Raw genomic sequence first — 72,089 nt, forward strand, 5'->3', positions numbered from 1 at the left:
GAATGTGGAAGCCTCTAGGAGGAATCAAGAAAATGCAGCATTTCCATTCTGATGCAAACAAGGAAGTATTCAAAGATCTACAGCCAAGCCTAAATTGCATTTGATAGAGAAATGAAGAAGAAACATGTGAAGAATCTTTTAATTGTATTTTACAGTTTTGTCTTCACTTGTAAACTTGGTGATGTATAAACCAAGTAGCAGCTAATAATTAGATAAGAATTTTCCTGAGCTGTTTAGAAATATCCAGAGAGAAAATCATCTAGTTTGTACTAGGAAGAAACTGTGATTTAATTCTTTGAATCACAGATTTTCTGAAATAACACATCTCTGGTGGAACAACAAATCCACCAGAAAAGTTTTTAAGTTCTTTGTGTTCTTTACATTTGTGATTGAATATATATATGTCTGTATTAGCTTCAAGCAATTCACACACATTTGTTCACTAAAACACTTAGCCTTAGAAACTACTCAAAACTTGAAAAAGTTTTGAGATTTACATTCAACCCCCTTCTGTAAATCTCATTGTTAGTCCACTGGGAATAACACTAGGTAACCCAAAATTTGTACAAAAAGAGTTACAAAATGAGTTGACATGACAAGTGTCGAAATTTAATTCGTGGAGTCATATAAATGCATGCGGGATCCCATATTATTACGAGGAAAGTTACCATTTATAAAGTATTTGAAATTTTTTTTTGTAATAATATTTGGAACCTCTAACATTTTCCTTAAATTAACACTTTTTTCACCAGAAAAAAATACAAACACGCAAATTAGATTAATTTTTTTAAGTAACATTAAATCATTAATCACAAAACTACGAGACTTAACAAAAATGTGTTTTTTGTAAATCTTATTTTTTTGAATGCTTATGATTAAGATTATCGGAGATATACCCCGCAGCCTCCCTCCTCTTCTCCCATCCTAGGGTTTGTTTTTTCTCAAGTTAATCGAGGGGCTTCCACTGATTTTCTCCGGTGAAAAGCCGCAACCCCGTCATTTTCTTTTGTTCTCGTTAATTTTTTTCAATAAAACCCAAATTTTTGGGCGTTTACGCGTCTCTCCAATTGGAGTGTGTGTTTTGTCTCTCCTTTTTAGTGTTTTGTTATATATTTGTTCAATTATAATCTAGTTAATTTGGTGTTGGATCTATTGAAAACGATTTTGTTGATATTTTTGGTGATCCGGAAAACTTTCATAAAATCTAGGAAAGTGGTGATTATTGCAAAAGCTCCCCTTCCACAAGTAAAGATTGTTCATCCTTCGAGGGTTTACACTTTCGGCATGTCTATAACTAGTATCCAGCATGTAGATAGTCGGGGTGTCTTAGGCATATTTATAGCTGATATTCGGCATGTAAATAGTTGGGATGCCGCTTCTCTAATCGAAAGAATGCCCAAAATACACCACTTTCCAGCTTCAAGTGCCCAAAATACCCACCGACGGGAAAACTGCCCAAAATACCGACGAAATACGCATTTTACAGATGCGTATTCTGTTTTTTAAAAAATTTTACAAAGAATACGCATGTCTGACATGCGTATTCACTGTTTACTGTAGCAGTGAATACGCATGTCAGACATGCGTATTCTTTGTAAAAAAATTTAAAAACATAATACACATGATGGTAATGCGCATTTCGTCGGTATTTTGGGCAGTTTTCCCGCCGGTGGGTATTTTGGGCACAAGTCCCCCAAATTGTGGGTATTTTGGTGACTTACCCTCTATAATCTCAGTTTATGCAATTTGTGTTTCTAAATACTAGGTTAACAGTTATTTTTTACGTGATATGGTCAATTGTGATATTTCTATTTTCAAGGATGTTGGTGCAATTTGGATCGCTTAAAATGTCTTGATTTTATTTCTAGCTTCAAGAATTTTTAATTTCAGTGTGTTAAACGATTAGAAAATAAATCATCTAATTATTTTTAGTATGGTATTTGTTTATCAACCTAATTGTATCAGGCAGTTTGTGGTTGTCCTGACTATATTACGTTCAAGTTAATGAAAACTGTTTTTTTATTTATATAAAAAAAAAGAATCACAATATGTTCGCTGAAAATCTCAGTTTATTTTTACCAGATATATGCAACTTTTTTGTTGCACTGACTTGTTAAACCACGAGTATTAATTAATAACTTTTTTAATAAGTGAAACCCTTTTTTAAGTGGTACACAAATATTAATTTTGGTTTCACCAATTTTGGGTATCACCATCTTTTGTTTTCACTTATTCATTCATGTATCTATACTACAATATAATAACCGGAATATGGTATATTTTGGTTCAACAACTATCCCCTATTTTGGTTGTTAAAAATATAAATAAATATTGTTATACACATGCTAAACTACTGAATTCCTAAGTTATTACATACAGTCTCTTTATCCCGCTAAACTACGACCAAAACTTATCCTATTAAACTACGATCACATCTCCTTCTTAATTCTTTTATTATTTTTAGTATAAATCTATAATTATTATATATTTATATAAATATATTAAAATTAATATATGATTGGATAAATAAAATTTAAAATTTGTTTAAATATTAACCGAACTCGTGCATTGCACAGGGTTTAATCTAGTATCTTATAATTCTACTTTTGTATGTCTTTTAATTCTACTAAAACTTTTGACTTATACTTTTACATGTCTTATAATTCTATTAAGTTTGGTTTTATTTTTGTTATCTTATATGTCTTATGATTCTACTAAATTTGGTTTTATTTTTGTTATTTTATAATTCTACATGTCTTATAATTCTATTAAGTTTGATTTTATTTTTGTTTAACCCTTTTGACTTTAATTTTTGTATTCCCTATATTGCTAATTCAATATATTATATGTACTATAACAAACCTGTATATATAGCCTTTTTGAATCATATACATTTTTAATATAATAATTAGAATTCTATTTTAATTATAAGACCATCCTAATCTCATATATAAAATATACATACCGTAACAAACTCCTATTTGAAAATATATTATTTTAGCCATTTTAATTTAGTATAATCAGTAGAATTTTATTTTAATTGTACTCCTTGATTTTTAAGTATCACCATTAATCCTATTTCTCACATGACTCAATAGTATATTTTAATGGAATTGATAGGAATAAATAAATCCTGATTACATAATTAAATATTACAGTTTGGACTGCAAGGCCCAATAAGAAGATGTATGACATTCAGACCAGAAAGGTTAACATGTTGATCAGGCCTGATGGACCAGATCAGGCCTGATGGACCAGATCAGGCCTGATGGACCAGATCAGGCCTGATGGGACAAAGAAGGCCCAAAAACCCTGATTATTTATTAATTTCGTTGTTAGGACCCAATGTGTTTGTAGAAGGAGGGGTTGAATACAAACAGTACCGAATAATCCAATTAAATACTGAATAAAAAATGTGAAACAAAATTCAGGTTAAATAAAAATATTATTAAACTTGAAAGGTGTTACAACAACTGTATCGATTACAAGGAATTAATCTCAAATTAATTATCACAAATTTAGAATAAATTCGACATGAACTTTTTCTATTTTTGCAATAATTAGAATCAAATGCTAAACGCGATTTGAGATTAAGTTCTAGGGATTTTGATCCGCTAGATTGTTACACAAGAACAAGATAAAGATTTCTAGTTGTTTGGATTTAACTTTACAAACTAGAAATTTGATCTTGAAATTAAGCAGATGAAAAATGGAATGTTTCAGAGGCGGCTGCTTTTGCTTTTTGTGTTCTTGTTTTGTGTTCTGTGCTGGATTGATAGTCTTCTGCTTCTTCTTTTCTTTTTAAATCAATCAACATACTCTCATTGAACTGGCAAGACAATCCTGAGCTCAGCAAGACAATCGGTAGGACTATTGATTGTACTAGCAAGACAATCTGTTGAACTGGAGAGACTTTCGGTATGACTATTGTTTATACTAGCAAGACAATCTGATTGAACTAGCAAGACAATTCTCTTCCAGTGTAACTTTCGGCAAGATAATTGTTTGTACTAGCACAACTTTCGGTATGACTATCAATTGTCATACTAGTACAATCAGTTTGTCTTGTTGAATTTAAATGAATTTTAATCCAATTTAAATTCTGAAAATTCCTAAAATTAATTCATAATTAATTAATTAATCAATTAATCAATTAATTCAATTAATAAATAAATTATTCTTCGCAGATATAATTTATTTTCTTAATTAAATTAGATGACTTAATTAATTAATAGAGAATTAATTCTAGTCTTCAACAGCACCCATTCTTCTGCAAATCTTCTGAAAATCACTGAAATATATGAATCAATTTCCACCACTTTAATGTTGACACTCGATGTACTGTCTGGTTCATGAGTGACTAACTTCCGTGACGTTTCTTCATGTCTTGACTTTGATACTTTGATTTTCTTCAGATTAAATCCCTGTAATTATCTAATACCCTGACGAGATCTCTGTCACTTGATTAAATCCATAATCTTGATTTATATCACTGAGGCATGATCAATTTCTTGAACTTCTTCCAGTGAATAACTTCCTCAAGTCTGTAGATGAACCTTGTTTCTGAATCCTTTGACAGATATTACTTTGCGAGATCTCTTTTGACGATAGATCCACTATTTACTTATTACATTCTTATTTGAGTTGAGTTAAATTCTCGAATATACAAATAGGCTATGACATATGCCTTTCAATCTCCCCCTATTTATTTGTTAGACAATAACACACAAATACCTAGAGGATAACTCAACTAACATATAAGAAAAAGATATAAACAGAAATGCAAAGTAAATAGCAGAAAAGTTCTGGACTAGATTTAACATTTTCCAGATTCCAAGTAGATGTTCCTCTATACTAAACATATCTTCAAGTAGTTCCATCTTCTTTTGTACAACCACATTTCCTGTTAAGAAGCACATATCTCTCTTGCTTCTCCCCCTATGAAAATCAACTGATTAAAGAAGATCACCTTCGTTTACCACCTCTCCCGTACAATAGGATCCGCAGATAAAAACCAATGGTACTCCCCTTTCTTCCCTTACTAGAAAATCACCTTATGTTTACCACCTCTCCCGTACAATAAGATCCGTAGTTACAAACAACAATGGTGTGGTGTAGTGTACATATGATCTTTTTCTTCCTCCCTGCTATTTCTCCCCCTTAGTTGAGGAATCCTCCGAACTATTACTTAAGCTTTTATCTCCCCCTTAAAGAAGGAATGTATGCCGTCGTCTGAAGGAGTTCTCATATTTCACTTGGTTGGAAAAGAAATAACAAGAAGTTTCTCTTTCTTCCTCACTGTGAGTGTGTGATTCTGTTTAGTGTACCTCACATGTGTTTCACTCTTCTCTCCACTCGTGTTTACACTCATTCTCACAAGTGTATCACTCTTCTCTCATAGCTCCATAATCCAGCTGTACCTGCAAGGAAAATCACCTTAGCCATCCTTAAGGAGGTCACAGGTGGTGCAATGGGAGTTCGCAAATCCCCATCCTTGTTAAACTCGTCAGATGAATTTGAGTCATAATCTACAAGTTGCTAGTTTCCCTTTTAGGGTTCCAGATTTGAATTCTGGGAAGGTAAACAATGATCCAATGAATTTAGCATAGAGATCAAAGTTCCCTTCTAATGTCTGTGAAGACATTTCCTTGTTACTCATCAGGTAATATCTGAATCATTGTCAACAAGTTGCCGATCTGCACCTATGTCAGATCCACTATCCGCAGATGCATCCAGGGGATTTAAGCCTGGGGAGGTAGACACTGACCACTGACATATGGCTTTTGGATCAGTATCCTCTCCTAACACCTGTAAAGGCAATTGGTCCATTAACGAACCTTGAACAATCGAATCTGACCTTAAAATGGTCGAAACTCTTGTTTCCGTCAACTCATCCTTTGTGTGTGTAACCTTTCCTTATGCATTAAGAATTGTTTATATTTGAGGTGGTGACACTACATAGGATACCTTGGCCGACAGGAAAATTTCAATAGACGCACCCTGTTGAGAGAATGAATCTAGTAACTGTTTTTGTGCCTTTTCAACCATTACATCTTTTTGAGAAGATGTATGGGGGTTAGCAGTTGTCTCGGTTTAAATACTACCCATCTTTGTAGGAGACAGAGCTACTAGGGTTGACTACAGAACCTTCCTTATGTGGTGCACTAAGGCACTATCTCCCTCACGCTCATTCATACTTCATTTAGTGGTAAGAGAGTGTTGGTTGGTTCTGTTTCTGTGTTTGTCTTTACAGTCTGGGATAGATGTTGTGGGTTTTCAACCTCATGACTGTTAATGAAAGAAAGTCATTAGAGACTGAACCTGTATCACAGAACATATGGTAATAGAGAGAAAATGATTTACAATAGTGATTTCAAAAGATTTTACATGAAATAATAAATCACTAATGTATAAAGAAGTTTGAGTTCAATGATAGCATTATCAATATATCACTGCACATATGAAATAATATGTTTGTGCCTAGTGATAAGATAGTTATTAATATGATGACTCTACTTATTCATATAAAACTGTAACTGCAGTTAGAGTGCCATACCATGTCCTTGACGATTGCTTGAGCAGTATACTAGTTCATACCAACCTGAAGTGAGATTGTGAAGAAGAGATTGCATAGTCCAATAGATCTGCAACTGCAAAGTCCATGAACTGTGGTGCACTGACTTCCTCTTTTAACTCACCAAACAGGAGTACACTTGTACACATCTTACTAGAGTTCAATTCCAAGTGTAATGTGCAGCAGGTGCTTGATATGTCGTAATATTCCCAAGTCTCGTCACTGGTGCTATATGTTGGATACTGCTTCCTGATAATAACCTAGCACAATATACAAAATTATAATGATAACATTCCCGGCTTGCAAATAACCATATCCCTCAGATAAACCTTTGCTGTTATCTCCAAAGGTAATCAGGGGGCCAGCTTTCTCAACCACATTTGATAGCAGGGCTCTATCTCCGGTCATATGTCTTGATGATCCACTGTCAAGAATCCACACTACTGGTTACACCTGTTTAATGCCCTGCACTTCAAATGGATTAGACCTTCTTCGGAACCCAAACTTGGTTGGGCCCGGCATACTTGTAGAATTGTCCTTTGTCAGGCAAAACAACATTTTTAATTTTAATGGTCTTAACATCCTCAATGACTGAACATTTGACCTTGTAAATAGCCTTAACCAATTTTTGTTTAAGCTTAGGCACAAATGTCTCCTTTCTAGCCTTAGAAGGACTAGCAGTCTTAGACCTATCATGCTTCTTGTTATTCACATGCTGACGAGGAGTAGTCTTATCATTAGAAACATGCTTACCATTAAAATAAGCATATATCATATTAAAAGCACAAGACATACAATTAGAAACACCACATGCTTTATGAGAGTGATTAACATCAGGCAATTTATGCATGGTAGACATGGCATTTTTGTTATCCAACTCATGTGTGTCTGAGTTAGTCTCAGTTGCTTTCACAACTTTGACTATTGTTTGTACTAGCAAGATAATCTGATTGAACTAGCAAGACAATTCTCTTCCAGTGTAACTTTCGGCAAGACAATTATTTGTACTAGCATCACTTTCGGTATGACTATCAATTGTCATACTAGTACAATCAGTTTGTCTTGTTGAATTTAAATGAATTTTAATCCAATTTAAATTCTGAAAATTCCTAAAATTAATTCAGAATTAATTGATCAATTAATTCAATTAATAAATAAATTATTCTTCGCAGATATAATTTATTTTCTTAATTAAATTAGATGACTTAATTAATTAATAGAGAATTAATTCTAGTCTTCAACAGCACCCATTCTTCTGCAAATCTTCTGAAAATCACTGAAATATATAAATCAATTTCCACCACTTCAATGTTGACACTCGATGTACTGTCTGGTTCATGAGTGACCAACTTCCATGACGTTTCTTCATGTCTTGACTTTGATACTTTGATTTTCTTCAGATTAAATCCCTGTAATTATCTGATACCCTGACGAGATCTCTGTCACTTGATTAAATCCACAATCTTGATTTATATCACTAAGGCATGATCAATTTCTTGAACTTCTTCCAGTGAATAACTTCCTCAAATTTGTAGATGAACCTTGTTTCTGAATCCTTTGACAGATATTACTTTGCGAGATCTCTTTTGACGGTAGATCCACTATTTACTTATTACATTCTTATTTGAGTTGAGTTAAATCCTCGAATATACAAATAGGCTATGACATATGCCTTTCATTCGTAATTAATAAATAAGGGAGAAAAACAGCTATTAAGATAAGTCCTAGTGGGGGTATAAATCCTTGTAGATTGGCCTCCAAGGAACCTCATGGGATAAGGAATCAGTTTCCTACTATATAGGACTCCAAAGTCCATTCTAATTATGAGACTTACCCACCAAGTCTCCTATACCAAGTCCAATTCAATGACTCCCACATCTATATAAGGGGCCTCACCCCACAACCAAGAACTACATTTTTTTTTACTTGATCCTTGGCAATCAGCAAGGTACGTAGGCATCTTGTTAAGGCAGATTGAGTCACGAAACACAAGAGCAGTCAAATCGAGCCTTGAAGCTCACGTTCCTTAGTACTAAATACAACAATTATATATATATATATATATTAGTTTTTAATCCATAACATTTGGCGCCGTCTGTGGGGAGGGCACAACAACAACCATGGCGAGAACACGGAGAACAATTAGAGCTCTGGAAGAAGGAACACCATCAGGGACAACCCAGGTGATTTCATCAACCGTGGAGATTCATCCCCACTCAACTTATGCATCTACTCAAGGGGAAGCCCAGATAGGGGCAACTCAACCTCAGCCACAAGGGACGACTCCCCCGACTATTCAAGGTACGAATCCTCAAGTTCAACAAGTACATGTACCTGTGACTTCTCGACCCGTCGGGTATGAATATTCAACCATTGTTACTACTAACCCCCCTTATGGGATGCCCCTTTACCCCGAGGTTGGAGGAAGTGGACATGCTGGGCGAAGTGAAGCACGAGGGCAATCGCCCCCCTATATAAGAGGTTTGGCTCCTATCCCCGATGATCGGGAATTTTCTGGTCCTTATACTGAGAGAGACTCCGAATCTTCGGACGATGAAGTGGCCCTAAGAAGGAGGCGTCCTGGCAAAAGAGCCGATGGCCGATGGAAGACAACGCCCCCAAAGCACCCAAGGGGCGAATCCCCAAGAAGTGCAGGAAAGGATCAGGGCTCATGAGGCTGAGATCCAAAGACTAAGGCGCGATTTGGAGTCGCACCAGGCCACCAGACCCCAGATACCTCCTAGGGGGAGAAATCCTCCTCCTGTCATAGACCTGGATGGTCCAGTACGAAGAAGGGTTGTTGTCCTAAGAACTGATCCAAGCAATCTTCTTCCCCTTGGAGATCCTGATGATCCTACTCCTCCCTTCACTGAAGAGATAATGAATGCCCATATCTCAAGGAAGTTTAAGATGCCAACCATTAAAGCCTATGATGGCACGGGAGATCCCGCTAATCATGTTAGGACATTCTCTAATGCACTGCTGTTGCAACCCGTGAATGATGCTATAAAATGTCGGGCCTTTCCTCAAACCCTGTCGGGTATGGCTCAAAGATGGTACAGTCGCTTGCCCCCAAACTCTATTGGGTCGTTCAGAGAATTAAGTCAGGCTTTTATTAAGCAATTCATCAGTGGAAGAGTTCATGAAAAAAGTTCTGCATCTCTTATGAGCATTGTGCAGGGAGCAAAGGAATCCTTGAGAGATTACCTGAATCGTTTCACAAAGGAGGCTTTAAAAGTCCCATACCTTGATGATAAGGTAGCCATGATAGCACTGCAACAAGAAACTAGGGATAAGTTTTTTAAGATGTCCTTGGCCAAACGCCCCCTGAAAGCATGTTGCAGCTCCAGGAGAGGGCAGGGAAGTATATCAAAGTTGAAGAAAGCATGAGGAAGACCGTAGTAAGTAATGAGCCCACTGGAGGCAAGAAACGAAAAACTGATCTGGAGTATATCGCTAAGGACAAGTATCCTAGAACCGAGCAAAACCCTGATTCAACCCCAAAGAAGGGAGGACCTGGGCAAAAGTTTACCGAATACGCTAAGCTGAATGCTCCTAGAAGCCAGATCTTGATGGAAATCGAGAAAGATCGAGATATTCGTTGGCCTAATCCCCTGAAGGCTGATCCTGCCAAGCTAGACAAAAGCAAATATTGCAGATTTCACAAAGATGTTGATCACGACACCGATGAGTGTAGGCAACTGAAAGATAAAATTGAGTTCCTCATTCGAAAAGAAAGATTGAACAAATACACTGGAGAAGGAGGGGACAGGAATAATAATGGAAGGAAGAACTTTGAGGATCGTAGGAGGGACCAAGACGATCAGGGGCGAAACCCCCAACCTAGAGGACCAGTTATAAACACCATTTATGGAGGGCCAAGACCTCGAGGGCCTATGATAAACACGATCTTTGGAGGTCCAACTGCTGCTGGATTGTCCAAAAATTCCAGAAAGGCATATACTAGAGAGGTTATGCATATTGTTGGAGAAGCCCCGAAGAGGGCCAGGACAGAAGTAACATTGGCTTTTGATGATTCTGACCTAGAGGGTGTGAAGTTTCCTCATGACGACCCGCTGGTCATAACACCGGTAATAGGAAATAGCCCGGTCAAGAGGGTCCTTGTGGATAATGGAGCTTCTGTGGATATTTTGCTCCATAATACTTTTCTAAGGATGGGATATAATGACTCCCAGTTGACACCAACCGATATGCCAATATATGGATTTGCAGGAGTGGAATGTCCTGTGGAAGGGATAATCAAGTTGCCAACCACCATAGGTCAGGAACCAAGGTAGGCAACGCAGATGTTGGACTTTGTGGTGGTAAAGGCTAGTTCAACTTATAATGCTATCATGGGGAGGACAGGGATACACGCCTTCAAGGCAGTCCCTTCTTCCTACCATTCAGTTATGAAGTTTTCCACCCGGAATGGGATTGGAGAGGAGAGAGGAGATCAAAAAATGGCTAGAAGCTGTTACGTGGCCTCTTTGAGGGCAGATGGAGTCGGGGGGTAGGTTCTTCCTATTGAAGATATGGATGTCCGAGAAAATGATGAGAAGAGAGGAAAGTCGGCAGAAGACTTGGTTTCAATTCCTTTAGACCCCGAGAATCCTGAGAGGATGACCTTCATTGGAGCCACATTAGGGGAGCCCCTTAGAGGGCAGTTGGTAAAATTTTTGCAAGAAAATAGTGATGTGTTCGCATGGTCAGCAGCTGATATGCCAGGCATAGACCTGGAGCTGATTACTCACAAGCTAAACATGGATCCAAGCAGGAAGACAGTGAAACAAAAGAAAAGAAACTTTGCCCCGGAAAGACAAGAGGCTATAAAACAGGAAGTGGAAAAGCTCTTAGAGGCTGGTTTTATTGAGGAGATTCAATTTCCGGAATGGTTAGCAAACCCTGTAATGGTGAAGAAGGCTAATGGAAAATGGAGGATGTGTATAGACTTCACTGACTTGAATGATGCATGCCCTAAAGACTGTTTCCCGTTGCCAAGGATTGATACTTTGATTGATGCCACTGTTGGGCATGAGATGCAGAGTTTCATGGATGGATTTAGCGGATACAATCAGATTAAGATGCACAAGGATGACGTTCCAAAGGTATCATTCATCACTGACTTTGGTGTTTATTGTTATCTTGTTATGGCGTTTGGTCTTAAGAATGCAGGAGCCACCTATCAAAGGTTGGTAAATAAAATTTTTAAGGATCTTATTGGTAAGACTATGGAAGTCTATGTCGATGACATGTTAGTCAAGAGTCTAATAAAGACTGATCATATAACCCATTTGAGGGAAGCTTTTGAGGTCCTGAGGTACCACAAGATGATGTTGAATCCTACAAAGTGTGCTTTCGGAGTAGGATCTGGAAAATTCTTGGGATTGATGGTCTCAAAGAGAGGAATCGAGGCTAACCCCGATAAAATAAAGGCAATCCTAGACATGGAACCACCAAAAACTGTCAAGGATATTCAGAAGCTCACAGAAAGGGTTGCTGTGTTGGGACGATTCATCTCCAAGTCAGGAGACAAGTGCTTGTCATTCTTTAAGTCACTAAAGAATATTAAGGACTTTATATGGAGCGAAGAAAACCAGAAGGCTTTCGAAGAACTGAAGCAATATATGGCGCAGGCCCCGTTGTTGGCCAAGCCAGTTTTGAGTGAAGTTTTATTCTTGTACTTGGCTGTTTCAGAGAGTGCCTTGAGCGCGTTGTTGGTTAAGGAGGAACTGAAAGTCCAGAAACCCGTATACTATGTCAGCAAAATTCTGCATGGTGCTGAATTAAATTATTCAACTATTGAGAAATTTGCTCTAGCCTTGGTAATGGCTTCGAGAAAGCTGCGTCCTTACTTTCAGGCTCATCAGATTGAGGTGATAACAAATCAGCCACTGAGAAATATCATTCACAGTCCCAAGGCAAGTGGGAGATTGATTAAGTGGGCAATAGAGCTGGGAGAGTTTGATCTCAAGTATAAGCCGCGAACGGCAATAAAAGCCCGGGCGCTAGCTGACTTCGTGGTGGAGTGTACCATACCCAACCAAGAAGTCGGAAAGCAGGAAGATACCATACCACAAGACAAGGGAGTCGATAATGGGGACAAAGAGAAGGATGATAAGGAGAATGAATATTGGGTTCTCTATTTTGATGGAGCATCAAAAGCAAATTCCAGTGGAGCAGGATTGGTTTTGCAAAGCCCTGATGGGTTCTTAATTGAGTATGCTATGAAGCTAGACTTCCCAACCATAAATAATGAGGCAGAATATGAACCCTGATAGCTGGCCTTGGCCTAGCTGGAACACTTAGAATCAAAAACTTAAAGGTCTGTGGAGACTCGAAGCTGATCATATCCCAGGTAAAGGGAGAATTTGAGGCAAGGGATGATACGATGGCTAAGTATGTCCGCCTAGTAAGGGCTATGATGATCCAATTTAATGAATGCCATGTTGAGCACATTCCAAGGGAAGAAAATGCTTAGGCAGATGCGTTATCAAAGTTTGCTTCATCCGAGATAGAAGAAAGTTCAGGAAGTGTGTACTTCTGTGTTTTGAAGACACGAAGCATAGATGTTAAGCTTGTGGCTCCTATAGGCCTGGGGACGTCATGGATTGATCCCATTAAGGCTCACATTCAAACCGGTTGGTTGCCAAGCGATGCAACTGAAGCACGAAAGTTAACTGTTCGGGCACCAAGGTACTCCTTAATAGATGGGATTCTGTACAAAAGATCTTTCGTGGTTCCTTATTTAAGGTGTCTCAGGCCCGATGAGGCACGCTTGGCTCTTGAAGAAGTGCATGAAGGTATTTGTGGGCAACACTTGGGGGGCAGGGCTTTGGCTCATAAGATAAATCGTTTAGGCTTTTACTGGCCAGAAATGATGGCTGATGCCAAAGAATATGTGAAGAAGTGTGACCGCTGTCAGAAGCATACACCTGTTGTTAGACAACCTCCCGAGATGTTGACCTCTATCAACTCACCCATCCCCTTTGCAATGTGGGGAATGGATATTCTGGGGCCTTTCCCCATGGCCATGGAACAAAGACAGTTTCTGATTGTAGCCATTGATTATTTCACCAAGTGGATTGAAGCCAAACCCTTGGCCAAGATCACAACTAAGCAGGTTGCACAGTTCCTGTGGGAAAATATTATGTGCCGATATGGAATTCCCCGTATCCTAGTCACCGACAATGGAACGCAATTCAACAACGAGGAATTCAAGAAGTACTGTGAAGAAAATGAGATTGAGTTACGGTTCACCTCTGTGGCCCACCCGCAAGCCAATAGGCAAGCAGAGGTAGCAAATTGAATAATCCTGGATGGACTGAAGAAGAGGATCGAGAAGTCAAGGAATAATTGGGTGGATGAGATACTCCCAATATTGTGAACCTATAGGACTACCTGTAGAGTCACGACCGGAGCAACTCCCTTCATGTTGGCATATGGGGCAGAAGCAGTAGTTCCCGTGGAGATATCACATTCCTCTCCAAGGATTCAGGCTTTTAATGCTGAGGAAAATGAGGAAGGACAAAGGTTGGCTCTGGACTTAATCGATGAAGTACAAGATAGGGCACATGCAAAGATAGTAGAGTATTAGAAGAAGGCTTCATTCTACTACAACCTAAGGGTTAAAGAAAGGTTCTTTAAACAAGGTGACCTAGTCTTGAGGAAGCTAGAAGCTTCTGGGGTAGGACAGAAAGGGAAGCTTGCCCCGAATTGGGAAGGGTCGTACATAGTCAAGAACGTTCAAGGTAGAGGAACCTACAAGCCAGAGACTATGGATGGTTTTGAAGTCCTGAGAACTTGGCATGCACAAAACCTGAAGGTTTACTATGTGTAGGGCAATTGGATACGATTCTCACTTATCAAGATGACAAGTAGGTTGGAAATCACCTTGAAGCTTTGCTTGCGTAGGATTTTATATTCCAGTAGAATTTACATTGTCGAGTCATTATTGTTAAGGGTCGAACCCATACTATGTAAGGTTTTGGGAAACTAGACCTCATATTAATAAGTTTGAAATTTTTTCAACCTATGGATGTTTAAGTTGTGATAATATCTTGCGTGGTATTATTGAAAAAAGTCTTGCTTTGATCATTGAAAAAAGGAAGACTTCAAGGATTCTTTTATAAGAGTGCACGTTGCACAATTCGAAGGGTCAATTAGTAGTAAATGCATATTAACTATTGGAAAGACAAAGGAGAAAGATGCGAATAAGGAAAGTAGCATATAAAATAACCCCGAAGGGTAATAAGTTCTGATACAAACAAACATAAGTTAAGGATAAAATTACAAAATGGAAAAACTACTCCTCCATGCGGGAGCCTTCATTCTTTTGCTCCTTATCAGCACCTTCAGCATCCTTCGCAGGAGAAGCGGGAGGAGAAGCAGTGTTAGGATCCAAGATGCGATCATCTAACTGAGGGGAGTTGAAGAGGGCATCTATACTGTCCTCCGTCTCAGCCTGCTCAGGACTTATAAAGTCCTTAGGGTCGACTAAGCCTGGATGCCTCTCAGAAACCGCCTTTACGGCCGCATCCCATCCCTGAGTAAAATGTAGGGAATAAAGACCCTCATCATGAATCTCCATGAGATTCTTAAACTTGTCAGAATCCATGTAGTCATCGATGAGTTTTTCCTTATCGCTCCTAAGTTTCACCAGCTCAGAATGAGCCTTAGCCAGCTCCTCCTTCTTCGTGTCCAGCTTCTTCTCCAGGAACTTGGCTCTCTCCTCCCATTTCTTCATCTCCTTCTCAAACTCATCAGAGTTACCCTTCCAGGACCTAGCCTGATGGAGGGCCGCCTGGAAATAGGTGTTACTCTGCACAGAAATATGAGTTAACACAAGTTCATAGAAATATAAGAGAGTTGGAATTCAAAGAAAAAAGGAAGTAGAAAGTTACCGCAGCTTGGGCCTGAGAACCCAGAAGCTCAATAGTCTCGATATCACTCCCCGTAACAATGTCAGTGAAATCATGGGGAGTGATGGAATGGTACGACCAATCCTTAGTATGTTTGGTGGATCCAACCACCGTATCGCTCCTCCTGAAGCCCCAATTAGGCCTGAAGGAATGTGCCTTAAGTGGAGGATCCACATCGTCCCCCAGCTCGACCACCGGGACATGGGGCTTAAGGAAAGCAGGAGCATCAGGCTTGCTCCTGGGGTCCCTGTTTAGCTTGGCCCTCTTCTGGCGGCCAGACTCCCCTTCCTTGGGCCTGTTGACGTTATTAATGGCCTCGCAAGCTGAAAGAAAAAATAGAAGGAATATTAAATTGCAGAAGATAAGAAGTTACAATTAAAGGGAAGGAAAAATAGCTACACAGTTATAAATTTACCCTTATCACTGGCCTGAGAGAGACCAACTTTCTTCAAGAAAAACTCCTCTAAGAAGGTCCAGGTGTCTGTTTTCCCATCATCTGAAATTAAGGCTTGGTAGGCCACCTCCTCCTCATCAGATAATCTGATGCTACCTGGACTCCCATCTGACATTTTGCAAAAGGGCCTACGGAAGAGTGTGGCCCAATCACCCCCAGCCCAGGTCAGCCTAACAAACTCATCCCTCCATTTGGGGTTGTTCTCAACTATAGAATTACTATCAAAGATATGGGGGATTTTGGGTCGTTGACGAATTAAAACTCAGCCCGGTTGAATCATGGAGCTATTATAGAATTGGAAAACTTTCCTAAAGACAGCTACAGAAAGAGGAAAATTGTTTCTAATACAAAGAACCATAAAACAGAGAATATTTCTCCATGCATTAGGAGGAAGTTGACAAGGGTTAATTTTTACATCTGCAAGCAGACGAGGAATAAATTCGTGAAATGGAAACCTAAGGCCCGCGTTCAAGGCTCCTCGATAAATAAATAAAGTATCCCCCTCACAGTTACATGTCATATCCCCTGGGGCAGCTGGGGTGATCCTAAGGTAAGGTGGAAGTGTATACAGAGTATTCAGGGATTCAATGCTATCCTCTAATTCATGAAAGGTGTTACCATGGTTATACGAATCTAACTCAGAAAGAGAGGGATATTCATCACCTCTAGAATTTATCATATCAATTAAGGAAGTATACGGAGATTGAATTTGAATGTTTGTACCTCTCTTAGAAACATTCATCTTCCCCAAACGAGCCAAGTCACGATCCGCCATTGATATGCTTCGGATGAATGCTTGAAACCCAGAAAAACTTGAGAAAGGTGGAGCTGCGGTGGCTAAAGTCGCCGGAAATCGCCTTCTAAGGAGAGAACTCTAAGAGGATTTTGAAAGAAAGTTGAGAAGTGAGAAGTGAAATGAGGATTATCACTTCACACTTCACTTATATAGACGAAAGCTCGGAATACGAGGCATTTTTAGGCCCATATAGCCAGGCCCAACTTAAAAAGCCCATATACAAGAAGTATCAGGAATAATCTGGAAGCTCCAGTAGAAAATGAAGGGTCGAGAATCGACCAGAATCTTAAAATGATTCGATCAGAGTCATGATCGACACAAAAAGGATCCTGATCGATATCTCATTCGAACAAAATGAAAGAAATCCACTAAGTTCGATCAGAGTCCTGATCAACACAAAAAAGGATCTTGATCGATATCTCATTCGAACAAAAGGAAAGAAATCCACTAAGTTCGATCAGAGTCCTGATCGACACAAAAGAGGATCCAGATCGATATCTCATTCGAACAAAAGGGAAGAAATCCACTGAATTCGATCAGAGTCCTGATCGACATAAAACTGAATCCAGATCGATATTTCATTCGATCAAAACGGTAGAAAGCCACCTAGTTCGATCAGAATCCTGATCGAAATCGATCAGGAATCCTGGTCGATTCTGCCCGTATCCTCGTCGAAGGCTCAATCGACTAGAATGTCACTTTGAAGACTAGTTCGATCAGAATCCTGATCGAAATCGATCAGGAATCCTGGTCGATTCTGCCCATATCCTGCTCGAAGGCTCAATCGACTAGAATGTCACTTTGAAGGCTAGTTCGATCAGAATCTTGATCGAAATCGATGAGGAATCCTGGTCGATTCTGCCTAGATCCTGGTCGAAGATTTAGTCGACCAGAGTGTTATTTTCTGAGCTAGTTCGATCAGGAATCCTGATCGATTTGGTATACATCCTGATCGATTTTAAGCCAGAAAATTGAAGAAAATCCAGAAAAATAAGGATAAATCCCAGAAATTAAGGGGAAAATCCAGAAAAATAAGGATAAATCCCAGAAATTAAGGGAAAAATCCAGAAAATTAGGGAAGAATCCTGTAATCAAGGGAAAAATTCCTGCAAATTAAGATAATTCCTGAATGAAAGGAATAAAAGTAAATCATTGTAAACGTGTAGGTCACTCCACACTTTACGCAAAACGATATCCAGTAAGGGAATAAATGAACTTAACTTTCGTGAAATCTTATACGGTTTCTTAAAAGTTGGGGAGCAAATGATAGGAATAAATAAATCCTGATTACATAATTAAATATTACAGTTTGGGCTGCAAGGCCCAATAAGAAGATGTATGACATTCAGACCAGAAAGGTTAACATGTTGATCAGGCCTAATGGACCAGATCAGGCCTGATGGGACAAAGAAGGCCCAAAAACCCTGATTATTTATTAATTTCGTAATTAATAAATAAGGGAGAAAAACAGCTATTAAGATAAGTCCTAGTGGGGATATAAATCCTTGTAGATTGGCCTCCAAGGAACCTCATGGGATAAGGAATCAGTTTCCTACTATCTAGGACTCCAAAGTCCATTCTAATTATGAGACTTGCCCACCAAGTATCCTATACCAAGTCCAATTCAAGGACTCTCACATCTATATAAGGGGTCTCACCCCACAACCAAGAACTACATTTTTTTTACTTGATCATTGGCAATCAGCAAGGTACGTAGGCATCTTGTTAAGGCAGATTGAGTCACGAAACACAAGAGCAGTCAAATCGAGCCTTGAAGCTCACGTTCCTTAGTACTAAATATAGCAATTATATATATATTAGTTTTTAATCCATAATAGGAATAATAAAAAAATTCAAATCGTATTACAATTATAATCTTTTTATTTATTATAATTAATAATCTTTATTAAGAAGTGAAACACCTTTTATGGTACTTTGGTTTCACCTCTTTTTGGCTTCATCAACTTTTGGTTTCACCCTTTCTAGATTTCATTATAACTCTAATTGTATGATTTTAATTCTTCTTTTACTTCTATATGACTAATAATATTATATATATTATCTTACCCGTTTTTAATTATAATTCTTATATTGATTTCAACTCGGTAATCATATTTCTCATATGATTCAATAGTATATTTTAATGAATAATAAATTTTTGAAATGGTATAATAATTATAATCTTTTTATTATAATCATAACACAAATATTGTACCTTTATTAATAAGTGAAACCCCCTTTTTTAAATGGTCCCAAATTTTATATCGCCTTATTTTTGTTCAACACATATTTTGGTTTCACTCCAATCATCCTACAATCATCTTATTTCTGATACAACTCTATATTATTTTATTTTTAATGTAATACTAACTAAATTGTTGAAATCGTATTGTAATTATTCCCATTTTTATTTCAGTTCGATAATACTATTTCTAGTATGACTCTTATATAACTATATAGTATTTTTTTAATGAAATAATAAAATTATTGAAATTATATTATTATAACCTTTTTTATTATAATTCTAATGCAAATAATGTATTTATCACATATACATTACATTTTTTTTACTTTTCTTAAAATAATTGTAAATAAAAAAATTAACAATAACTTTAATTCCCGATTTGTTCTCACCTTTATTTCACCTCTAGATTCGTATATTTTGAAAAATTCTAAATTGTTTTCAATAAATTAATATGGTTATTAGAATTATATTGTAATTATATTTTTTTAAATAATCAATTATACTTTAATAAATAATATATTTAGATAATAATGGTGATATATAATGAGAAAATGCACAGACTACCCCTTTTTCAAAACCAGATGCCTGAAAATACATACTGAGCGTGGAATGATAATTAAAATATCGGTCAACTTATGCGTGCGAATATTTTGTTTGAACTATACACATGTTTCTTATACTTGATCACCGCAACTAAAGTTTTGAGTTGGCTGAATACGAATGTTCAACACGTATCATTATTAAAAAAAATATAAAATATATTAACGTGGAATAGTGATTAAAATACCGACTAAATTACGCATGCTAATATTTTATTTGAATTATACACATGTTTCTTATACGTGATCACATCAATTAAAACTGATACAAATATTCAACATGCGTATCATATATTAAAAAAATATATATATAAACATATTAGAGCGGAATAGTGATTAAAATACGGGTCAACTTATGCGTACTAATATTTTGTTTGAATTATACACATGTTTCTTATATATGATTACTGCAATTAAAGTTTTGAGTTTGATGAACGAATGTTTAACATGCGTATTATATATTAAAAAATATAAAAACATGCATGTTCGACATGTTTATGCCTAGATATATACAAAGCATATTCGTGATGTACCCACATTCGTGTTCAGTAGAAATCTTGGACAATCCTTACCACCATCATTCCCACCACAGATAATTTCATGAATTTTCTCAGTAAAAATTAGAAATTTTGACATAACACTTATACTAATCTGATTTTTTTAAATTATTTAAATAAATTAACTCAGACCATGACCGGTTATCAACTACTACACAATTATACTTGATTAATCTTTTATCGTGAGATCATGTATATGTTTATGATCTTAAAGAATTCAAAGAAAAAAGAATTTACAAACACAAATCACATCACATAGAACAAACATATTAAGGTAGATACTTGTTCATCATAAAATTAGCATGTCATCCTTCCTGTTTAGTTCTGAGGAAGATCGCCTGCTGCCAGCCTTGCTCTCAAGTCCTTTCGGAGTATTTTTCCTGATGGTGATTTCGGAATCGAATCGACGAAAAATACTCGGTATACTCTCTTGTAAAACACCACCTGAAGATTGATCATGTAGCAGGTTACAAACAAACTCAAGTTAAACTCGATTGGTTTAATCACTTAGAGTTGTATCAGATCGAATAATTACCTGTTTTGAGATGAATTGCTTAACTTCATCTTCAGTTGTTGAGGAACCATTTGATCTCACAACAAAAGCTACTGGAACCTCTCCCGCCTTTTCATCGATCATGCTGATTAAACCAAAACAATGTACTATGAGTTTCAGCTTTAAAATCGGTTGAGGAATCATATTTTAAAGTAGAAAGGCTTAATGACCCTTTGAACCTCAAGATTTGCATTAATATACCCATATGCCCCCTTTGTTACTCGGATTCGGCTACAAGTGTGTCTGACACAGACACATGTCCAAGTATCGAACCCGGCAACATTTTAAATAATATACATATTTTTGGCCTAAAATAAGTGTCCAAATCCGAGTACTCATGTCCGAGTGTCGAGTGTCCGACACGGGTACTCGGAGGTAAAATAAAATGTCTGAGAGTAACATAGCCTGCCCCTTACAAAAGCGTTCATTTTTTACCCTGAAATATTAATGAAAGCCTACATTTAATCTTGGACCGGGGGAAACCAGTGTAAACAGAGCGGTTCAAGATTTAAAAAATATGTTTTAAGTACTTCATGGTCAAAAAGGAACGCTTTTGTAACACATAGAGAGATAGGTATATTGGTGCAAATTTTGAGTTTCGAAAGGTCATTAAGTTTAAAACAAGGCCAACTTTGACAGCAGAAGGAATATACCAAAACCAACATCAAGCATCGAAATCTCCGTAAATTTTCATAAAAAATTGTTGAATATAAATTTTAACGCGGATGTTGTTTGTGTTACCCTTGTCGAACTCAAATGAAGTAAGCTTACCCTTGGTTCTGTTAACTAATGTAAGATCTGGTTCATGAGAAATATACAGAATGCACTTACGGAACAACTGCAGCATCTGAAATGTTAGGATGAGTAAGCAACATGGCTTCAAGTTCAGCAGGGGCTACTTGGAAGCCTTTGTATTTTATGATTTCTTTTAATCTGTCAACGATAAATAGCTCATCGTCGTCGTCTATGTACCCGATATCACCTGTATGCAGCCAGCCTTCTTTGTCTATTGTTCTCTCAGTTGACTCGGGATCGTTGAGATAACCTGGTATATTTTGTCAACATTAGGTGGAAGCATCTTTACAATGTGACTGATTTCTTATATGAGTATCAAATAAACAATGTGATTGGCGGTGTTCTGGTGCACGTTTGATTCTTTTTCATGTGTTATGTGCATACAAACTATGTTTCTTTTAGTATAATTAACTCGCTGTCAGCCCCTCGTTATGGACTTGGTTGCTGGTAGGTTTGCCTCCATGATTGATTGTACTAATGTAGTAAGTAATAGAGTAATAACCATTTTGTTTTTTTATTTCAAAATGGTTGTTTGGAGATGGGGATCATCAGGGGTCGGCCTTGAGATTCCAGAGGCCTTAGTAGAAATCAATTAATGGGGCCCTAGACGCAAGTGTTGTTCGCCTATAGTCGGGGCCACCATTCGTGATCATGTAACACATTGAACATCTTTTAACAATGTAAAAGACTTATGAAAGTAATACTATTAACAAAAACAAGCTGACAGTAAAGGGTAAAGAGCTGTAATCACACACCTTTCATGATCTGATCACCTCGAATACAAATCTCTCCTCGTTGATTCCTCGGGAGAGAGATGGACGTATCAGGATCAACAATCTTCATCTCTGCATTTCTTACCACAGTCCCACACGCACCCGATTTGATCTCGAATGGTTCTTTAGCAAAAGCCAAACACATTGCTAAAACTGGCCCTGCCTCTGTCATTCCGTACCCCTGCATTATCATGCATTTGGCACTCACATTAACAAACTGTTTTACAATTAATCCACACGAAATGAATTCATGCTATAAATATATTTCTTTTTCTTAAAACGCAACTGATTTAACTATAATACCATCTTACTTAAAAAATAAGTTATTGGTTACTGGTAAAAATAGTATGATCATTTTCTTTAGATTTCCTATAATCTATGCATCATATTGTGTTTCAATAAACATATGATCTGTTCAGCAAATTCTAGGGTTTAATTCTTCTAAAGCAAACTATCTCGAATATTAGTCTGATGAGACCGATATCAACTAGGCTAACAACGACAAGTAATTGATTCACGATATCTTAACTATGAGCTAGAGTGAAATCTTTACCTGACCAAGCTTGGCGTTAGGGAACTTAGCTCGAACAGCATCCTCGAGATCCTTACCTAAAGGAGCAGCACCTGACATGACTGTTCTAACCGACGACAGATCATAATTATCAACCACTGGACTTTTAGCTATAGCCAGAACAATTGGCGGAACAAAAGGTCCAATTGTGACCTTGTACTTTTGTATCAGCTCCAAAAACGGAACAATATCAAACTTCTGCATAATCAGAATAGCAGTTCCAGCTCTAAGTCCACAAAGCAACACGGAGTTTAGTGAATAAATATGAAACAAAGGCAAAACACAAAGCATCACATCTTCACTATGCATATATAAATTTGGATTCTCTCCATCCACCTGTTGCGCTACACTTGTTACAAGTCCTTTATGAGTTAACATCACTCCTTTAGGCAGCCCCGTGGTACCTGATGAGTACGGGAGGGCCACCGCGTCATCAGGACTAATCACGACCTCAGGCATATATTTCTCATTAGCCTGACTCAACACGGAGAAATGCAAACAGCCTTCAGGAGGCGAATCAATACACATGATTTTCAACTTGTTCTCGCATGCATATTCTCTGATTTTATCAACATAGCTAGCTTGCGTAATTATAAGCTTAGCGTTTGATGCCTTGACTTGTTTGATAACCTCAGCAGATGTGAAAAAAGGATTAGCCATTGTTGATATGGCGCCACAGTAGGATGCGCCAAGGAAAGCAAACACGAATTCAGGCGCATTCGGTAGCAGGAGCATGATGGTATCACCCTGGTGAATACCAAGTGTTTTGAGACCTGATGAGACCTTTTTAGAAACGAGCTGGACATCATAGTACGTGTAGGTTTGGCCCGTGGCGCCGTTGATCAAACAAGGCCTGGAGCTAAATCTAGAGATGTTTTCGAAACAATAAGAATGTAAAGGAAGGTGTTTAGGGATGTAGATATCAGGCAGCTTTGATCTAAAGATTATGTCTTGTTTGTTGTTGTTAGTATTGGTATCCATTGAGGGAAAAGAGGACAGAGGGAGTTGAGTAGTTTAGATATGAGGCTTGTGGTTGATCAAACAAAAAGGATGAAATGGAGTTTATTACAAGAAAATGAAAAGGAGGGAGTTAATATATAAATGCAAGTCAAGATTATCAAAGGTGGCCTATGAGGAGGAGTTGGTGAGAGAGGAGTTGATGGGAATAAGCTGATTTGTTAATGGGTTGATTTGGATATGAAAATTGAAAAATATGGTAAGTGTAGTTGGTAAGGAAAAGGTTGGTTTTGGTATTGGGTGGGAGGTGGGCTTCAAGATATTAGGTGGTGAAATGAAACTTCAAAGTGCCAAGTTGACTCTCAGGTAGTGTGAATGTCTACTTGTAGTTTTTTGAGGAAAATATTATTTTTAGAGGTAGTTTTTATTTACGGAGCAAAATAGGAATAAAAATATAAAATTATATATGCATTTACAATTAAAGCACCGAAAAAATGAGTATAAGGGTAATTTGATATTTTCACTTTTTTTTTGTTCTGAAAAAAAGAGCTCTAAAATAAAATTTTCTTTTTTTCAAATCAAACGTTTATCTTAAAATATTTTATGTAGAGGAGTGTTAGGTACGTGAGTCGGTTATCAAAATATTTCCTGAATGATATTTGTGACAATGTAAACTTGTCACAATTTAATTTGTGATATGCACGTAAAGTTTCATCTCATTATCAAAAAAATTACTAATAAAAACCCAGAAAACTGAAACCGAAACCAGGTCTAAGGATGTTCTCAAACAAGTTACTTAACGTTAAGTCACTTCTCACTATAAAATTTTAGTGACAAATTTGTCAATACAAAGTACAATTTCCTTTATTTACAAAATACTCTTATATTATACTCATTTTCTTTTAACCTCACAGGCACATCAATCTTATAAAAATATTATACATCATAATTTCAGTTGAATATCCCATAATTTTTAGAATTAGATTAATAATAGAATAATAGAAAAAAATATTAAAATTATACAAGAACTGAGATTTAAAATTAAATTAAACTAATGGGCCTAAAATTTGGATCCAATTTTAATACGGATAACTTGGTGATTAAGAAATAGGGTTTTTTATCGTCCTAAATACACCCTATTCGTTTTCCTCGTATTTATTGTTAAAATTCATAGGGCTTTTTCTTTTAAAAATCAGCAATCTTGTAAAATTCGTAAAAAATTCATCGTAAATCAGAATTTGTTGATTCTGGACTTTTCGGAAAGGTATTTTCGTTCTCGACAACTTTCGTATTTCGTGATTTGAAAGAAAACATCATTAGATGGTCAAAATGGGTAAATCATATTTGGACAGGTTTTGAGGTAAACTTTCGATTAATCTTACTAGTGTTTTTAAAATTGTATGTTATGCGTTTATATGACATGGGCCAAGTGATGATATATTTGAAAATATTATGTGTTATACTATACGTTTATTGTATATATGTGGGATCTAGACGATAATTTTGGATCTCTAATTTGTGTTATGGTTTGTAAAAATATCAAATAAGAACTTAGGACCATAGTAATCGGATTGTAGTGACAGTTTTCTAAAAATTTGAGACCGTTATCACCCGGTTGTAATGATCGTGTCATGAATTACGGGTTTTAAATTACTGTTGTTTATGTGCTATGTGTATTGTATGTATCGAATAAAAATAATAATATGAAAGTTATCGAAAGTGTGTGTTTGGTATATCGTATAAAATGTCTTATCTTGTCATATGTTTATATGTTGCTTGACCCAATTAGTTCGATCGATTGGTTTTTTGCTAGGCTGTATAGTTCATTCTTACAATTTTCAGGTTTCGCCTAAGATTCGAGTCGGATGTCATTGAAGTTCAAGGATTTTGAATTGGAGTAGATTCATATTCGAACTTGCACTTTTAGCTGCGATTTCGTATTGTAATCTTTATAATAAAATTTCGTATAAATAAATCATATATTATTTTAATTTTTTAATTTAGAGTTAATAGTTCGAGAAGTGGGACCGTTACACAATGATCATCCCAGCTACATCGATCCCATATAAATATTATATACATTATAGTTTTAAAGCAGTTTTAGAAATGTGTACTCCAGCGTTTCTCTGGTATTAATTCTTGTACACCTTAAGTTTCACACGTAACTTAGTTTCCAAGTAGTAGGTTTACATAAATTTTGAAACGCTAAAAATATATGCACAAAATTTCAGTTATATTACTGTGAAGAATACGAGTCATTAGATTACCACTCACCCAAAAACCAGAAAACTGGCTGTGGCCAGTGAGTTATATATCACCCTCTCCACCAGCAAGTCAGCAACATTTTAGTTGTTGGAGAAAAAAGTTGAACTTCCCGCTAAATTTATGCCATTACTCTAATTTTTTCTTTTACTAAAGGGTCCTCTTGTAGATATATATAGTAATAATGAGTAGCGTTAAATATCTCAAATCCGATCTTAAAATTTGTCTCAAATGACATTACTTGATATTTATCATATTTTAATTGGGTTAAATATCAAGTAGGTCACTTACTGCGTCTAAATGTATCGAGTGAGTCACTGATTACAAAACTGACTCAAATGAGTCACTCTTTTGAAAATTTGTATCAAAAATATCACTCTATCGTTAGTCAAAATTTTTAAAAGTATTATATATTAAGTTTCACACATTTTTTATGAATGATATTACATCCAAATGAAAAATTCTGAGTTCTAGTATTTTAGATAATATTTTTAAATTTTTAAAAATTTATCTACTATTTATTTTTATTTAAATCAAACAAAACAATCAAAAAATTAAAAAAAAATAGTTGATAAAATTTTAAAAATCTAACAATATTAACTAAAATAGTAAAACTCGTAATCTTCCATTTGGATGTAATACATAAAAAATGTGTGAAAGTCAATATATAATACATTTAAGAACTTCGACTAAGGGTAGAGTGATATTTTTGATATAAATTTTTAAATGAGTGACTCATTTGAGTCAGTTTTGTAATCACTGACTCACTTGATACATTTGAAAGCAGTAAGTGACTTATATTTAACCCTATTTTAATTGCATATGAATGAAGGCGTGATCCATCTCATTATGAGAAAAATTATATAAATGTAACCGACTGAGGGAAGCAGAACTATATAAATATTGGAATTTAAATGCTATACATGTGTTCTCCTCTACCTCACTCCCTACCTCAGATGAACAAGAGTACGAGCGTTGAAACTCTTGTTTGTCCGCTACTTCCTAATAAATTATTATACTATCTCATAACCATTGCAATTGTATGAAAAATAAAAATCCCAAACTGTTTAACTTATTAATAAAGAGTATATAACTAATCTAGATTAGTACTTTCGCCTTCTAAGAACAAATTCAACAATAATCTAAAATATGGCTTATAAATATAGTGTCCGTTTGAGAAATCTTAAAATAAGTAACTTATAATTTAAAATTAATAAGTAATTTATAAGTGATAAGTAGATGAATACTTATAAGTTAGGTAAGTATTTGGATAATTTTACTTAAAAGTCAATTTTTTTTTGTTTAAGTGAATTAAAATAAATAAATTATAAATATAATTATATTAATTCATGAATTTTAAATTTGAATAATATTTACAAACATATATTTTTAAAGCTAAAGTTAATAAAAAAACGTAAAATGAAAATAAGTTGAGGAAAAGTACGTCACTGCTAACATTCAACTTATCAGCTTATAAGTTGTAAATTTGACTTATAAGTTAAGTCGACAAACTAGTCGTCGATAAGTACGTATGGGCTTAAAAGTTAATAAGTAGCTTAATCAGAGCACGCCAAACAGGCCCATAATAAATAATGGTATTCTAGTGATTTAGGACACTAATTTGATATATCAATTTCAACAATTTACCTTATAGTTATGCATTATTATTAAAATAATAATATATTTGAATTAAAATTCAAGGGAAGTGAAAGATGAAAGGAAAAAGATGTGTTAAAAAGGAGGGAAACAAATTTTTAATTGATAAAAATAAAATAAGGCATGTGCTGTTGTGTCCTAAAAATAAGACTTTTAACAGCTTCTTAGTTCATTCCTAAATTTAATATAAAATATTGTATCTTAGTAACTTAGGACATCAATAGCTATTTATAAAATAAAAGTTAAGAGAGGAGAGAGGTTAAGGAATGAGAAGAAAATCTTAGTGGATTTTAGTGATTTAAGGAATTACTAGAATACTGTTGGAGTAATTTTTTTCTCCCTATTCCTTATATTTGACTTTAAGACTCCAAATAGCTAAGCTGTTGAATTTGCTCTAACATTTTAAGCCATATTTAGGACACCGTTGCAACTCTGATTTTTATCAATTGTCCTAAATTTTGATTTAAGACATGTTTAAGTCATTTTTTGGACTTGTTCTAATTCCTATTAAATCTTGGTTACGTGCAAAAAAGGTAGACGAACAACTAATAGGAACGGCGTGCAATTGTATTAGGTTATCATAATCAGCTTACCTTATTTATGATATCTCATCATCAAATCTGTACTTAAGTTATAATAGCTGCATCAGCATCACAACCTGTAGAGTGATATATCAACATCTATGGATAATCACAAACTATTTCTTTTCGATAAGCTTCCCTGTTTCATCTTTTCATCTCCCCCTTCCATCTACTCAACTCTATCCCACAATATTTACGTACGTGTAGTTTCGACTTAAGAGTATGTTTGGGAACATGCATTTCATTTTGAATAATAAATTTAAAATGACATGATTTGAGTTATAATTTCAAATTCTCATATTTGTAATAATAGTTGATGCTCTGTTTGGGAACCGAAATTTTATTTGAAATTCTGAATTTGATCATATAACATGTTTGGAAACTTGGAATTTGGTTTTCATTTGAAATTCAAGACATACAAATATTAGTATAAACATGAGAATTTGAAATGACAACTCAAATCGTGTCATTGAATGAATGCAAGTTTCCATACATCCTCGGAATGTATTCGATTCCAAATGAAACCCAAATTCTTTTGTTCATCCAAACATGTTATTTGACCAAATTCAGAATTTGAAATGAAATCCAGATTCCTAAACGGACCATAAAAAAAATTGAATTTTGTAACGAGAGGATGAGTATGTGCCAGATTGCGGTGTTACTGATATAGCAGTTGTCTAAGGCATTCAACAATAGTAAAGCAAGAAAATTTCATGTATTTCATTTTCATGTGTATAGTAATTTATTCATCATGTCCAGTACAGATATGGGGAGTAATCATGAATTATGAACTGCCTTTAAAATGTATCATCTTTATTTCAACAAGTATGATGTCTTAAAAGCTCCCCTCTTCTGTTGTTGGTCGCCTCAAATAATAACGTAAGCTATTAGCAAGAACCTGCCAGTTTCATATAGTTATGTACGCCCTTTAAGGCGACCGAACAGATAAAGATATTAGAGTATTTAGTTATTGGCTTGATGACCTTTCAGCCCTTAAGTATGGGTCGTTATACATATCAACCCCAAAAGTGTGAAGTCATACATTTTAACTACATTTTAAACCCTGTAGTATTATGTATCGTTCCTTTTAGCCCTTTTCGGAAATACAATGACATATCGGCCAATATCTGAGAGTGAAAACGTCTGGCCAATATGTCATTTATTGCCGAAAAGGGCTAAAAGGAACAATAACTAATACTACATGGGTGGAAATGTATGACTTCATACTTTGGGGGCCGATAGGTATAACGGCTCATATTTTAGGGGCCGAAAGGTCATTAAGCCTTAGTTAATTGAAAGTATGTTTGATTACTCGAAGAATACTATAGCATTGTAAGATCGGTTACCTGTTGAAGAGGTTTGATGAGAGGCTTGTTTCTGTAGTTGACATGAAATGTTGCCTTGGCCAACAAACCCTGAATTAAAATAGAAGACATTTGTGAAAAGAGCACAGTAGACATGATCAAACATGTAAACTAACCAGGAGCAAGATATTTACCTCTGTATCAAACTCTCCTGATACAACATTAACATTGATGTCAGTGATAATCCTGACAAGGTCCACAAGTAAACCAGGGCGATCTACTGTCTCAACATATAACAAGCTGCAAAATTATGAAAATTTGTTGTGTTCTTATCTCATTATTGATCAAGTACATCGATAGGAATGATAAACCAAACCTTAATGTCAATTGTAAACCTTAAGAATAGTCGAGCTCACTTGTGAGTTCTTGGATGGATAATTCCCCATTACACTAAGAGGTATATACGATGTAATATAGTCAAATACCTTCGTTCAGAGCCATCGTCCCTAACTCTGATCCGAGTTGCAATATCAATATCAACCTGAACGGTTACAGTAGAAAAGACAAAATGTACATAAGAAAAACATGAATATAGCTCTTCCACATATGAATATAAATAGGCGTATTTGTGGAAGTCTGCATTTTATTTGGTTAACTGGATTCTGTAAGCTATCATAACCTTTGATTGCATATCATTATCTTTGAGTTGTAGTACATGCAATCTTTTTGCTAATTATAATACTGACACTTAAAACAGCCAAATGTACTTCTAATTCTCTATGTTCATGCTTTTGGTACCTGTTCACTTGGTGGCAAAACTCCGAAGGCAGCACCCATTGCTAATTGCCCACTGGATTCCTGTAATGAATATTGAATATATCTAAACTTAAACAAACGAGAAATCATGCCATAGGTGCTAGCACGTATTTCTCGTCTAGGATACACAGATGTGAAGATTGAGTACCGGGTGATATTCCAGCAAATTGTTAATAATTGTCAAACGAATTGACTCGAGCATTTCCGGGTCCTCTATTTTCCTACCATCAGAGCTGCAAATAAGTCAGCCGGATTAGAATCACCTCAGAGTAGCGCGTTTGTGTTGGGTACAAACTGTCCCAATATAAATTCAAAACAGGGAAATGCTAGTTTTATGAAAGCATTCACACGCCAGACACTAGAAATCTTGAAGAAGTTTTTTCAAAAAAAAAGTTCTGGAAGAAGTCCTAGGAAAAATCTATGACTATCCAACAATTAACTTATATTTCACTTCAAACTGGATTAAATATTAAAACAGTCGATACTTGAGACACTGAAAGTCGATTGTCAAATAGTCCATTTCACTTTTATCTGAGGCTGAGGTTAGCTGTACAACAATTTCATTTTTGAACAAAGTTTTAGTACCAAAAACTAAGTACACAAATAAATTGACAGCTTAACCTCTGGAGAGATGACTATAAGAACATCGCTAAATTCTACTCCAAAGAAACTACATAAGTAAAGCAACACCAAGTAAACTGAATCAAACATTAAGTTGGAAAATCATAGAAGTCTGAAATTGCAGATACAGCAGGAAGCTTACACTTTAGTGATGGCAAACTTGTTGTGCTTCCCAGAAGAATCGAGGAAGACCTCTGCCTTGACAACATTAAGTCCAAGATTTCTAAGTGCGCTCATCTAAAATGACATGATACAGCATATTAATAAAAGGTGAACAATAATCTGCACTTCACATTTACAGTAATTTAATAATGAAAACAATATCAAACTGTGTCAAGGAGAGCTCCAAGTCGATCCCCAAAAGTGATCTCCACGACTGTTGCATCTGGATCTGAATCCTGATCTATTATAACTTTAGGCGTCGGGATTGTATCAGTCTCTTGGTAACTTCCATCCTGTTAAGAGATGCTACTTCAATCATGGTATTCAAAGAATGAAAGTTTTTCATTTATATAAGGAAGCTAGTGTGGAACGGAAACAGCTGCTTTCTTAGATTTCAGTCCTGTTTGATACCTCCACAGTGGGGGCTGATGATGCTTTTACAATAACTGTACTTGCTGACGACGACAATCTGGAAGAATCCACAGCCAGAATTACTACAAGAATAGTTGCACGGAACACCAGAAACTAATACTGATACAATTATAGAGCAGAAATGCAGCAAAAATAAAGGATAACTTCATCAATTGTGCATGTATTAATAGTTTGTTAGTAAACGGTTATAGATTGTTTGTATACATGAATACTATATAATCAGCCTTTTCAGCTACATGCTCTTGTACTTATATGCAAAATTTGTTTTCTCTTGCATTCAACCTAAACCATCTGCAATTAGAAAACCCGAACCAACCCGGAGAATAAAAATGAAAGTTGGACATGAGTCCAATATCAGAATTGCCTAACTAGGCACAATTAACTCACAATCCTAATTAGGAAAAGGTCAATGAGCTAAACAGTGTGATTATATTATCTGAACTATCCAACCATTCATATTACATATAGTACTAGTATAGAAACATTCATTCAGACTCTAGCAAATAAAACAATAATTTAAGATACCATCTAAGAAAATGACTTGTAGCTAGAATCTTCACTATTATAACAAATATTCTCAAGAAAAAAGAAAGATTTAATAACAACTGTTAGCATAATATCATGTTGGTCCTTTTTCTAACGCCTTGAGGTTTTAGAACGATGGGTTACTTAACATGGTATCAGAGCAGGTTGAACTGAAAAGTAACCATCAAGCATACCTTAATTTTGGTGAAATGCACGAGTGGTTTAGTGAGTCAAAAGAAGAAGTTGAGCTGAAAAGAGATGGTCTTGAAATGGGCTGCACTTCAAGAGCCTTCAAGTTGCTGTAAATCCCAAGAGTACAACCAGAAGAAGCCATGGCCACAGCCATTTTAGTTGGCGGAGCTCAAGTATATATATTAAAATAATGATTAATAAAGCCTGACAAGAGAGCTTAGGAGGATGAGGTACTTTGTGTGTGCATACCAAGAATTTAGGATGGCAGTAAAAATTTGTGAGGACTAGAATAGAACCACTTGGCATGGTTGATGATATTGTTGTCTTGTTCTAAAAGTATACGCCATTCCCATAATATCAAGATAGAAATATTATTAACCACGTTATCTATATGCTCTTGTACTTGCTTTTTTACGGGGCTGATTTTTTAGTCACTCTTAGGTCTATATACTGGCCAAGTAATCGTGGTTATCATGTCGATAAGTCGAGTCGGGTCGATGGAGGTCCACCTAATCGATTAGTCGAATAGTCGTAGACTACTCGCTGACTAGTGGACAAATTAATAATAATTAATTAAATATTATGTAATAATATAAATATTATATACGTGGTTTCCCGAAACAAATAACATTCTCATCTCATATATATCAATCACAAAATAGATATGATGAACACAACACTACTGCAAAATTAAACTTGGGAAACACATCTTAAATAGTGTTTATTTTATGTGCTATAGAAGATAGGTACTTAGCGTTTTTAAAATAACCACTATAAAAGAGGTTATAATAAACTAAAAAATAAATGTAAAATAAATAGAAAAATACTAATATAGCGCTTGAATAAAGGAGTGTTATGTAAGTGACAACTTGGATAACGCTTAAGCATGAGCTATGCAAGATATAGTATTTTAAGTAATTTTTATTTATTTTTTATTTAATTTCTATAGCATTTCTGAAAGCAATATAGTAGAGAGTGTATTTTAAGTCCTTTTTTTATATTTTTAAATTGAACTCGTTAAACAATTCTAAGTAATACTTATATATAGTATCCCTACACATACACCTAATTAAAAACACATGTTATACGACTCATCACATCCTCCAAATTCCATGTTCCTAATTCTACTCAACAAATCATCACGAAAATCATTGTAAGTGCTGGGTTCTGATACATCTTTGACAAACTCAATTTAATTTGTTTGGGCTTCTTGGAGAGTTATAAGTGTCGAGGTATCTTAATTTGTAGGTCTTGAAATTTCAGAAACCATTTCAACCATCTATGCCTTTATCTCAATTTGCGAGTATTCAGTTGTTCAATTATTAGTTTTAGAGTTTTTAATTTTTCGGTTTCCTTATCTAGGGTTCTTAATGTTGGGTATTGACACCTGGAGATCTTTTGTGTAATTATAGTACTTAATTGAGTTTTGTGATGAATTTAATTTGATAAATTAATTAAATTATTAATATTGATACTTACACAGCTTTGTATATAGGAGGTTGTAAAGCTCTATAGTAAAAATAATTAATCTCAATTTGTGAGTATTCAGTTGTTCAATTATTAGTTTTAGAGTTTTCAATTTTTTCGGTTTCATTATCTAGGGTTCTTAATGTTGGGTATTGACACTCTGATTAATGGAGATCTTTTGTGTAATTATAGTACTTAATTGAGTTTTGTGATGAATTTAATTTGATAAATTAATTAAATTGTTAATATTGATACTTACATAACTTTGTATATAGGAGGTTGTAAAGCTCTGTAGTAAAAGTAAATTTATTTTTACTACAGAGCTTTAATCAAGGTGCCAGATTATTTAATTTGTCTGTAATGATAAATTTGATATATTTCTATTAGTGGTTGGTCCAGGACTAATTTTTCCATGGTCAGCAAACACAAATATGCAGGCCACCTAATAGAATATTGTTGTATTATATACCAATCACATAGACTTCTACACACTGAATTTTATTTGACATGAACATCATTGATGACACTCAACAGTGTTTATTAATAATGTACTTGCTTGAATTAATTATTATAAAATTGCTTCTACAATATTTTGTTAGGTCAGTTTTGATTAGTTTATAAGTCAATTAATATCTATGTAGTCTATATTAGTTTTAAAATAAATTGGAATTTTTTTCGTAAGAGACACAAATTTAAGTTGCTTGTACTGAATTTAAGTTTATGCATATATATTATCCAAATTGTGTGCTCCAATTAATATGTATTTTAAATAATTATAATAAAAAAAAATTATTTATCTTCCAAAGCTTGTATATGTGTTATTTTTAAAATTTCTTTGCATCACGTCCTAGAGAAAATGTCATAAGTAACACCTTTCTCGTTTTACATTCTTTAAATTTATTTATAAAATGTCAAAGCCATTATAAATAACTACTAAGTATTGACCCGGTAACAATTCAAAATGTAACACCTTTGTGATTTTTATATTCTATTAGCTCATTTTAATTATTTTTTTATGATTGTTCCTTATTATTTGTTGTGCAAATTAATGTGCGGGGCATAATTTAAATATAAATGACCTAATTATGCTCATCTTCAGGTTATATATTGTTGGTAATTTAATGGACAGTAATTGGGTTAAAGCAAATCGTATGTCAAAAGAATATAAACATGGCGTGAATGACTTCTGTAAGCATGTAGGTAAACATGCTAAGGATATTCGGTTTATCAAGTGTCCATGTTTGAAATGTTTGAATATTATAGAAGTTGACGGCCTGAACAAGTTGAAGGAACACTTGATGTGTGAAGGTATTGACAAAACTTATACATGTTGGACATATCACGGTGAAAATAAAGGAGAACGTCGATCAAGTAAGTTTGATTCGAATTATCATTTCGTAGATAAAGAAAATACAAATTTTATAGAAGACATTGAAAGTATCAATTCTAGTGATAAAATTGACATCGGGAACATGATTAATTCAGAGTTATGGGATCATCCTAATATGAATGAGAGACTAAATGATGATGCCGCATTACCATTATGGCCCGGGTGCACCAAGGCTTCTAAATTATTGGTCGTGTTTACTTTGTATAACTTAAAAGCTGGACATCAAGTTTCTGATGTGTTCTTCACGGAGCTGCTCACAGCTGTTAGTGAACTATTGCCATATGGAAATATCTTGCCTCGTAGAACTTATGAGGTTAAACAAATGCTCAAATCTATTGTATTAGTACATAATAGGATTCATTTTTGCCCCAATGACTGTATTTTATATCGAAAAGAGTATACAGAGCTTAAAGTTTGTCCAAAGTACGGTTTAGAACGTTATAAGAATGGTAATTCTCCCGCCAAGATCATGTGGTACTTTCCCATAATACCCAGACTTAAGCGATTGTATGCTAGTATGGAAAATGCTAAAAATTTGACATGGCATCATGATGGGAGAGTTAAAGATGGGATGTTAAGACACCCTGTCGATTTACCACAGTGGAAGACATTTGACGATAAACATAAGGATTTCGGGAAGGAACCAAAGAATCTTTGTTTAGCACTTTCAACAGATGGAATTAATCCTTACAATCTTTAAAATTGTTCTCATAGTACGTGGCCTGTAATTTTGATGATGTATAACTTGGCACCATGGCTTTGCATGAAGCGCAAATATATGATGATGTATGTTTTAATATCGGGGCCTGTACAACCTGGTAATGACATTGATGTGTACCTTGCACCTTTAATAGATGACTTGAAGCTACTATCGGAAGAGGGCATTGAAGTACAAGATGCATACAGAAAATATCATTTCAAGTTGAAAGCCATGTTATTCGGAACAATAAGTGACTTTCCAGCTTACAGCAATCTTTCAGGATATAGTGTGAAAGGCTATTATGCATGTCCTTTGTGTGGTGAGGAGACTAATCATATTCGATTAAAAAATTGTAAGAAGTGTGTTTACATGGGGCATAGGAGGTGGTTGAGATCAAACCATCCCTATAGAAATATGCCATTGCCATTTAATGGTAAAGTGGAAGAACGAGGTGCTCCTCCTATACCATCAGGTGATGAAGTATTTAGTGAGGTTGAAAATCTAAACATAGAGTTTGGTAAAAAATTCGCAAAGGATGTTCCTAGCAGGGGTTGGAAGAAGCGTTCAATATTTTTTGAATTAAGTTATTGGAAAGACCTTTATGCTAGGCATTTTATCGATCTTATGCATGTGCAGAAAAATGTTTTCGATAGCATAATTGGTACAATGCTTGGTGTCAAAGGTAAAACTAAAGATGGTCTTAGTGCAAGACAAGACATGGTGGAGATGGGAATAAGAGAAGAACTATCCCCTGCCCAAAAACATGGAAAATCAACACCCTATTTACCTTCTGCTGCTCATACTCTATCTAAGGATGAGAAGAGAGTATTACTACAAACTCTCCATTCTATCAAGGTGCCAGAAGGATACTCATCCAATATGAAGAGACTTGTTTCCTTGAGCGACTTAAAGTTAAAGAATTTGAAATCACATGATTGTCATGTTATCATGGAAAATTTACTTCCAATTGTTATTCGTTCTATTTTGACAAATGAGGTGCGGGTGACGATCACAAAGTTGTGTTGGTTCTTTAAATCAATGAGTAACAAAATCATTGATCCAAGAAGATTGTCGTATCTACAACGACAAATTGTTGAAACACTTTGTGAGGTTGAGATGTACTTTCCACCATCATTTTTTGACATCATGGTTCATCTAACTATACACTTAATTTATGAGACTAGAATGTGTGGTCCTGCTCGTATGAGATGGATGTACCCAGTTGAACGTTATTTGAAAATTTTGAAAGAATATGTGATTAACAGGTCTCGACCAGAGGGTTGCATCGCTGAACGCTATTTAATAGAAGAAGCAATAGAGTTTTGGTCAGAATTTATCCCAAACGTCGAAGCAATTGGTTTGCCAATTGATCGTCATAGTGGTAGGATTGATGGTGAAGGTGTAACTGGAGGTCAACAAGTTGAGATCGATGGTGCGCAATGTCATCGGGTACACCTTTGTGTTCTACACAACTCTGTTGATGTTGTTCCTTTTGTAGATTTGCATAAGGAAACTATTAGTTCAGAACATCCGGAAAAAGGTGCCAATTGGATAGAGTTAGAGCATAATCGCACATTCATTGAATGGTTCAAAAGTCACACCACGAATGAGTTACTGCAAAATAGTGAATCAATATCAGATAGAGTAAAATGGTTGGCAAGAGGCCCTGATCCATACGTATATTCTTACAAATGCTATCTAATAAATGGATATACTTTTTACACTCTAGAACATGACGTAATGAGCACAATGCCGAATAGTGGAGTCGCAGTTACTACAACAACATTACACCAATCATCGAATAATGAAGATCCAGTGTTGTCTGATACGACATACTTCAGAAGGATTGCGAATATTTGGGAGCTGGATTATGTAGGATTTAAGGTGCCAATGTTTGATTGCAATTGGGTTAACAATGTTGGTGGTGTATATGTTGAGGAATCAGGGTTTGTACGGGTTGAATCTTGCTAAGGTTGGGTACAAAGATGATTCATTCATAATGGCAACACAGGCCCAACAAATTTTCTATGTTACAGATCCTGAAAAATAAACGCTATGCAAGCTGAAATCTGTAGTAGTGCAAACATATAAACAAACATATAAACAGATTATACTACATGTATATTCAGTTTTAATCAATTTATATATACATAAACACACCCGCATAAAGATATATAAGCTGAAATTACTGTTGCTGATTTTTATTAGGTTTTTAATTTTTTTTATTTTTCTCATTTTAAATTTTGATTGGGACGACTAGTCGACCAAGTTGTCTGGCTAGTCGATAAGTCGACCGACTAGTCGACAATTTGCAAGTCGAGCTCTTCATTCGAATTTCTCAAACCGACTAGTTGACTAGTCGCGACTAGTCGAACGCGTCATGACAACAATGCTTATACTCGAAAGAATTATAAAAAAGCCTTAATCTTATTATTTGAAATTAATGGGAAAAAATTAATACCGGTTTTAAAGAAAATCTTAATTTAAAATTTTCGTTTCGATTATTCTAACTTTTCAAATTGGTGTTCATCCAAATGACCAAAATATAAGAATATTACCGACAATCTTACTTCACAATCAATGTCGCACTCTCTGGAGTCATCTTTTTTCTAAACTCGCCACCTGAATGCTTTAAAATTACATTAAAAATGAATTACATCTCTCATTCAAAAGAACCTTCCCCGATTCCTAGAAACGTTTATAGCTCGAGATCGGAGGATTTTACCCTCTAATGGCAAGAGATGAAACATGCTGAACAATTTTTATTTTGATTTTATGTTTATTTTGATTTTATATTTTTGAGGTTTAATTTTATTAGTTTTGTAGTCTTTATATAAATTCTTAATTTATTATATTTGTAAATTAAGATAAAATATTGTCATGACTTTGTTATTTTTTGTCGATCATGATATTTTAAAATTTATAGATAAAAAATGGAAAAAAATAAAATTTTATTTTATAATATTCTTTACTCTGACTTAGAAAATAAAAACTAATATTTATTTCTGAAACTATTTATCAAATAAGAATATCTAAATACAAGTGTAAAATTAAAGAAATTGTAAAATTAAAGCAAATACAAAATAAAGAAAAAGAACTTTTCAACCAAAATTATAAATAAATAGGGGTACTAATATGGTTTTTTTACTCAACAAATTAATCAAAATGGATGGAATACATGAATATATTTGCAACGTGAATTCAAATTTTTTTATAATCTAAATACAGAAGGAAAATATATTTGTGACATTTCATGCACCATCTCATACATGCTCTATTTTTTTGATAATTTGTTGAGGTGAAAGGATGCATGTTCAAATCCAATGGTGGTTTATGCTCTTTTTGTGTATCCTTGAAAGTATCCATAAACATATGCTCTTGATTATCATCATCCTGTAGTAAAAAATAACATACACTAGGTACGCATATAGATGATATTATTATTAGTTCTTCACGAATATCTTTACCTGTAGAATTTTTCTTTAACTTCAATGGACATTCATTTCTTCTCCATCACGATTATTCCTCCTTAGACTCATAAAATTTTTATAAAGAAAAATTTATGTATATGTATGTATATAATGCTCCTCTACTATAGTTCTGTACAAAGATTACGTGTTGGTGATAGGAATAAATCACCCAGACTTTTCAGTTTTCGAGATTTATTGAAAATAGTAGTATAAGCGGTAAATAAGGGCAGTAGTGGTAAAATATTATACACATGTCCTTGAAAAGAGAGAACGTCATATATTTGTGAACAAGAAAGAAGACCTAAAACATCATATAAAAAATAGAGGGAGTACCTCTAACGACAATGAATTTTTATTTTTTTCGATATTAAAGCGTCATGAAATTCCACTGAGAGGTCCACTAGAGATAGAAAATATGCAACTAGAGTTGTTTCTTTTGCGAAGTTAAGAACTCTAACTCCGGATTTTACCGAGCTAGAACTCTTTTTAGTTTCTTCTCTAGTATTACGCGCGTGGGCGGCTTCAAACCAAACTTAAATAGCATCTCGGACTCTACCAGATCCAAAACCCTCTGAAATAAATATCAGAGAAAGAAACTCCGGCGCGGGAAGCTAAAGGAATGAGACGAAACCCTTAGTTTAAGATCTTTCATCGAATTCAGGGACTCTTGTCCTAGTTAACCCTCATCTACTTTTCCATTCATTGGACTAGGAAAAAAAATTCTTCAATTCTTTTTGAAATGAGAAGGACAGGATTTCCCGACGACATTACTTCGCGAGCCTTCACCCTCATCTAATTTTCCGTTCATGGGAAGAGGAAAAAAAATTCTTCATTTTTTTTGAAAATAAGAAGGACATGATTGCCCGACGACATTACTTCGCGAGCCTTCACTGTCCAGTTCTGTAACTTCCCTTCTTTCGTCCATCCACGAGACTGTAAAAATAGAGATGTTCATGGATAGAAAGATATTCCATTGATTCTTTGTTTTTGGGCCCGAAAAAGCCGCTACTGACACTTGAAAAAGTAGCTTTTTAGGTCTCGTCGCTTCGGTGAATCCACTTGAGCTCTGATACATATTTGGCGCCATTAAGCTAGACTAGTAAGTTATTACACTTTCTTCAAAGGATGTTGTAGATATTTAGGTCTCCTGTATGCTTAAAAAGTAATGTATGGGGGGGGAAGCTTCCCCCAATATTACTTCTGAGAATCATTCTCATGTTGGTTCACCAAACCCCGATCCAGTCGTCACACGCTCTCCTCAAGGAGCACCAATCTCCCCCGACAAACATCTCTGGGAGGAAAAATTCAGAAAGTTTGATGAGTCGTGGGCTGGACAGACTGAGATTGAGAGATAAGAGCAGTCTCGACCCAGCTCGCGACAGAGAACAAGATAGCAAGCGAGCGTACCTTTGTTCGCTTCTTCTCCACCAATCAATTACAGTCAAAACTGTCATTCTAATACTTATAGCAAAAAGGTTCCTTTTCGTTTAGGACATCGAGCCAGGAGTAAACATCATCATCTATTGGTGGGAGTAAAGACTTGCTCTTCAAACTTCATCCAGTTATTCGATATTCTTTATTTTTCATCGAAAACAAAGAAGGTCGGGCTAGGAGCCAAAAAACTCAATCAAAAGTACTAATCGGTAGATACATTTCCGGTGCTAAGTGCTTGAGAAAGTTGGTTAGGAAGTTGTGCGATAATAGCTGCTCCGCATCCTAAAGCGCGTTGCCCTCTTAGGCGAGCCTATGGTTCCATTTTTGTTGTTGTGCACGCAAGCACGAGAGAAGCGAACAAATAATGAATGTGATCGTTACACTCCACTCGTCGTCAATGAGGAAAAATATCTCCCCTTCAGCTCCTCCGACCCCACTTTTTTTCAAGAGCAGCGGGGGCTGGGGACGAAGAAAAACTTTACAGTTTACCCGGTGTCTTTTCCTCTCGTTGGCAGCGGGGCAGTCGTTACACCATTTGTGCAGAAGCCTGATGAGTTGGCCATTCCTTTACCCGGCTTTCTTAGTTTGGTTCAGATCTGTTTGAAAGTCTCAATTTTTCGATGTGGATTGAAAGGAAGTTGGGCTAGTTAGCAATAATTGCATATAACTCCTCGTTTATCAATTCATTTGACCGGTCGTTTTGAGTTTCTTTTCGTTGTTGATATCGGGATGACCCAGCGAACCCCCGTCATTCTCCTTAATTTCTATATTAGGCTAAGAAGGTGCCTCGCATATGGGTAGCAAGAAGCATAATCCGAAACAGAAGAGGGATAGCTTTTGAAAATGACGATTCTATTTATGATTCTTACGAAGCTACATTTCAACAAATCCCTACTCAACTGTGTATCAATCGAATGGTAGGGCGGCATAAAGACCAAAAGCTACACGCAAATTCTCTTTAAAAACGAATCATTTGACCTGATTCAGTAAAGAGATATCGCAGACTCGTAAATTCTTGGTCCAACTGCGACCTCTGAATGTCCACCCGTCTCATCTTGATTTGGTATCGCTCATCACTGTTATATGGGATCTCTCTATGTAATGACCCCGGATCTCTCTATGTAGTGACCCCTGGAAGGGGCCGAGGAAGAGAAAGAAGAGACAGGGGCAACAAGGGGTGTCAAAATTTATTTCATAAGGTAAATCACCCGTTCTCTAGTGTCTCCATTCGCTACCGCGAAAGAGAGTTTAAAGAAATAGAGACTAACGCTTTTGAGTAAGGCTGGGTAACTCATAACGAGTAGCCATTGGTGGATATATAGGCATCAAAAGATGAGGAAGGGAGTAAGCTGGAACAACTTTTAATTTTATTATGAGCTAATGTTCGAGTACCGGGCGCTACGGCCATTTCCGAACACCTCATAGCATTTGTGGGCGTCACTCGTATTGTAAATCAGGATAAATAGAACACCAAAAAGTGAATCTTTTAATTGGTCTTGTTCATTTTAACGAGAGGTCGTCGTTTTATTTAGCAAATAAGGTCTAAGTATGAAATTTGCAAAATACGAATTCGCCTATTTTACAAGGAGGGACTCTTTCACAGGACATGTCATTTCTTTATCTAGTTGGGAAGGAGATATATTCCCCCAGAGTTCAGTAAGGATTCAGGCCTAACTAGCATCACCTTTTTGTCATTATCTTAGATAAAGGACGTCAAATTTGATAAGCATTCCTCATGTAAGGGATCTCGCTCATTCGAGTCCCGAAAATGTGAACCTTCTTAAAATAACTATTTACAGGACACCGAAAAATATGAATAATGTCTCAAATCAACTAATTAAAATTTACTTTTGTAGCTGTGAAAGAGGTCGAAAGACGTCGCTCCCTAGTAAATCTCAAAGCTAGCCTTCTAATTAGTTATCTTTTTTATGTGATTCAAGACGAATGTTGACTTCGATAATCTCAAGTCATTGACTTATCCGCCATTCGTTGAGGAAGTAATTAGGTTTTGATAGGTCATGAAGATTTCACTAAGCTGGTGAATCCAATCCAATGGGCTTTCGGGGCCAGAAATTAGTTCATGTAGAATTTTGTTTAAAACTTTGTTTGTCTTGATCGTTATAAGCTAAGGTCCGAACACACAAATATGGCATGAAGCAATATTGGCGAAATGCGGAGAATTTCACATGCGGTCTTAAATGCAAATCGAAATTCTATATAATTTCGATAATCTCCGAACACAAAATCTTAACGATAACGTCCTACGCCATTTGCTTTCGTCAGTCACTGCCACAATTTTAGCGACTATTCCGAAATTTTATTTTCATCAAATTATTACATAATTTCAGGTTTTTAAAAAATATGATAAGCTAACTCAAACAGTAAGTGATTAATCTTTTGTCGTTCATATTATGACACTTATTTTGTAAGGTATATTAATTTAATTATTTTAAAAATAAATATACTTTCGATACATTCCGTTCGATCATTACAATAATTACCTACTACTCACTCCGTCCCCTCCAGTTGTTATCGTTTTTAAAATAGTATCTGACACGCATTTTAAGATGAATATAAAATATAATTCTATATATTTTTTAAAGATTTTCTTTTGAATAAAAATTAAATATTAAAATTTTTATTTTAAAAAAATATTTTTATATATATTAATCTTAAAATACGTGTCAAACACCTTCTATTTTGGAAACGGGGAGTATTACATTTCAAATAACAAAATTAAAAAACAAATAATCAATGTAACATGGGGAAACCTTTAAAATTCCGATTAAACCTTATTAAACACACAGCTAATCATCAAACGCCATTCTAATCTTCCGGTTCACTAGGGCACCAAACCTCTACAATTTCATCAATGACCGCCTCCTCCACTCCTCCGCCACCAGTCACCTCCGACAACCACCCCCAAACCACCGCACCCAATCCACCGCCACCTAATTACACAGCCTCAATTTCAAATCTCCGTAGCCTCGCCGCCGCTCTCTCCACTTTCCAACGCCGCTACGATGAGCTCCAACAACACCTCGATTTTATCCAGTCCACTATCCATTCCAAATTACCCGACCCGTCTATAATCCCACCCGCTCCATTTACAAATAAAAATAAAACCCCTAAATTACCCCCTGGTGATGCTGACCTGGAACCTAAGATTAAAATTGTAACTGATTTTCCCTCCACAGCTGAAATTTCGAGTATCGAAAAATCGAAAGAAGTGATCGAATCGAAAGCTGATGTCGTAGTGTCTGATTCGGGTTTAGGAAATGAGAATGATGCTAATAAAGTGAGTAATTGTGGAGAGAAAAGTGGTGGTGAGGTTAAATTGGATGAGGATCAATCGGAGCTTATGAGATTATGCTCGAAAACGATGTGTGGGAGGAGTCTTAGGAGGTACATTGTGACACACATTTCGGATGTTAAGAGACTTCGTGAGGAAGTCCCGAAAGCATTGAAATGTGCGGCTAATCCGGCTAAGTTGGTGTTGGAATGTTTAGGGAAGTTTTATTGTCAAGGTAGTCGGGCGTTTACGAAGGGCTCTACTGATGTTAGTGGGTAGAGATGCTTCGATACTGGCATTGGAATGTTTTTTGCTTATGGAGAGTGATGGAGTTGTGATTGATGATAGGGTGAAGGGAGATGCGCAAAATGCGGCTGCAGATTGGAGGAAGAGGCTACGGTCGGAAGGGGGATTGCATAAGGCGTGTGAGACTGATGCTAGGGGTTTGCTTCTTTTGATTGGTTGTTATGGGATCCCGAAGGCGTTTGAGAATGAAGATATTAAAGATTTGATTAGGGGTTGTACTTTAAATGATATTTCTGGTGCCCTTCGTCGCTTCAAGACATTTGCTTGCAAGGATTCCAGGTAGCCTTATTTTGTTAACTTTCACTCGTGTTATTGTTGAAATAAAGTTGCTTTTACATTTTTTCCAGAGTATTGAAAGTATTAGAACTAGTATTGCTCGACACAATGTACATTGCTAAATATTTTAATATGTTTTACTTTAGTGGTGAAATTTTGAGGTAACAGCTTAGCTTAGGAATGAATTGGTTTAACGTTTCAATGTACTGGCCACTAGAATAAGGTCTCATGTCATTTACTGGTCACGGTAGTTTATCATGGTAAATTGGCAATCCTCTAGTGTGAGATTTTAGGGTTTTTTAAGGAGACATGAGAGTTAAAAGTTATGGATTAGAGGGGATGCAGATGTTTTAAGGGTTGATTATCAATTTTGTCTAGTAGCTTACTGGTTGAAAAACCATTTTAAAAGGACCACTTAAGTGACTTAAAGTATCACAAGGTAAACCTGGTTATAATTTAACGGGGTAAGGGAAGACATGACATGGCAATGCAATTAATTTTAGTAACAGAATATCTATGTGTATGTGTGTATGATATGACAACAGACTTCTTGTTTCCGTTGAACTAGGGTTCCTAGTTTTCCCAAATATTCATCAATATCCATTTTGCTGTGAAAAATTTGGCCAAGACCTGCAAATTGTTGGAAGTTTTTCATTGAAGCTATCAAACAGACGCAACTTCTGGTCAAAACTCTTAAAATGTCATAAGACGTCTTGGGGGTACAAGACATCATTGAGTTATAAGATGAGACATCTTGCGTTTTTCTGGAAACATCTTGTTTTAGTGATTATGTGGTGCAGTCTTTTCATGAACAGGCATGCCTTGTATATACATAATGCTCACCAACTACTACCTCCGATCATCACTTCCGGCATATAAAACATACTAGCTTATCAAAACACAAATAATAAATTAGGTACTATTAAAAGTAATCCGTGCATTGCACACGATATAAGCTAGTATATTTTATATGCGGGGTTAGGAGTTTATTAAGTAGGTCGTTTATTTTTAATATTGCCCAATTGTTTAAGGCCTTAATCTATCAGGTTGTGTTTTAGCCATTATATGTCATGTATATACCACATTAAGGCTCCATTTGGTATTGCTGTTGTAGACAGATATAACAGCTTTTTGCTGAAAAGCTGTTAGAAATGTGTTTGGTAAATTCTAAAAGCTGCTGTCTGGAAAAACGATTTTGGTCTAAAAACTGCTGTTAACAAAAGCATGTCCCTCCATGCTTTGGAAAAAAGCTGTTTTCAGTTTTTGCAAGAAGTGGCTATCAGTTTCACCATCAAATCTTCTCAAAAACATTATTTTGTGTATTATATCTCAAAATATGCATAAATTAAAAAAAATTACCAAACAATCATCTAATTTTCCTGACAACACTTTTTCTCACAGCACAACAGTTTTCAACGGCACTCCCAAACGGAGCCTAAATTAGACTTGATTGTTGGAATAGTATTGAGTATTGTTTAGGGTCTCTTCCATTGGCTGCAATCCATGTCTTTTCTCCCTTTCAACTTTCGAGAAACCCTTGGGGTAGTTAATTTTTTGCCGTTAATTTATTCTTATATATCCTTTTGTTCTTTAAATTCCTTGTCCTGAATCAGGTTCCCACATGCCTCCTGATCTTTACAAATTATGTTTTGCATCAAATCGATAATATGTGTTGCTTCCATAGTTGTTAAGATGTCGTCTAGGCTGAAAGGTGATAAAAAGTGAAAAGGCGTTCGAAACGAATTGGGCTACGTCTAGGCGTACATTAGGCGAGTTAGGTGTTCAACTATATGTAAATGTATGAAATAGTTTTTTAATATGTGATTTGAATTTGCTTATTTTCATCTTGAAGTGATTAAATTTATAAAGTTGTAATATTGAACCATCATACCCATAACAAGAGTCTCAAAATTAAATAAACCAAAGTTAATATAATCTCTTTGTTTCAATTAAATAAACCAACTTTTGCATTAATGTAATTATTATTAAAACATCAATCAATATATATGTACATAATATTTAATATATATGCCTATATATAGTAGAACACCTAATACACCTAGGTGGGCGCCTCACTGCGCGTCTAAAGTGGTTTGCTATGGTCGTTGTTCGCCTTTACGCCTTGACAAGTATGGTTGGTTCGGTTCTTGTTGATCAAATAAATAGATCTATCACCAAAAGCTCTAGTTCAGTAATGAATTTGATTGACTAATTAAGCCTTCTGTAGAAGGGTCTAATGTGATAGGGTGCAAGTCAGATTTAACAATGAAAGGATTATGAAACTTTCTATCATCTTGACCTCCATTGAGAACTGCACATCTATTGAATACCTGACCTTTAGTCCTGTATTCTTAGTCAATTTTTGTGGTATAGTTTTTTTAGTCAATCAGTGAGATAGAATTCATGTATTATTAGGAATTTTTGGCTATTCAATTCAAACAGTGTATCCTTTCTAATGTTATATGCGGAACTAGAGAAATAAGATTGTCATTGTTATGTAGGGAGGATTATTTTTCAAAGTTTTATCTTTAATATATACATTTTGTCCAGCTAAATTAGGAACTGTTAGCTATAGGCTATAGCTAGTTATGTATTCCCACATGAGATGTTGATTCTGTTTATTTTTTTAGTTTGAGGATTACACATATCGATATTAGTTGCAATTAATATCTTCGCTAATATTTTTTAATAATTTATTATGATGGCAATATTTTTTAATCCCCCTTATATTCCATAATTCTTTCTGTTTCTTGTGACGAATATAGAATAAAGGAATGGGCAGATAAATAATTGACCTGATACAGGTCTATCGTGTGTATTGAATTTATTGCCAATTTCTTTTTCTAAAGTAATTGAAAAAATACGTGAATTGCATTTTAGTTGTGCTTGTAGTATATCTGTATTTCTTGTTCTTTCAGCTCTTCCTTGTCTACTTTTATTAAGTTAGATGTCATATCTTGACTTCTTTTTATTTTTTTACTTTTTTTTCACAGAAATAATAGAGCGGATGCTGAAGTATAAAAGGGAAGTTGAAGCTCTTAATATTGTCTACACTTTCGATGTTCAGGACAAATATCCTCCTCAGACAATTCTGAAATCACTTCTGAGCAAGTCTGATGAAATTTTGAAGAGAAAAAGAACAGAAGCTGAGGATTTATCTGCTGTGGTGGTATGGTATCATGTAGCACGTGTGTTAAATTATTTGGATTTTTCTTTTGTTCTTTGTTCATTAGTTTTGCGAATTTGTGCAGATTAAAGACAAAAAACATTTAGATGATCTGAAATCTTTACTCAGATGCTGGAAAAATCACAAAATTGATCCCTCAAAGGCATTTCCAGATTTGGCAGTCAATGAAAAGATATCAAGCTTGGAAAAAGAAATTAATGTTCTTGATAAAAAGTTAAGAGAAGAAATAGCTAAGAAAAAAAAGGAAAAAGAAGTTGAGTCTTCCAAAAGGTTAAAAACCCAGGATGCAAAACGTTTACGCTTTCCTGGTCATGACTCACCACTTCAAGGAGCAGTTCGCCAGTCTGCTGAAAACATCCCCTTTGGGTTGTCACAGATGAACTATAATGGAGGATTACCTGGGCAATATGGTTATAATGCTTCCTCCTCTGTTCTACACGAATCTGGTTTAGGGGATCTTCATGCAACAAGGATATTGCATGAATATTCTAATGTTCCAATGGTTGTACCGCGAGGATCTGCTGATCGCGCAGGATTGTTGCATGAATATGCTGCTTCTACGCGGTTTGGTAGTGGTGGAGGTTTGGTTGCAGCTGAGACTGAAGGTGGTTATCTTTTCCGGGAACCATATGCTGCTTCTCATCTGGGTACGCATATCAACATGAATCCATATAATGGGCAGCCGTATGGAAGGCATGAGGATGCTGTGTCAGATGAGAGGTTTGCCAGTCAAATTTATGCCAGAAAATCTTTGTATAGCGAGTATAATGGCCTTCACAGGTCATCCCCAGCATTGGAAGGTTTTGCAGGTCTGCCAAATCGCCCAACAGCTGGGAGTTCTATTCCTAGCTCTGGCTCTGACCTCTACCATTTTGCTGATTCTGTACTTGAAAGTGAGCTGAGACACAAGGACAGTGCTCCTTCAGGTGCAAACTTGCGCCGCGTGTAGGTTTCTGATTATAATTATTCATACTTCGTAAAGATTATATGAAGTTTTGATTTATAGCTCTGGGTGGAGGATAGTAGAGAACTTCAATGTCCATGAAAAATGTATGACAAATTGGACCATTCATTTGTTTTGATTATTATAGTTGAGTAGTATTGTTTTAGGAGTTATTAAACTGTGAAATATCAGAGCCGGTACGCGGCAAATTGGACTGTTAGAAAGAAATTATTTGCAGGCAGAGCAAATTATATACCTGGCTAGACATCGAGATTACAATCAGCTTGATATCATGGGCAGGCAGAGCAGATTATAAATCTGGTAGATTATTAATATAGACATCGAGATTGCATTAGCTAGAGTATACAGCATATCCAAATTATTATTTACTGTCCAATCTTTCTGGTCTTTGGTTTTGAGTTAGTACCAAAGTTGTCACAGTTATGAGTTTCCTATTGAAGAGCTTCAGGTTTTCTATTGATGCCCTTAGTTCACTGGAAATCACAATGGATTGGCAATGTCAAGAACATGCGCAGTATACACTGAAGTTCTGTAGATGTTTTTCTGTTGGCCTATAACTCTATTAAGTTGTGTACTTGTTCATGTATTCTAATTTAAGTCACATTCGGGGGAAATTTAAAGGGCGCTAATCCCTAACAATCGGGTATTATATAAGCCATATCTAACACAGTATTACAGAACCCAAGCAGAACTCTTAAATCATTACTTCAATACCCAGATTTAAGAATTTATTTCTTAGATAATTATTTCAAGGGCCCGGATATAAGGGTAAAAAAAATTATTAAATCTAGACCCTTAAAATATATAGATCCAACGGCCCTGGAAAGTTAGATAAAGCTTAACACGCACCATGTTACCAGGAAACATGATCCAAATTTGGAATAGTATTACCTGATGCCAAAACAATCCTATCATATATCAAAACAGGAAGTGCCTACAGTAATTCCACTGTTGCTGATTTACCTGTGAAAAAACAAAACTCAGAGTTCATATGTTCAATGCAACACATCTTTCAATCCGTTATACTCAATTAAGATTATTTGCCCGTCAGATACAATGGAACAATGAATATTTTATCTACAACATGAACTTTTGAAAATCATGAAAGGTATACATTAAACCTACTTTATAGTTACAAATAGATTAAATCCTAAACAATACAAACATCTAATCCTAAACAAGCCGCAAGGATAAACACCACCAACTGGCTTTCCCATTCTCCGCAATGAGCTCAGTTTCTTTTTAGGTCATTTTTTTAAGATAAGAGCCCACTGGTAGTTATGAAATCAATATATGATATTCGCTCATAATATTAACATTGGCGAGGGATCATCTGAGATTTTGTAATGCCTTCAAATATTACGGCAGTTCAACAGCTGTGAGATGCTTGGCTCCAAAGTTGTTCAGCATAGGTATTGTCATCTTCCTTCTCCACTGGAACATAATCAGTAGCCTGAGTTACTTCCTCATCTTCATCTGGCATCTCTTCCTCCAATTCCTCCAATATTTCCGCTTGAGCGTATTTTTGTTTCTCTAGCTCTGTAAGTTCAGCCAATGCCTCTCTCATGGCCTTTGCTGTTGCTGGTCTATCATTTGCTTTATATTTCGGGGCTGGAATAACAAATGGCAGGACAATATCATCCAAGCTTTCTATAGTTTTATTCACATAATTTACTGCATCCGGAGGGGGAACAACAAAAACAACACCCACTTCATAGTTACTTATGTGAAGTCTTGAACCCAATGCCAGATTAGTTCTACCAACTACACCAGAACGTATACTTGAAATTGGCCTGCCCCAAGCAGCTGCACTGAAATTATGCGATCCACAATAAACCCATCCACATGAAGATGCATTTGTTTTAGACTGAAATCGCCTTAGTCCCACCTGCATCAGCAATGCATCCTCACCATGCTATTTAACATAAATATTTATTCCTAACAGTCTCCTCGGAATAAAAGAACACAAGTTACCTTGACATGCATAGGATGCCCAACTCTTTCAGTGGGATTAGGTATTGCATCATGAAGTATGCCTACATTACTTAACCTAAGCCATGTTTTCTGGGAAAACAATAACAAAAGATAAATCTATCAGGCATTGCATCATGAATTATGCAACAATTACTACACTAGCTGCATTGGACTTAAAAAAACTATTCTGTGGACTAATTAAGAATACTTTTCTCCGAAAAGATATTAAATTAATAAGAAATATACCCATTTTGTTACATCTAGTAACTATAACCAGTGGAGGCAACTTACTTGTGAGAAACAGAGAAGGTACTTTGAAGCCAGTATACCACAACTCGCACCTTTCACCCTTTCAATAGTGGGGTAGATGATTTTAATAGATGGATTTCGCAACTCTTGGCTAATGCTCCAGCAGCCCCACTGTAAACTTCAATGAGAATCTAAACCCATTCTAAATTAATTCAGATTTCTTATTTAATAACTTACATCTGGGTCAGACTCCTCAGATTCAGAGGACTGCAATGACCGCTTGCCAGCTGCAGCTGAAAAGGCAGCCAGGAATTGTGCATTGATCGAGCCAATAGAGGATGAACCTTCACAATGAAACTGACAAGTAAGCTTAAGTAAACTAATACGGGCATGGAGATACTCTAACCAAACAGAAACTGAGCCCAAAGATACTCACCAAACATGAAATCAGTCTCCAAAGTTTCAGGCCATTTGTAGTGACCCAGAACCTAAAAAATGCGGGGAAGCCCACAATGACAAACATTAGATTAGACAGGGATTCTGAAAATCTAAGTGCAAACTACAGAAAGATCTGTATGCATTATTTCTTTTCTGTATAAGAAGTACATTATATAAACTGCTGTATTCTGATAATTAAAACTTGTTGGAAATGTACGAAAACTGTGTGCAAGAATGTCTTAGTTAAAACCTAACACCAAGAGTACATTACCTCTTGAAGTCTCCAAAGGCCAGAGGCCCTCTGAATTGATGCAATTAGTGAGCATATTGCTGAAACAAGTAAAGGTTGAGTTACTCCTGACATGTCCATAAATTTAGGTCCCTACATAATAAGATAGCCTCTGTATATCGTCAATATAATGACTTGATAAACGCTTGTAAAATGAAATTTGAAGTTCAAATATCATTAATTACATCTAAATAATTGGACAGACTGCATTACCTGTGAGACATAGAGTATGAGAGTGACTTTTTTGTTTGTTCCTTCCAAAGCACTTGCAAGAACATCTTTCCGATAAATGTATGCCGAAAAGGAAAATAAACCAGCATCTGACAGTGGAGCAACCCACTTTGCAATATTTCTAGGTAGAAACCCAAGCTGTACGCAATCTAATTTAAAAAAAGTCAAACAAGATATATTGCATTCCAAAGTTACAAAATAAAAGGGCATCTTAATAAAGAAATGTTGGAATGAAGGAAACTAAAAGTCACATAAAGGGAATAAGACGATCTATGTGAGGCACATTAGTCATCACTCATCAGCACATGCTTATATACATAGAGAAACTTTTGAGGCATATCAAGCAAAACAGAAAAAATAGGTTTAAATTCAAGCACATTACACATGAATTTCATATAAAAAGGCAAAAAAGAGATGTAATTCATGATAAATACATACATATACAGATACAGAAATAACGGATTACCGACATCCAACCATTAAGTAAAACAAGGTAAGACCAACTTAACCTGGTAGGGAGCTATGAGGCAACGCTTCTCTTCACATCTACATATCTAGTTTTTAGAAAACCAGAAAAAAGCGCCTCAAATCTAAACTTATAACATTTCACAAATAGGGCCTATATCTGGGACTCTTCTAAACTCTCTAAATTATAGGTGGTGTAGAAAAATTGGTTGTTCAATATATAAAAAAAGTAAAACAGAAGTCTACCGTCAATCAAAAATCCCAAATCGCCAACTAAATGCCCCTCCCCAACTCGCTTTATCATAGTCCTGTACTATTATGAAAAGATAGTAGATAAACCTATAGACATCATCACTGTATCATTAATAATGAGCAATATACATAACTTCATGTGTAACTATATACTAAATTGGACTACAGATATACACGAGCAATATACTATTTTTGAAAATGGAAATTGGAAAGCACTTCAGAGTTCCAATCACAAATGTGCACATGACCAAGCTTCAACCAGATAATCAGGCCGACAGCCTACTTCATTGTATAACTTTTATGAAACACAACAGAAGTGTGCCAAATTTACCTCCCTCGTTAGTCTCGTCTGGGTTGGGAATAAAAACAGCCACAGCATTTGCATCAGCCGGTATATTCAAATTTCTCCTTAAAACAATCTCTGACATTCCATATGCATTCTCACGGCACTTTCCAAGAAAAACTGCAAGTCTCTTTAGCTGAGATCCACTTGAATCAGCTGAAGCATGGAAAAGATGGCTCAAACCAACAACTGATGCTTCAATAGAGCCTAGTAGTTTCATACCACATGACCCAGACACATTTGGAAAAGCTCCCTGTGATGTTTAAGCAAAGTTTTTGTTATTATAATGTTATGGATATTTTGTGCAAAACTTACATGTTATGTCGCCTAGAAATGTGGGAGCTGATTACTCCTGATAGCTATGTTTGACTATCGCAGGTATCACCAGCATTACAGTTTTCATTGTAATAGAATGCTATGGATATTTCGTGGAAAATCTTACCTGTTATGTCACCTAGGAATATGGGAGCTGATCACTTTAACCTGATAGTTAAGTTATCAGGAGTTGAACACCAAGTATCCGACTTCTAAGAACAAGATAATATATATAAAGCTACTGGTACACCAGGGCCAGTAATATGTTCTTTTAAGGCCCTAAGGAATATTTAGGAACAAGTGAAATCATGTATGTAATATAATTTTTTTTGGTTATGATCAATAGCCTTAATACCCTTGACCTGTTGTTACCAAGAGGAGAAGTATCCAGTATGCTACATGCTACAGAACTAGTGATAAACATGTATATAATTGCAAAACATATTTATTTCAACACTCAACTATCAGTTTAAAGCTTATCATAAGCGGTGTTCATTGTTGTTAGTCACTTCTAATCAAGTAAGAAACTAACACACACAGAGATCAAAGATCATACATTTAGAAAATATCTGGAATCCAATATGCATGGAACCTTAGGAGAATGGATTCCAGGTATCGAAGTTACGAGATGCCCAACCGCCCCTCTAAAGTCATACTTGGCCAACTCCATAATCCAATGAGCCTGGCTAGGCACATCAGCTATTAAAGTTGCCATGAATTTAGCCAGCTGCGCAACAAAATCAGATCTTGTACCTTCATTTATCTCTCCCTCAGTTGACTGCGTAAATAGAGAGATACTATCTGGTGTGCTCAAGCGCGGAAAATCTTGCCACCAAACAGAATTTGTCACAAAATGCCACTAAAGAATTCAAATGATAGATAATTAACATCTCACATGATAACATTCTCATTTTACAAAATATGAAATTTAGCAATAATAATGCAAAAAGATAATACAGGTAAATTAGCATTCAAGATTATTACAGGGAAAAACCATCTCATAGAAAAGTGCGTAGGCAATTGGGGTATATAGATTAGATTGCAACAGCTACATCCAGATTCCAGACACACGTATCATCCCTCCACTGATTTTTAATCTTTGCTAATCTGTTATCTTAGAGCCTATTTTCTGTGCATGCCATATATATTTTGCATCTCTCTCATGATCCACTCAGGGGCCTAAAAACACAGACATAGCTAGTTCTGATTGAAACTGCTTCTTATCGTTTAAATGTCAAAATGTTTTTAGTATTTCCAGCAAGACTGTAAAGCGTGTATAATGATACATTTAGGAAGCTACTATTGGCTTCGCAAATAACCTTTTCAACCCGCCAGATAATGCAATCAGTTTCAGTTTCAAATTTCAATATAATAAACCTAGATTTAAGATTTGCAGATACAGCTTTTGAGGCTCAATTATGAGTCAACAGACATATATGAACAACTACACCTATAAGGGGGTGGGCGGGCAATTTAAGTCAACGAAAATGAGAAGTCAAACAAGTTATGTTGAAAGAGTTGCTTAATGAGTCAAATTGTCGCACATGACATGCTCCATTGACTTATTTAATCATCAAACAATTAAAAGAATAGTTGCATAACCAAATTATCAGATCATGCTTAGAACATAATAACCACCTGCTTTGGCACAAGATTTGCAGAAGTGATGATAACTCGAATCTTATCTTCTCTTTGCAATACAATCAACTTTGGATGATGACAGGCAATGCCAAGTTTCTTGTGGTCTTGACCAAAGGCTATGGCCTCGGGAAATGGCGGATACCTATTACACAAGCAGACTGCATTACAGAACTGTTAGCTGTACACATTATGATTTACAACTTTGTTAATTCTATTAAGAAGCAACACTGACAATGTAACTTACACCACGACTAAGTTTGGGTAATCCGAGAAAGGAATTGACATCCTATCATCAAGGCTTGGACTCCAGCACTTCCCAGCATTGTGGCAAGCAATCGTCACTGGTAGATGAGTTGGTATCTCACAGTACGATAGAAACCTGGATTAATGAATAGACTATTCATTTTGCCTCATAACAATATTCATATACATTGCTCTTAAATAAAGAGGCAGCGAAGGGGGGGAGGTACATATTACAACATAAACATTGTTGTAACTATCAGCGAAAACATAGTACATGTAGTCAGTTTTTCATTTTAAAGGCATGCCTGATTTAAAAACTTAAAATCATTAGCTGGTATGGTGCAATGACTACTCACCATGAAATATTACTCGTGAATGTAGTGATAAAAAGTCGTACGATGGTTTTGACAGGATAAAGTAGATCCGGCAAGGAAACAACATTTTCATATTCTGATGAACCAGGACTCATGAAATGAAGTCGATTTAAATAGAATTTTTTCCCTGGTGGAGGGACAGAGAAGACCTTGCTTTTGTTCTCTAAAAAGCAATCCGTTACAGGACCATCCGTCCCAACTTCAGAACCAACTAATACAGCAGCAGGTTTTCCATTGGTCATTCCATTTTCAGAATGAACTCGGGCGGCGTCCATTTTCTGCAATCCCTCGTTTAAAATATAACAATCCGGATCACAATCTGTTACAGGATCATCCTTCTCAACTTCAGGATCAACTAATACAGCAGCAGGTTTTCCAGTGGTCATTCCATTTTCAGAATGAGCACGGGCGGGTTCAATTTCCTGCAATCCCTCGTTTAAAATATAACAATCCGGATCATCCTCCACCTCTGAAGCCATTAAAGTGTCCTTTGGAGGAACAATAAACCTTGATGATCTCTTGTGTGCATAATTACTCAGGTAAGAATCAACAGCAGCTTCACCTCTATTCATTTTCTTCGAATCCTTACCAATAACTTCACCACATTCTGCCTCACAATTAACCCCTATCTGTAGTATATCCTTATTCAACTGTCCTACACTGTCCAAATTACTTTCAAATTTATTATCTATATACACAATATTGCCTCGTAACAACACTTCCGTACAATCCCATGCACCATCTCGTCCCTCAGCCCTCCCAATCGCCGGCTTCTCACCTACATCACTTACCATTATCTCGCAATCATCATTCTCCACATCTCTACACACAAACCTAGACCTCATCTTCCGATTACACAACACCAAATCCTCTTTCAACATCTCCCTACATTTCCGTAACAACAAATCTCCCCTCGAAACAATCCCCTCCCTAAAACCACTCCCATTCCAATCCACAACCTCCTCAACAACCGCAACTCTCTCCACAACAAACCCTATCCTCCTCCCCAAACTACAACCCCCTCCCTCACTCCCACACACAACCGAAACCTCATCTCCGGCCCGCACCTCCACAACCTCCCCCCTCCCAACTCTAATTCCATTAACAAACACTCCGTTCAACGAAACCCTAACATCATCCCCACACCTCTCCCCATCACTAATAATATTTTGCTATGAAATACATCGAAAACAATCCGAAAGTGCTGCTTACTAACTCTCCGATCCTCGAACACGTAATCACACCTACTCAACTTCCGTCCAACACTACACGGACGGTGTGGATCCAAACGAATTAAATTAACAGGATTACGAGTAATTGACGAAATCAACGGAACTGTATGTGTTCGTATACGTACAGATGCTGTGTGTAAAATTGTGTATTTTAATTTTTTTCGAGGAGGAACGAGAGAAGATATCGAAGATTTGAACGATCTGTGATTTTCATTGCTCATAATAAAACGAATTACAATTGTAAAGAAATGAATCGAAAAAATGGATTACAAAATTGAATAATGAGTAATGGAAGCTTCTAGAAAACTGAAGTTTTTGTGTGTATACCTGTGTGTATCTGTGTGTCGCTTCGTCGTGTTGTTTGTTCGAGCTCTCAATTTTCCCTCCTTTTTTATGAGCGGGAGCTCATTGCTTTTGTTAGCTTCCTTAAGAAGCCTCATTAATATTTCGTTTTTATTATTTTAATAGTTTTATGATAAAATATGATTGGGAAAAAAAATAAAGGCCCAACAAAGTGCCATGTTCAATTCCAAGCCTTGGAGATATGGATGAAAGGCCCAGGCCTAGGCCCAGGCCCAGCCACTGGGGTAGTATACCTGGAGTCTTGGACTATTTGCTCGGATTGCAAAAACCGTTAATTTTTCACCGTGGTGTAGTAGTGAAATTTTTTGGGGAAAATGTTAAAGGTATATACCATAATGTTATTACATTTGGATTACTGTTTAGTAATATTTTATGATATGTATATATTTTGATATAAAAATATAAAAAAAATTGGTGTGTTTGATGAGGTTTGAATGATAAAATTAGCAACTGATTCCCGCAAAAGTTGAAAATTTGTTTTTTTTCAAAAGTATGGGACCGGCTTTCTGTAACAGCGGATTTTAGGTCAAAAACACTTTTTTAAAAAATAACTTTTTAATTTTTACTAAACAATTTTTTTAGTTATTTTTCAATCTATTTGTGTATATCTCGTTAATCTATATGTATCTTTCTCAATTTCTGTGTATTTCTTAATCTTTATATGTGATCTTTGTGTTCTTGTATGATTTGTTAGGAAAGTAAACACATGATATATGCATTATCTTTATTGGTGTTAGCCATATCATTTTAGTGTTTCTTGATGAAGAAGACCATTTTCAATCTTCTACATTAACAACTGTCTGCTGGTTGTTTGGTTAAAAGATTGGAATTAATAATTCAAAACATAAAGAGTAGAGTAATAAATTTGAACAAATGCTTTCTAAAATTAAAAGTCAGTGTAAAATAATTTTACTCAACAATCGGGTATGTTTTTAAACTCAAATTATTTAAGTTTGATAGCATTAAACCTGTTGGATTGAACAATAATGCAAGTATTTTAGGGTTTATAAAATTGCAGAGGATCAGAATATTGAGGTAGCATTTTATTTATGGTTGGTAAAATTAACAAATTGATATCTTCGTATATGTCAGTAATGAAAGCTGTATATTGGACTAATATTATCTTATGCTTATTTTGAAAATACATATAGATGAAATTGGGTTGGATGTAAAAGACAAATTATTCAAGAAGTGGAGAATTCTTCGAAAACTATAGAGTTATATATGTTTTCTAAGGTTGAAATAGTTGTAAAAGATGACCATGTTAAAGAAAGTCCTGATTTAGTTTAGCATAATAGAAGTGATGTAATTTATGTGAATACATTAGTTATTATAGATGACGGGAGTTAAGGGAGTTCTGATTTAATTGTGAAGAGTATAATTTTTCAGGATAAAATAGGTGTTCAAGATAATATTGTTGATAGGGAGAAGAGGGTTGTTACCTCTGTCAAATATCAAGATTAAGAGTTATGATATGGTGACAAGGAATTCAATCATGAATGCAGTAGTGATTTAAGGGTTGTTGCCTCTGTCAAATATCAAGATTAAGAGTTATGATATGGTGACAAAAAGTTCAACCAGGAATGCAATGGCGGTTTAATGGACTATGATTTTGAGTCATTGTTAATCTATATGTATCTCTCTCAATTCATATGTAATTCTTAATCTTTATATATGAATTTTGTGTTCTTGTGTGATATGTTACGAAAGTAAATACATGATATATGCATTATGTAATAATAGTATCAGAGTATTTTTTTATTGGTGTTAACCACGTTATTTGAGTGTTTCTTGATGAAGAAGACCATTTCCAATCTTCTATATTAACAAGTGCTTACCAGTTGTTTGATTAAAAGATTGGAACTCATATTTCAAAACATGGAAAGTGGAGTAATAGATTTGCACAAATGTTTTATGAAATTAAAAGTCAGTGCGAAGAATTTTTTATTCAAGGGTATGTTCTTAAACTCAAATTCTTTAAGTTTGATAACATTAAACCTTTTGGATTCAACAATTGTGCAAGTATTTTAGGGTTTATAAATTTGCGGAGGATCAAAATATTGAGATGACATCTTTATTATGGTTGGTAAAATTAAAAAATTGATACCTTCATATATGTAGGTAATGAAATGTGTATATGGGACTAATATTATCTTATGCTTATTTTGAAAGTATATAGATGAATTGGGTTGGATGTAGAATAAAAATAATCCAGGAAGTGGGAGTAACTCTTTGAAAACTATATAGTTATATGTGTTCTTGAGGATGAAGTAGTTGTAAAAGATGATCATGTTAAGGGGAGTTCTGATTTAGTTGATTATAATAGAAATGATGTAATTTATGTGAATACATTAGTTATTATAGATGGCCGAGTTAGGGAGTTCTGATATAATTGTGAAGAGTATAATTTTCAGGATAAAATAGGTGTCCAAGATAATATTGTTGGTAGGGAGAAGGGGGTTGTTGTCTCAGTCAAATATCAAGATTAAGAGTTATGATATGGTGACAAAGAGTTCAATCATGAATGCAATGGTGGTTTGAGGGTTGTTGCATGTGTCAAATATCAAGATTATGAGTTATGATATGGTGACAAAGAATTCAATCAGGAATGTAATGGTGGTTTAATGGACTATGATATCGAGTCATTGTTAAATTTGGTGGCATTATTTTTTACGGTTAATTAAGTGTCCAAAATGATGTGTTTATTAAAATTTCATCTCCAGATTTTGATTTGGGTGCCTTTGTGTTATCAGTCATGAAATTTCTCCACTTGATGTTTATTTGCTTGAAAAAAAAGAAAAAGAGGCTTTTTAAAAATTAGAGTGAAAGTCGACTAACTATGTGGCTACAAACTATGTTAACATGTTCCAAAAGTGATCCTGAAAGGTTGAATAATAAAAATAGTTAACTGGAATGTAAGTTCCTCCTTACATCTCCGGCGCTACTTTCCAACAGATCTGAACATGAGTTTGACGGAGTTTCAAAATTTGTTGGAGATAGCTCAAATTGTAATTTTGGACACAAGTCACATAACAAATATTAACATTAGTAAGATTTTGGAGCAATAGAATAGTATTTAAGATTTGAGATTGTCGAACATAGGAGGTTCGAATATCGTAAAGTATCTATTAAGAATGTCACTATATGAGATTCAATCTATAGAGTTCCATGTTCCGAAATGTGACATAGGAATCGTCAAGTTATGTTGTGATCTCTATTAAAGTCTGTTGCTATAAGAAATAAAGATGAATATAATTTTTTTAATAATTAATAACATATGCCAGTAATCGAACTTGTAACTTTCCGTAAGTAGGATGTAAGTTCAACTAATGCATCAACCTTTTGTTGACGTACTTTTTGTTATTCATTATTAATATAGACATGAGGGAAAGTTTTTTAAAGGGGAAGGAATGTTAATTGAGCTTAATTTTTCTTATATAAAAGGGAGGTTGTAGTTCATTTAGTATTATATTAAATTTAATAACTATAGAATTATTATAGAATTATAGTACTGTAATTTATTTTAGTCGGTGATTGTAGTTTCCATATTTAGGATTATGTTGTTATTTTCTTTCCTTATTTAGCAGATTGTACATATCTGTATATATATGATAAGATGTTAATCTTTAGGGTTGAGAGCCCAAGAAATTTGTAGCCGCCTCCAAACTTTTTCTAAACATTGTAAATGATGATTCTTACTTTGATAATTTAAGCATATAAGTAATATATCTCAAAGGTTCATTTTGATAAACTAAGTCTAATATTTTATATGGTAACAGAGCAGACGATGTGATTTGGAGTTTTTTAAATTTGTTATCTTCCATCTAAACGCAAATTTTATGGCTGGTGAAAAAGGTGAGAAGGTAATGGTGATTCCGTAGGAAGATTCGTATTATTTAGGGAGTTCAGATAATTTTAATGCTCTGTTGGGAACCATCATTCTCAATGGCAAAAACTACAACAAGTGGAGCAGGAGTGTGAAGTTGGCTCTAGGGGCAAAAAACAAACTCGGTTTCTTGGATGGTAAGATCGAAAAACCTATTGCTATTTCTGATGATTATGATAAATGGATTAGGAATGATTATATGCTTAGATGTTGGTTATCCGCAACTATTATTCCCAGTATAGCTGAGCAGATGTTATTGGTGAACTCTGCTAAAGAATTTTGGGATCAATTAAGTGAAATGTATGGTCAGTCTAATGTTCCAGAACTTTATTTACTTAAGAAGGAGTTGAGTGATTTAAACCAGAATAACTTGACAGTGTCTGATTATTACAGAAAGTTAAAGGGATACTGGGACAAAATTAGCAGTATTGAACCATTTCATGAATGTACTTGTGAAGCTCTGGGAAAATGCAAATGTGGGATATTAAAGAAAATGATGGACATGGATGAGAAAAATAAGGTGATTGACTTTCTCATGGGACTAAATAGCGGATATGACAATATGAAACAAAATATTATTGGAATGGATCATTTGCCAAATGTTAACAAGACATATAAGATGGTTTTGCAAGTTGAAAAACAAAAAGAGATTGGTGAAATGTTTCAACCTGGAGCTGAGGTGAGTGCCCTGGCTGCTACCAAACAAAACTACACGCAATATCAACACGCTTCCGGTCCTCATCAAAAAGGAGGCTATAGCAGTGGTAGTGGTGGATATTATCACAGGAGAGAAACTAAAGAGGAGAAAAACAAAAAATGGTGTGATCACTGTAAAATGAATAGACATACAGTAGATGATTGTTTCAAGGTTCATGGGTATCCAGAATGGTTTACAAAACTCAGATCTAAAGGGGAAAGGAAAGGAATATATGTTGCAAATGTCAGCAACTTAGTGGAAGAAAATTTTCAGGATAATCCATTTGACGGAATGATACAAAATGAAAACAAAGGAGGTGATAAAGCTAATGTGAAATTGGTTAGCAATCTAGTGCAGGAAGTTCTGAATGTGATGAACCAAAAACAAGGGTCAGCCAACACATCAAGCAATCAAAGTCATTTTGCAGGTACAATATCTATTTTAAATGCGTACTCTCATTGCGAGATGTTTGATAAAAAATCTTGGATCATAGATTCAGTAGTTTCTGATCATATGGCTAGTCATAAAGATTTTTTTTGTGAGTTAAGAGATTTAAGAAAAGAAGTAATTGTGGGTATGTCCGGATGGAATTTTGAAAATTGTAAAGCAAATTGGGACCATTGTTTTGAGTCCTGAAATTGTCTTAAGAGATGTGTTGTATTTACCAGAATTCAAACATAATTTACTTTCTGTGAGCAAACTCGTGGAAAATGGATGAGTGAAGATGATGTTCACTGATACTGGATGTGTTTTTCAGGACCATTCTAGTGGGAAAGTACTTGCTGTTGGAAGATAGAACAAAGGTCTTTATAAGCTAAGGGGTGAAGAATTAAAGGAAAAGATGGTTTTAAGAATAAGAGTATAGAAAGTAGTAACAAATCAGCTATGAATTGTAATAATGAGATCACATTAAGTTTGATTCATGAAAGGCTGGGACATACGTCTTTGTCAAAGATGAAACATTTATCATTTTACGATTGTAAAAATTTGAAAGACTATTTTTGTGATACTTGTTGCCTGTCAAAGCATCATAAGTTGCCTTTTAATCCGATCACATCTATTGCGGAGAATTTTTTTGATTTGGTTCACATTGATATGTGGGGGCCTTATAGAACCAAGAATGTCACTGGAGCATCTTATTTTTTAACTATCCTAGATGATCACTCAAGGGCCACTTGGGTATATTTGTTGTTAAACAAAGAACAAGTGAAAGAAATAATAAGAGATTTTATTGTTTATTTTGAAAATCATTTCAAAACTACAATAAAAGTAGTAAGAAGTGATAATGGAACAGAAATATTACAGAATGATTGCAGGTCCATGTTTGCAGAAAAAGGAATACGCCATCAAAGAAGTGTGGCAGACGTTTCTCAGCAAAATGGAAGAGTTGGAAGGAATCACAAACATTTAATTGAGGCTACAAGAGCAATCAAAATTCATGCAGGCATACCTAACTATTTATGGGGAGAATGTGTCTTAGCAGCTACACATATTATTAACTTGCTACCATCTTCGGTGTTGAATTGGAAGACTCCGTATGAAAGGCTAACGAAGAAAATGCCTAGCTATGATCATTTGAGAGTGGTGGGATGTTTATGTTACGCACTTAACACTCACAGGAACAGAGATAAGTTTGCAGAAAAGGTGACAAAATGTATATTATTAAGGTATCTTGGTGAGCAGAAGGCATATAAGTTGTTTGATTTAGAGACGAGACGAATCATTATTTTAAGAGACGTGGTGTTTAAAGAAAAAAAATTTCCTTTTAGGAAAGATTCAATACATGCTGAAAAGAATTATGAAGATGTGAGAAGAATATCAGATTTTACAACCGGAGGATGGCCAGAATCTGAAGAGATATGCATTTCAAATAATGCAAATGAAAAAGAAAGAGAAAAGGAGAACAATACAGATACTTTAGTGGTGGAAGGAACAGAAGAGGCAATGTAAAATCAAGACTTTGAAAGCAACGATGATCTAATGGACGAATCTGATTTGACTATGCAATCAATGGAAAAACCTAGAAGGACAACCAGAGAGAGTAAAATTCCTTTAAAATTCAAGGAATATGAAAGTGAATTTATAAAAAGAAAGAAGGAAAGTGTTAAGAGCACAAGTGCTAGTGCTGGTGCAAATCTGATTCATACAGATTTAGACAATTTGTACTATTACAGTTCTGATTATCGGGCATCTTTGAATAATGTGATGAAAACTGATGAGCCAATGGGTTACAAAGAAGCAGCTCAGCGAAAGGAATGGGTAACATCAATGGAAGAAGAGTTAAATGCTATAGATAAGAATGAAACATGGGAAGTAACTGATTTACCCGTTGACAGCAAAGCAATTGACATAAAGTGATTATATAAAGTAAAATTCCATCCAGACGGAACCGTTGAGAGATTGAAGGAAAGGCTGGTTGTGAGAGGAGATAAACAAGTTGAAGGAAATGATTACAAGGCAACATTTTCACCTGTAGCTAAATTTGCTACTGTGAGAGCTTTAATTGCATTAGCAACACGAAAGAACTGGAATTTGCATCAATTAGATACCAACAATGCATTTTTACATGGAACTCTTGAAGAAGACGTTTATATAAATGTCCCGCAAGGATATAAAGGAGTTCCAACAGGAAAGGTTCTTAAATTGAAGACGAGCTTGTATGGATTAAAGCAAGCGTCAAGACAATGGAATATTGAACTAAAAAGGTTGCTTTTCAAGTATAATTTTAGTCAACGTCATAGAGATAATTCTATGTTTATCAGGGAGAAGAATGGGAGATGCTGCATCATATTGGTGTATGTTGATGACTTGATAGTAAGCGGTGATGATGAAGAAAGCATATCAGAGATGAAAGTTCATTTAGATGAAGCTTTTACTATCAAAGATTTGGGAGGATTAAGGTATTTCCTTGGGATAGAGGTTGCAAGAGGGAATAAATGGACAATGTTAAACCAGATAAAATATGCATTAGATATTGTGAAGGATGTCGGAATGGAAGGATGTAATGCAACGAAGTTTCCATTTTCAAAGGGTGTAAAACTTTCAGAAAAATAAGGAGAAATGTTAGAAAATGCTGAGAGTTATAGAAGGCTGATCAGAAAGTTGTTGTACCTAAATTTCACAAGACCGAATTTATCCTATTATGTACAACAACTCAGTCAGTATTTAAGTTGTCCTAGGAAGCCACATATGGAAGCTGCACTTCATGTGGTGAAATACCTGAAAGGCAGAACAGATTTAGGATTGTTCTATCCAAAGGAGAATGATCACATAGTGTATGGTTACAGTGATGCAGATTGGGGAAACTGCATGGACAGTGGCAGGTCATTGACGGGGTTTTGTATTTTTTTTAGGATCTTCTTTAATATCTTGGAAGACAAAGAAACAAAAGGTGGTGTCAAAATTCTTTTGTGAATCAGAATTGAGAAGCATGTCTCAGACAACAAGTGAACTGGCATGGGTAGCAGGGATATTTGAGGATTTAAACCAAGAGGTTCCAGAACCTATTACCTTATTTTGTGATAACAAGACTGCAGAGTACATTGCTCATAATCAAACATACCACGAGAGAACCAAGCATCTAAAATTAGATTGCTATTATGTGAGGAAAAATATGGATGCTGGTTTCGTTTCTACTTCTCATGTAAGGTCCACCCTCCAACTTGCTGACTTGCTTACCAAATCTTTATCAGGACATCAACACAATTTTATTTGTTTCAAGTTAGGACTTAGGAATTTATCCCAAAGTCCAACTTGAATGGGGGGTGTAGAATTATAGAATTATAGTACTGTAATTTGTTTTAGTCGGTGATTGTAGTTGCCATATTTAGGATTATGTTGTTATTTTCTTTCCTTATTTAGCAGATTGTACATATCAGTATATATATGATAAGAGGTTAATCTTTAGGGTTGAGAGCTCAAGAAATTTGTAACCGCTTCCAAATTTTTTCTAAACATCGTAAATGACGATGCTTACTTTGATAATTTAGCATATAAGTAATACATCTCAAAGGTTCATTTTGATAAACTAAGTCTAATATTTCACCGAATACCATGTTTTTTCATCCTAAATTTCTCTCAAATTTCTGCATCTAAATCTTTTTTTCCGTATCTCATTAATCTATATGTATTTCTTCGTTCTTAATCTCTATCTATAATCTTTGTTTTCTTGTATGATTTGTTAGGAAATTAAACACATGATATATGCATCATATAACAAAAAACAACATATTTATCCCGTAAAATGATCTGCAAATTCCAATTAATTCGGGGATGTTACTAAAAAGATAGTGAAGCGAAATTAAATTAAACTTATCTCGAAAAATTTCCGAGGTCCGTCCAAGTATCTCGGAAAAAATTTCATATCTAAATCTTTTAAAACTGGGGACTTCGTAAAACAATCTAGCAGCAAAAAAATAGTATAATATTTTTCAACTTTTCGACATATGAAATATGATTGTAAAGGACCGGCTCTCATCAAATGACTTTACCTTACAGTATAATAAGAGTATAATACATGTATGTTTACGAAATTGTGGACGCTTTATTTGCAGTCAAAGTGTTCGAGTCTGGTCTGGATGAAGAAGCTAGTTTTGAGAATGTTCTTGTGCAATTAATGATGTGTCTGGAAGAAAAGTCTGAAAATTCATATCCAAGTTAATGTTGCTACCAATATTTTAGGTTACAACATTGAACACGTGCTTTAGACTCCGAGTTGTTTTTAATTTCCAATTACCATTGGTTAATTAATTTAAGTGATTTAGTTTCAATACAATAATTTTTAGTCGGTTAAATAAAAATAAATGAATTTATACCGGATACTCCCTCCGTCCCTTCCAATTGTTATCGTTTCTGGGAGAGTGTCCGGCACGCATTTTAAGATGAATAAAAAGTAGAGTTCTATAATTTTTTTTTAAATTTTCTTTTTCTGAATAAAAATTGAATGTTTAAACTTTTATTCAGAAAAAGAATTTTTTTTTAAAAAGTTATAGAACAATACTTTTTATTCATCTTAAAATGCGTGCCAGACACTCTCCCAGAAACGATAACAATTGGGAGAGACGGAGGGAGTAATTTTTAATATTGAGGAAAGAAACAGAGAATATTTAAATATTATTCCATTGGTCCATTTTTAATTGTCAAATTTTCTTATCTTAATTGTCAAATTGACCTATTTTTTGTTAAAGATTAAACTGTACCATTTTACTATTTAAAAATTATATGTTGAAATAATTAAATATACTTTTGAATTATATATTTTTTTCATTTTGTTAAGTTATAAAATATTAATAAATTTCGATTAAACTAGCAACCGACTACAAAAAAGTCAGCTGTAACAGCTAAAAAGAGACCGAGGAGGTCTTAACCCCTTGCTTCCGAATTTTAAAAATGGTGGAAAGTATGTGCAATGTAAATAAAATAGTTTTACTTTCATTCTCAGTGGTGCTCCCGGGTTTTTAAAAATAACGAAAACAAAGTGGTAATGAATGTAAATTTTACATTAACTCCAAAATTTTATTCCCAACTTTACCTGTTTATGACCTACTTTCTTCCCTAATTAAAACTCGACCTGAATCAAATCTAAATCAAAACTAGGACTGCTTTGACCAAAGCACCAGCGATCGAATGTCCAAAACCGGAGTAGATAAAAAATTAAGGTAAAAATAGATTTGATGCAACAGCTTGGGGTAGCAAATAAAATCCCAACTAACACACAATATAAACAAGGAGACAAGTCAAAAATCAGCACTAGGCATAAACAGGAGGAGCTAAAAACTTTGAACTTTCAGTATTTATGTGCTTGGGGCGTTGAATGTGGTGATGGCTTAAAATCAACAATGTACCCACTACCTTTTCCCCTCTTTTATCATTTGACTTTAGTTTTTCACTGCCACTTGGAATCATCATAACTTATTTTTAAAATCAGTTTTACATATTTTGAAAATCGGAGTTATTCGGTTAAGATACCGATTTGCGATTTAACGGACGATTTTAATAAAAAGCGGATAATTTATCGACGATTTATTAGAAATCGGTCAAACCAGACAAATATTTTTGACCGATTTTTGAGCGATTTATCGGCAATTTTTGAAAAGTCGGATAATTTATCGACGATTTATCAGAAATCGGTCAAATCTTACAAATATTTTTGACCGATTTTTGAGCGATTTATCGGCGATTTTTGAAAAAATCGACCGATTTTTATAACAAAGATTTTTTATATAAAAAGTTAATGAGAAACCAACTAAGAATTAGATACATAAATCTTTTTGTTTTTTGTGAAAATTTACTTTGGTTGTAGTGGTGTTGAAGACCAATGCATAATTATATTATATATGGTGATAAATAAATTCATATTTCAGTACAAAAAAGACCAGATTTCATCGTGTAATTTCCATGTAGATATTCAAAAGGAGGAGTTTACTTTCGTGAAAAGGAAGTATATGCAGTGAATTTGTAGAATAAATTGAATCGAAGAAAGAACTTTTAATTTGTCAAAAAAATTGACATGCATGTCAAATTTACATGCCACGTGTCTCGAGGGGAATCAACAACTGAATATTAAAATTTTATTTGAACTTTTTTTTATTTGTTATTTGGATTTTAAGTCGAAAATTGTTAGAATATTAATATTAGATATTGATAATGGTCTTTATTCATCACCTGAAAATTAGGAACTGATTCATTAACATTATATTAGAATGAGATTAATACTCCTAAGTAAGTGTATTAACATAAACAAAATATTTTTTAATATAAATAAACGATTGATATAATTGTAATCACAAAATTAATTAAAAAAATTACAATGTTGTCACTAAAATTACACTAGTAAGTCTCCTAAATACTAAATACGGATTTAGGGGCAATTTTCTCATATTAGAATTTAAAAATATTAGTTGAAAACTCGTATTCGACTCCCCCATTTTCATATAACATATAAAATTAGTGATATTTTTGCTGTCAAAAAAAATTAGTGATATTTTCACACAGGTCATGTATTATTATGAATAAAATTATCAATTACATTTGAGATTTTTTTTGAAAATTTATATCATTTTTCCCTCCAAAATCATAACTTCACCATTGCTTATCCAAAAAATTTGACCACATGATTCAAAAGCGTAGAATACAACTTTCAACTAATTCATAGTAATTTTTGTAAACTAATTAACTTCCACTTGAAGATCACCCACCATATATGATTTGCTCTACCCCAGGTATACTCCTCCACAGGCAGTTTCGCGACCAAAACCTAAATGGAACAGTACCAACCAAACATAAAAAAATTGTGAAACAACTCAGCAGATTTGAACACGAGTGTCTAAATTTTCAGTCGATGTTGACATATGAAGAAACAACGCATTACACACAATGTCTTGATCAGTAGTTCAGTGCCCTTTACGCATGTTCCAAACATTATAGGTCCCGCCACCAATGTCCGTATTAGGGTTCGTGTCTCCAGGCCTATCGAACCATCTATTTCACTCGTTTTCTTATTATTATCTCTCTCTTCTGCAAATAATATCAACGCAGTTGTTAGCCAGGGTATTCAGCTGATATTTTTATATGCGGATAATTTAGAAATTTCTCGTCACACGAGTCACAATGTTATCTGATCAACACACTCAAAACAATACCATTATAATGATGATTAACCCTTACTCCCGAGTTTTAAAAAATAAGGAAAATAAGTGTAGGATAAGTAAAGTAGTTTCACCCATAGACGGAGGCACAACAAAGGCTGTGGTGGGTTGTCCACGTAAAAAAAAATATTCAATTTTTTTTTATGTTCCAACCCAAATATTTTGATGTCAGCCCAACCTAAATTTTTAATTAGTGAACAACTTAGACTCACAAATACGGGAAACAAAACGAGTGAATTAGAGTTACAGGACATAAAAATATCAAAATTCTGTAATTATGTATCAAAATTCAAGAAAGGAAGAAGAAATAAAGACTTACGGGTAACAACATTATTAATCTCTTCCTTGATTTATTGTTTATATTCTTATCAATTAGGTTTTTTTTTTTAAATTTATAATCCTTTTTAATCTCTTTTGCTCTCTTTTTACAGGACATATATAATGGCATCTCAAGGAAAAAAAGAGGGAAATGACTATTTCGTTTTTCAAATCAAGTGTATCTACACCTACAATTGCAAATGAGGTACAAATACAATTTTCATCTAATGTTGATATTCAAGAAAATCCATCTACTATTGAGATTCAGGATAATGATGAACCTGTTTTTAAATATCCAAGAGTTGAAATTGATCTTAAAACTCTTAAACGAGATCCTGGAATTCGAATTCCTATATGGCAACATCCCGTTAATCAAAGAGATGAAATGAGACGAGTTTATATCAAAATGAGTGTGTATCAACCTAAGTTAGTAGAATATCCAATAACAAGATATGGAGCACATACACAACCTCGTAGATTTCAATATTCGTGGTTTGAAAATTTTCGTTTGCTATAGTACTCTCCGGAAAAGATATTCTGTTGGTTACTACTACTTTGTGGCTGCTACTTTTTTGTGTTAGTAAACTCTATGTAATCTTATTACGGTACTTGTTATATATTTAATAGCCCAAGTAAAATTATAATCCTGCCTCCAAAACTTTCACTCCAAAAATGAGATCAAGGTATTTTATCTTCTAATCATTTCATTCATTCTCATTAAAAAACTTGAGAGTAAGCCTAAGTATAATATTTACTAGTTTGGGTATCAACTTGTCTTGGATAATTGTTTGGGTATCAACGTGTCTTGGATAATTGTTGCAAATGAAACAATATTTCTTTCCTATTATTTTTAGAAAAATATTTAAGAATTCATTTTTATTTCCCTAATTTCATGAGCAATCTTAGATATCCCGAATTGATTTTCAAGATTTTTTTCTAATTGATGGGTCACGACGACACTTGAGATCTAATTTGTGTGTGCTTGTGTATATGTGTTAACATGTTAGTATTTAAGAGCGAATTTGACACCTATTAAGTTTATTATTAAAAAAATTAATAGATATGTAAATATTTGAAAACGATTTTGGGAACAAACTCCACTACCTAACAATTTCCTTAAATAATATGCACATAATTCATTCCACATGTGGAATGAATTATTAAGAATCTTCTCCTCCATATATCGTTCGGCAATTGACCCCTCAACCCTTGTTTTATTACCGAATTTTGCACATCAAACAAAACCTCGTTACGACGTACCTTATTATGTTCGACTACATTTTCTTCCTATTTTTTCACCGTGCGACGTCCACACGGTATAACCCTCAAGCATCCCTTTAGCGAGCAAATGAAATCTAACATCATCAATCTTTAACCAATTCAAATTTTTACAACATTTACACAGACACTTCATTGCACCATCTTTCATTCCATTTTCGCTAGCAAATTTTAAAAAAATTTCTACACCAATTCTATATTCCGGGGTCAATAAAATTTTATCGCTTTGCAATTGATTACCAATCCAACTTCGATCAATGGTTTCCATCTACAATAAAAAAAATTTAAATTTAAAAAAAATATTTAACAAATAATTTATCATTAATCTCATATTTATTCATGTATTTCATAAAACACACAAACACACACACACACACACTATAATTACAATAAATGAAACTAACTTACAATTTATCTACTACCAAACTTCAATTCTCACAACAAACATTATATAAAAAAATAAAAACATTAAATATCTACAACAACATTTAATACATACACCACCAACATAAACACACACACACATTATTACAAAATATGGAAATAACTTACAATTTTCTGAAACTCCTCCACTTCAATCCTCTGTTTTTTTAATTTTTTGCCCAAAATTAAGAAATGAGGGATATAACAAAAAAATTAAAAAATATAGGTTAAAACCGACCGTCAGCGCGGTCGGTTTTAGTCAGAAGAATAAAACGACACCGTTTTCTCTGTAACGAGTACTTTTTTTTACTTTAAATTAATTTTTTATTATTCTACAAAACTGACCACCATATACGGTCGGTTTTAACCTGCAGAATTTGTGGATATAACCGACCACATGAAGGTGGTCGGTTTTAAAAGTGACACATCAGCAAAACGATGTCGTTTTTTTCAATAAAACCGACCACCAGTGGATGGTCGGTTTTATGTGTGCCACGTCATCGATACGGTGTCGTTTAGTTGGCATATAACCGACCACTGACGTCCGTCGATTTTAAGTTGACCAAATCGACGTCGGTCGGTTATGTCCGGTCGGTTTTA

General features: G+C 34.9%; 7 protein-coding genes across 7 annotated transcripts; 4 read left to right on the forward strand and 3 right to left on the reverse strand.

Annotated features, from left to right (window-relative positions):
* Positions 1–20,287: 20,287 nt before the first annotated feature.
* Positions 20,288–24,017, reverse strand: LOC141704851 (4-coumarate--CoA ligase 1-like). Its single transcript, XM_074508014.1, has 5 exons — positions 22,821–24,017; positions 22,250–22,448; positions 21,531–21,744; positions 20,682–20,784; positions 20,288–20,590 (listed from the first exon to the last, which is right to left on the reverse strand). The coding sequence occupies exons 1-5, from the start codon at positions 23,817–23,819 to the stop codon at positions 20,465–20,467; spliced, it is 1,641 nt and encodes a 546-aa protein (XP_074364115.1). The 5' UTR covers positions 23,820–24,017; the 3' UTR covers positions 20,288–20,464.
* A 4,973-nt stretch (positions 24,018–28,990) lies between these two features.
* On the reverse strand, positions 28,991–32,610 carry LOC141704853 (ACT domain-containing protein ACR11-like). The gene is made up of 10 exons (XM_074508016.1): positions 32,349–32,610; positions 31,609–31,666; positions 31,365–31,490; positions 31,178–31,272; positions 30,563–30,647; positions 30,397–30,456; positions 30,084–30,139; positions 29,793–29,898; positions 29,641–29,709; positions 28,991–29,192 (listed from the first exon to the last, which is right to left on the reverse strand). Exons 1-10 carry the CDS (start codon positions 32,498–32,500, stop codon positions 29,130–29,132), a joined length of 870 nt encoding a protein of 289 aa, XP_074364117.1. The 5' UTR covers positions 32,501–32,610; the 3' UTR covers positions 28,991–29,129.
* Positions 32,611–34,934: 2,324 nt separating this feature from the next.
* On the forward strand, positions 34,935–35,903 carry LOC141704846 (uncharacterized). Its single transcript, XM_074508009.1, has one exon. The coding sequence runs from the start codon at positions 34,935–34,937 to the stop codon at positions 35,901–35,903; it is 969 nt and encodes a 322-aa protein (XP_074364110.1).
* Positions 35,904–35,939: 36 nt separating this feature from the next.
* LOC141704847 (uncharacterized) lies at positions 35,940–37,874 on the forward strand. Its single transcript, XM_074508010.1, has one exon. It carries the CDS (start codon positions 35,940–35,942, stop codon positions 37,872–37,874), a length of 1,935 nt encoding a protein of 644 aa, XP_074364111.1.
* Positions 37,875–43,586: 5,712 nt separating this feature from the next.
* On the forward strand, positions 43,587–48,958 carry LOC141704848 (protein FRIGIDA). Its single transcript, XM_074508011.1, is given in 5 exon segments — positions 43,587–44,363; positions 44,365–44,684; positions 44,753–44,829; positions 47,675–47,850; positions 47,933–48,958. Coding segments are annotated over 5 exon segments (2,142 nt in total). The 5' UTR covers positions 43,587–43,679; the 3' UTR covers positions 48,818–48,958.
* An 888-nt stretch (positions 48,959–49,846) lies between these two features.
* Positions 49,847–57,269, reverse strand: LOC141704852 (uncharacterized). Its single transcript, XM_074508015.1, is given in 13 exon segments — positions 49,847–50,720; positions 50,807–50,896; positions 51,098–51,226; positions 51,293–51,399; positions 51,492–51,543; positions 51,765–51,875; positions 51,996–52,162; positions 53,062–53,326; positions 53,945–54,247; positions 55,027–55,171; positions 55,274–55,408; positions 55,629–56,781; positions 56,784–57,269. Coding segments are annotated over 13 exon segments (3,492 nt in total). The 5' UTR covers positions 57,100–57,269; the 3' UTR covers positions 49,847–50,201.
* Positions 57,270–61,080: 3,811 nt separating this feature from the next.
* Positions 61,081–63,774, forward strand: LOC141704849 (uncharacterized). The gene is made up of 3 exons (XM_074508012.1): positions 61,081–61,096; positions 61,142–62,398; positions 63,155–63,774. The coding sequence occupies exons 1-3, from the start codon at positions 61,081–61,083 to the stop codon at positions 63,772–63,774; spliced, it is 1,893 nt and encodes a 630-aa protein (XP_074364113.1).
* Positions 63,775–72,089: the final 8,315 nt, after the last annotated feature.

This window comes from Apium graveolens, unplaced genomic scaffold (assembly GCF_009905375.1).
Source record: "Apium graveolens cultivar Ventura unplaced genomic scaffold, ASM990537v1 ctg83, whole genome shotgun sequence".
Lineage (NCBI taxonomy): Eukaryota > Viridiplantae > Streptophyta > Magnoliopsida > Apiales > Apiaceae > Apium > Apium graveolens.

Bases quoted from the DNA above. Each gene is read 5' to 3' on its own strand.
- LOC141704851 (XM_074508014.1), bottom strand. From the start codon at position 23,819: ATGGATACCAATACTAACAACAACAAACAAGACATAATCTTTAGATCA. The intron at 21,745-22,249 runs GTGTGTGATTAC...AAAATATACCAG, and splicing joins AGGTGATCAGATCATGAAAG to GTTATCTCAACGATCCCGAG. The intron at 20,591-20,681 runs GTAATTATTCGA...ATCAATCTTCAG, and splicing joins AGCAATTCATCTCAAAACAG to GTGGTGTTTTACAAGAGAGT.
- LOC141704853 (XM_074508016.1), bottom strand. From the start codon at position 32,500: ATGGCTGTGGCCATGGCTTCTTCTGGTTGTACTCTTGGGATTTACAGC. The intron at 30,140-30,396 runs GTACCAAAAGCA...GTAACCGTTCAG, and splicing joins TTTTGCCACCAAGTGAACAG to GTTGATATTGATATTGCAAC. The intron at 29,899-30,083 runs GTATTTGACTAT...ATAATTTTGCAG, and splicing joins GACGATGGCTCTGAACGAAG to CTTGTTATATGTTGAGACAG.
- LOC141704846 (XM_074508009.1), top strand. From the start codon at position 34,935: ATGGACAGTAATTGGGTTAAAGCAAATCGTATGTCAAAAGAATATAAA.
- LOC141704847 (XM_074508010.1), top strand. From the start codon at position 35,940: ATGTATAACTTGGCACCATGGCTTTGCATGAAGCGCAAATATATGATG.
- LOC141704849 (XM_074508012.1), top strand. The intron at 62,399-63,154 runs GTATGTCCGGAT...CCATGTTTGCAG, and splicing joins AAGAAAAGAAGTAATTGTGG to AAAAAGGAATACGCCATCAA.